General features: G+C 48.7%; 1 protein-coding gene across 1 annotated transcript; it reads right to left on the reverse strand.

Annotated features, from left to right (window-relative positions):
• Positions 1 to 10,843: 10,843 nt before the first annotated feature.
• Dgat2 (diacylglycerol O-acyltransferase 2) lies at positions 10,844 to 41,362 on the reverse strand. Its single transcript, XM_032893008.1, has 8 exons — positions 41,035 to 41,362; positions 26,253 to 26,381; positions 21,770 to 21,877; positions 21,330 to 21,400; positions 15,791 to 15,995; positions 15,137 to 15,311; positions 13,903 to 14,105; positions 10,844 to 11,950 (listed from the first exon to the last, which is right to left on the reverse strand). The coding sequence occupies exons 1-8, from the start codon at positions 41,153 to 41,155 to the stop codon at positions 11,796 to 11,798; spliced, it is 1,167 nt and encodes a 388-aa protein (XP_032748899.1). The 5' UTR covers positions 41,156 to 41,362; the 3' UTR covers positions 10,844 to 11,795.
• Between the last annotated feature and the right edge of the window lie 30,337 nt (positions 41,363 to 71,699).

Genomic DNA, 71,699 nt, shown 5'->3' on the forward strand with positions numbered 1-71,699 from the left:
TGCCACCACACCAGTCTCCACATTGTCTTTTAATAGGCATTTAACACACACAGCAGCCACTTTGCCTCCCCAAATTCAAACACTCACACGTGAATTCCTCAAGCAAAGGACCTTGTCTGATTCATCTCCGGATCTCCGCTGCTAGCAGCGAATGGAGATATGAATATGAAGGTACAGCTCAAATGCTCTCCCTTCCCTGAAGACTTCTTTGACCATAATAGCAGCTTTAGCCATTGCTTCTATAAGTAGCACTGAGTCATTTTGCAGGATATTGATTCCCCTGTCCTCATAGAGTGTGAATTTCTCCACCACCTGGACTGTTATAGCTGAAAGAACACAGTGTTCAGAGAGGCAGACACAACAGGAAGCAGGCAGTTGGGGATTCTGACTGCTACCTTCTAGCTTGGTCGCTGAGCAGGTCAACTCCCCACTGTCTAGCCATGTGTTGAATAGTACTGGTGTCATTGTGGTGGATAGGTGGGCCAATATATGTGCCCATGAAGACCCCAGCATATAATAGATGGACTTAAAATCTTTTACTGAGTGGGAGAGCGTGTATATATAGCTCAATGACTGAATAGATGTCAAGTATTCACAAGAACTTGGGTTCAGTCCTGTTTAAAAAAAAATGATATGTAGCTGGGCATGGTGGAATCCCATCAATTGGAGGCAGAGGCAAGTGGATCTCTGTGTTCAATGCCAGCCTGGTCTACAGAGTGAATTCCAGGACAGCCAGGTCTACACAGAGAAACCCTCTCTCAACAAACAAAGAATGTGCACATGCTCGTGTGTGTGGACACATTTGTGTACACAGGTATGCATGCATATATGAGTGTGTGTGCAGAAGTCAGAAGTCAATCTTGAGTATTGTTCCTCAAGAGCCATCCACCTTGGCTTTTAAGATGAGGCTCCCTCACTAGCCTGGAATTTACCCGGGCTAGCCAGTGAGCCCTGTAGATCCCCCTGTCTCTGAGTTTAGAGGTAAGCACTGCTATGCCCAGCTTTTTTTTTTATCAGGATATTGGGGCTGGAACTCAGATCCTGGTGGTTGAACAGAAAGCACTTTACCCACTGAGCTATCTCCCTAGCCCTTCCCCCTTCATAAAATAAAAGGTAAGCATATTAAATGTCAGAGGAAAATGAGTTGCATCTGACCTTAGAAATTAATTGCTTTGACGTCACAGTCTCTCATTTTGAGCAGTTCCTCGTGGCTGGAGCCTCAGCGTGGGGTCAGGTGTCTGTCGAGAAGTGAGCACTTGGGAAATTCCAACTCATACCTAGTTCAAGCCACACAATGCCAAGATCCAGTGGAATTTCACAGAAAACATTTCTGTTTCTAAACTGTGCCTGCTTGCCAAGGCTGCCATATCAAATTACCACAGGCTTGGTCGCTGAGAACAACAGAAATGTGTTCTCCCACAGTTCTGGGTGTCGTCTCTCCTTGCTTTTCCAGCGTCTGGTGGCTCAGATCCTTGGCTGCATAATTGCAGTCTATGACTCCTCCTAACATTCTCCCTCTTCCTGTATCTTCCTTCTCCTCCAGGGGCATTTGACATTGGCTTTAGATGCCCTGCTTGTACTTCATCTGGGGATCCTTCATAAAGCCAGGCAGGGTAGCTTATGCCTGTGGTAGCAACACTCAGGCAGTTGCCATGAATGGAGTGGACTACACAAAGTTCCAGGCCAGCACGGGCTACAGTATAAGACCCTATCTCAAAAAGCACAAGAGAGAAGGAAAAGAAAGGAAGGGGAGAGGAGAAGAAAAAATTATGTAAATACCCCTTTTTTTCCAAATATGGTTATAATCACAGGTTCAAATTATTTGAATATCCAGGCCATCATTTTGGCCAACGACACAAGAAAAAGTGAAACTATGGGCCAGTGAAATGGCTCAGAGGATAAAGGTGCTTGCTGCCAAGGCTGAGGATCTGAGTTCTATCCCTGGAACCTACAAGGCAGAGGGAGAGAACTCACTCTCATAAGTGATCCCTTGACTTGCATGTACACACCTATAGCATGGAGGAGCTCACACACATACATATACATACATACATACATACATACATACATACATACATACTTACTTACTTACAGATATAAAAGAGAAAAATGGACCTAGAGAGAGAACACAGGATCTTTTCATCTTCCTTGGGTCGTCCCTTCCATCATCCAGCCTTATTACTTTATTCAGTCAACAAACGCCCAGAGAGCTCCTCTGCTAGGTGCCAGGGTGTCAGCCCCTTCCCTAGCCAAGTCCAAAATGAAGAGTTGCCAGCCTGATCCCTCAGTACTAGTGCCCAGGGAGACCCAAGGGCAGGCACCCATACAAACACAGACACAGTGGAGGGGACATTTAAACAAGGGTACTGAAGAACCAGTAGCCGAGGGAGAGTGTGTCAGCAGAAGCTGCTCTTCCCACGCGCTCTCACTGGGGCCGGGCTGCTCGCAGGCTGCCTGCTGGACACCAGAATGCATACAATACAGGAGCCATCTCAGATATTTCAGCCCACGCGACTCAAGCGCTAGGGGGAAACTGAGGTCGCTGCTTGCAAAGTATCCAAGGAAATGCAACTAGAACATGCTGGATGCTAGAAACAGCAAGTGTTCAAGAAACACACCCTGTATATGCTATCATATATATGTAAATGTATAGCCTATCATATATGATATGTTATTCTAATGCAGCAGACATTCTTTGGAAATTAGTTTGTAATGTGGCAGTTTCAACATACGAAAAGATACTTTAAATTGCTTAGAATTACCATATTTATGCAGCCCTGTGTGTATTTCCCAGAGAAATGTTTATCTAAGTCAGTGGCTCTCAACCTTCCTAATGCTTAGACCCTTAAATGCATTTCCCCGTACACCCAATACAGTGGTTGTGGTGACCCCACCACCACCACTCCAAATCATTTTCATTGCTACTTCATAACTGTAATTTTGCTTCTATTATGAATCATAATGTAAATATCTGATGTTCGGGATATCTGATCTATGACCTCTGTGAAAGGGTCATTCGTCCCCCCAAACAGGGGACACATCCCACAGGTTGAGAACCCCACTGATCTAAGTGTAGAGAGTATAAATGACAAAGTGGCCAAGTCCAGCACACATGCAATGGCTGGAAGGTTGAAGGTCAGGCAAAAACACATTCTCTCCCCCTGCCTGCCCCACAGTATGAGTGGCTCTTGAGAGGCTAGAGGACAGGTCAGAGCTGTCTTGAAAAGGTTTAAAGCATGATGTCCTGGTTGCTTTTCTATTGCTGTATAAAACACTATGAACATAGCAATGGATAAAAGAAAGCACGTAGCTGTGCTTATGGCTTCAGAGGGTTAGAGCCCATCATGGCAGAGCAGAGGTGCAGCTAAGCGCACACATCTGTGTTCACAACCTCAGGCAGAGAGAGAAACAGTGTGGATGCCATAAATCTGTTAAAACCTCCAAGCCTGCCCCTGTGACACACCAAGGCCACACTCCTATCCTTTCCCATTCTGCCCCACCTACTGGGGACCCGGTATTGAAATGTGTGAGCCTACAGAGGCCTCTGTCACTCAAACCAAACTTAGTTAAATTAAATGTATCCCTTCTCAGTGGAGCCTCTTCTATTTGTTGCCCTTGTTCAACCAGATGCCTATTAGACCTTGCCCAGCCTGAGACACCCACACTCAGGAAAGTGATGTCCAGAGCACCCTTGGCTGAGGACAGTTGCTCACTCAGTCAGTCCTCAGTGCTGACTGCTGAGAGGACGTGTAAAGTACACTGAGAGACCATGAAGGGACGTTCCAAACGACAGGGTGTTGGCCAGGAAGGAGAGATCAGACAGAGTGTCCTAGACAGACAGAGCACACCCCGGCATCAGCATGGTTTGACTGAAGCAAAGGCTACAAGGAGGGCATTGGCAAGGAGGCTGGAGGGGGAAGACAGGTCCAGTGAGAGAAACCTGACAAACTGGCTGAAGAACTTCTGTTTGTGGGTGACAGGAAGTCACTTAGGATAATGGCTAGATAGCCCTGGAGCAGCAGTGTGGAGGGGGCAGGGTGAGACAAGCCAGAGGTTTGCACAAGACCCAGTCAGAATTGTGAAACCAAAAGGCAGATTCCCAAGGAGCTTATGCACACCAAGCCTACCTGAAGGGTAGTTTTCCTCTTTTCCCTTCCAATCACATTCCTGAAAAGCCTTTCTGGATCTGAGTTAATGGTTACCTCCTCTGGGCTCCCCCATGGCTTCCTGCCATGTCTTCATCAGTATATCCATGTGTTGAGTTATACTGGGTAGGGTATATCAGTCACCTTTACTCTGTGTAAACCTCTCCTTTTGATCTCTCTCTCTCTCTCTCTCTCTCTCTCTCTCTCTCTCTCTCTCTCTCTCTCTCTCAATTCCCAGCACCCAGACACCAAGGGGCTTCACAAGCATTACTGAGTAGACAGCAGAATAAAGACACTGAGCAAATGGGTCACAAGGGCTCATCATTGTGTCCAAATACCTGAGGACAAGCAATTTAATAAAGAAAGGGGTTATTCTGCCCTGTGTTTCAGCCCTGTTGTTTGGGGCTGTGGCACCCACAGTGCATCATGACAGGTGTGTGTGTGGCAGAGGAACTCTTCTCTTCATGACCACCAAGACTCTAAGAAAGAGAAATGAGAAAGAACGCGGTTCCCAAATCTGTTTCAAGGGTCCATCCCCCAGTGGCCTAACTTCCCTCACTAGGCCGTACCTCCTAACCATCTCCCCAAAGTCGTAGGGAGCAGCCCTCAACACATGGGCCTGGGGGAGAGGGGCATCCAGGAGGTCCAAGCTATAACACCTCCACATCTCTCCAAATGGATCTCAGATCCACATAGAGAAAAGGAACCTGCCAAGGTCACACAGACAGTGTGGTCAGCTACAGAGGCAGAAGCTTGTGCTTGCTCCATCCCTATACTTTCATGGTCCTGATGTACGCACAGGAGCCTGGGACCATTTGGCAAGCCAGAGAAACAACAAATGCTACACTGTAAGGCGTGTAAAACCCCAGAGCAGATCTAGCAAGAGGTGTCCAGAGGAAACAGACCCTAGGAGTGGGTTTTCATGGTGAAGCCTGAAGGGCACAGAGGGGTCAGCTGTGCAAAGGCTGGTGTGAACAAGGGGAGGGGTCAGACCCAAAGGAACAGGAGCAGCAGCTTGAAGAAGTGGCATGAACCACAGAACTAAAGAGTCGGCCAGGTGCAGTGAGTGGGGAGCACTCGCGCTGAGGAGAAGTGAGAGAAAGAGGGTCAGTTTTTACAGAACAAACCCATGCCAAGACTCAGTGAAACTGGACTTTCAGTGCTTTAGTTCCTATTTGTGTTCAGTGCTCCTATGTGTCGTTTCAGGAGGCAGAGGCTGCCCCATCTTTCAGGCTTTAGCACCACAGACTCCACGACCAGGCCCCTCAACTGCAAGGGATGAAGCTCGAGGTCTGGCAGGAGCATTCCTCTAAGTGTTGCAGGCCGCCACACCATGGGTTGGCGTGTCTTTGAAGCGTACAACTGTTGAAGGGTTTAGACAAGGGAGTGGTGTGATCTGATTTATATCTTGGATGTGTTACTCTGGGCATCAGCGAGATGGCTCAGTGGTAAAGGTCACTGCCCTCAAGCCTGACCACCTGAGCTCCATCCCCAGAGCCTGCATGGTAGGAAAGAGCCTATTCCTGTTAGTTATCTCCTGATCCCCCAGGCATGAGTATGCACACACACACACACACACACACACACACACACACACACACACACACACACACCACGCACACATGCAAGATTGTATTTTGACATGCTGAAATAAGCATGGTGGTGCAGGCCTGTACCCCAGCTCTTGCAAGGTAGAGAGGTAAGTGGACTCAGTTCAAAACTAGACTGGATTATATGAGACTGTCTCAAAAGGGGTGGGGGGGGGAGAGGATAGAAGCACAGTGTGTGTGTAGCGGGGGAAACACTATCTTGGCAGTGGGAAAACCCTGGATATATAACATAGGGATTAGAAGACTAACCCAGAAGTCTAAAGTCCAAAATCAATCTAGACCTACATTTTTTAATTAATTAATTTAATATATATGAGTGTTTTCCTGCATGTATGTATATATGTATGCATGCATGCATGCATGTATACCATGTTCGTGCCTGCTACCTACAGAGGTCAGAAGAGGGCATCAGATCCCCTGGAACTTGAATTAAGATAGTTGTCCACTGCAAGAACAACCAGGACTATCAAGAATTTGAGGTCAGTTAGGGGTCCAGAGTGAGCATCATACCCGTATGAGCTGCAGAGTGAGACTTTGTCTTACAGATCAAAGCTCAGGATCTGGAGAGATGGGCTTACAATTAGGAGCACTGGCTGCCCTTCTGGGGGACCTGGGTTTGATTTGGAGCCACCACGTGGCAGTTTCCTACCATCCGTAATTCCAGTTCAAGAAGCTCTTGCAACCTCTTCTGACCTCCACAGGCACTGGCATGCACACAATACAGTACACCAATACCCAGAGAAATGAGGGAGACAGTGATGGAGACTGATCATACGGAGACGACGCAAAGGATCTCACTGCCCAAGTCTGGGCAGTCTGAGAATAAAAATGCTAGTGGGATGAGCGATAGCTTAGTTGGTAAAGTGTGGGCCACATAAGTGAGTTAGAACCCATGTTCTAAAAACACTGGGCCTGGTGTCGTGAGCTTGTATTGTAACACAGTACTGGGGAGGCAGAGACAGGTGAACCCCTTGCTCAATGGCCAGCCAACCTAACCTAGTTGGTGAACCCCACGTCCAAGTGCATGACCTTGTCTTCAAAAAAACAAGGTAGTGTTCTGAGGTATGACACCAAGGTTGGCTTCTAGCCTCCAAATGCTTGTGTACATGCCAGTGTATAGACACACACACACACACACACACACACACACACGCACACACACAGTGATAAGATGGCTTACTACCCACTAAGTTAAGAGATAGAAATGTTTCATAAGGTTGCAGTTTACATAGTCTCAAAATGTGAGGAAAAATAGAGGAGAAAGATGTGGCAGTTATTATACATATACACATACATATATACATACATATATACATACATTCATACATACGTACACCTCTGCACTCCAAATGCTGAGATTAAAGGTGTGTGCCACCACCATCTGGCTTTTTTTTTTTTTTTTTTTTTTGGCAGTAACCATATTAACAGTGAACTGAGCCATCCTGACTGTTATCCATCAGACAAAGTGATGAAAGAGGCCATTATCATGCTGAGACAGTCAGCCAGAGTCAGCCAGAGGAAACAAAACAGAACTGAAGAGTGCTCTAGAGACCCTGCCCTGTGTTCAATCTACGCTGTCCACAACCAGCAAGAAAAAAAAAAAAAAAAAAAAAAAAAAAAAGCAACTGTGTCAGGTAAAGGGAGAACTAACTACCTTGTTGCCTTGAACCTGATCCATTTGCTATAACAGACATTAAGGAAAAAGATGGTGTGCATCATTAATGCCAGACTCACGTGAGTTCAAGGCCAGATTTGTCTACATGGTGAGTTCCAGAACAGCCAGACCTAGTCTCAACACACAGAGAGGTGACATTTGAGTCAGGCCTGAGGACTGGGTGGGAGCGATGGTCATATGTGAATCTCCCATTCTCCCTGGCTTCATTGTGCCTACACTTTTCCATTTCTGCAGTGGGGGAGATGAGGCTAAAGCCAGGACGCTAGGCAGGAGAGGTGAGGGCTCAGCACGGAGTTCTGCCCCCAGCCCCTAGAAAGCATCCCGCTTAGGTTACTGGGCGGAGCGCCCGCACCCGCCTCACTTCTTTGCACTGTATCTGCAGCTCCCTCATGAGATCCCTTTTTAAACTTTTTTCTCTTGTTCATTTTATAACTTCCAAGAGCAAAATGAAAGCACACGTTACCCTTTTCACAATGTTTGGCTCAGTAAGATTTAAAACATTAAAACTTATTGATTTACTGACCTATTAACAAATAGTCACTGTATTCAAGGTTAGGTATGCCAAGGGAGTTTTGTAGCCTGGAGACGGATTTTTCTTTGTCAGCCTACTATGTTGTAGAGGATGACCTTGAACTCTTGATCCTTTTGTTTCCACCGCCCAGTGCTGGGATTACATGCATAGACTACCATGCCTAGCAAGACTTAGATTTTAAGACTATTAACTTATGTGCTATGTGGCAGGCATGGTGATAAGCAGTTTTGTGTGTCCTAGCAACAGCATGTGAGATCAGAAAGGTCAGGCTGCTGCACTAACTTCAGGGGTTTTAGTTTAGTTTGGTCTGATGTTTTGAGACAGGGTTTCTCTGTGTAGCCCTGGCCATTCTGGAACTTACTCTGTAGACTAGGCTGGCTCAGACTCAGAGATCTGAGTGCTTCTGCCTCCCAAGTGCTGGAATTAAAGGCGTGTGCTGCCGCCACCGCCTGGCTGTAAGCTCAACTTCTAAAGCAGTCTAACTGTTACAAATCATACATTCCATATTCTACTTAATATATTGGAGTTCTTTTCATTTTTTGGTACATTGGCTGCCTGTAGCTGTTTCTGTGCTTCAGTGACAAAATTAATTTAAATCACAGCTACCATTTTCTGGACAGGGCCTCTAGGCTAAGCCCTGGGGTGAACATTTTCAGTTCGTGTTGTTCAGGGGCAAAGATCCGTGCATTTTACAGGTGCAGAAGCTGAGGCACTTACAGGCTGGTACCGACTGCTGTCTGTCATGGAGACAGCAGTGGGTACACGGCATTCTCAGTAGTCTATGATTTAGGGATTAAAAAAGGAAATCATTCAGTTCTCAGAACTGTGGAGATATAGACAGGGATCTTTTAGAAATGAGTGTTTTGCCCATAACCTTAATGTTTCAAGCACCTAGGAAGCAAGAGCACTGAGTTCAAGCATTGAAAGCTGATGGGCTGTGTGGTAGAGGTGTGTCCCCTGGCCCTCTACATCAAGTTTTCCCAGGAATGTATTCTAGATGGTGGCTAAGTTTCCTCTGAGTCCATTAATCTGTGGCTTCTAGCTTAGGACAGAGCTAGGTACTTGTCAAAACATGAGGCATTTAGACAACCCTGTCACATTTGCCGTGGAACCATTCTCAGCACCCCCTTGTGGCTGTGTCTGGGATCCAGGGGAAGAACCCTGGAAATGACTCCGAATGCCAGGCTTGCAATCCCCATTCTCTGCTCAGCAGAGGATCTTCTGATAAGGTAGTTCCTTCTAGCACAGCAAACTTCCCAGCATGCAGCTGGGGTCCCCAAACTATAGTTGAAGATCAGAGCTGGCTTCAGCTCTGGACACACTGCTGCCTGGTGTAAGGGAACCCCCCCACTGGGACGCAGCATTGATTGTTATCAGCAGAGGTAGCTGAGCTTCCTAGTACACACTAGGCTAATAAGAAATGTAATCCTTAGGAATGCCCTTCCATCGAGGTGCAGACTGGGTTAGGGCCAGGCCTTAGCCTGGAGCCAGAGGCTTCTATATCTATAGTCCGGTTAGCTGCAGACTGGGGCGACTGGGACTAGGATTTTGGTGTGAACTAGTTCTCACCAGAAAATAGGCCTTGCCTCCATCTAAAGGAAACGGCTGTTTTCTGACCTGAGCTTTCATGCTCCTGAGCACTACCGAATGTAACAGAAGTCAGCAGAGCCCTCCTGTTCTCTAGCCTCTGTCACCTGGAATGTGGAACTCCCTGCCCTCAAAAGAACCAATCCTCACAGACCCAGCGTGCCCACTGCCTCTGGACATGGAACATCAGCAGTGCAGTGCACCAGCTACTTCCCCCGCCCCAAAGCCTCCACCCCTGCCCGAGGCCAGCCTAGTCCCTACATCTTCAGGGAAGCTGGGCTACAGTCTGTCATGGCCCTCAGTGTCCTCCCTATTCCCACGGTCTCTGCAGCCCACTCATGGCTCCAGGCAGAGGAGATGCCGTGAAGTGGAGGTGTGGCAAATAGGTCGTGGGACGGGCACGCTGGCAGTGAGGAGGTCGGAATGAGGTCTCTGGTCTAAGTGTAGTCACCAAACTGAATGAACAAGAACGGAGGGTAACACCTTCTGAGACCCGTAACCATACATCAGGTGACATCAGCCTGGTCCCCACCTTTTTAGTGTAGCTGGGACCAAGCAAAGGGGACTGTTTGAATAGTTCCAAGGACCGTCTGGCTCTACTGTTCTAGGACCTGCTCACACAAGCTGTGAGCTTACAATGAGGCTTCCCTCTCCGTATTGACCTCAAGTCTAAGGGAAGCAAGGCTGAGATACCAGTCCCAAGGTCAGTCACCCAGCAGCTTGTGCTCCTTGCTGTGTGCTTGCTCCTCTCAGCCTTGCAGTGAGCTGCCCTGTGGAAAGGTAATACAGGGCGAGGAGCTGCAGTGGCCTCTGCTAACAGTCAGTGAGGGAGGTGTCCTGCCGTCACCTGCATCAACAGTGGGACGCTTCCTTGCTCAGGCTTGGGAGCTTTTAGCACTGGCCAACACCAGCAAGCAGAGGGCCCTGAAACCACCTAGGTTAGGACAGTAGAGCAAACGCTTAAAGTCACTACTTTTTTCTTCTAAAACAAAAGCTTGTGTGTATGGGCATTTTGCATGCACATGTCTGTTGCACCACCTATGTGCCTTGTGCCCACAGAGGATATCAAATCTCCTAGAACTGGAACTACGGATAGTTGTAAGCTGCCATGAGGATATCAGAAATCAAACCAGGGTCCTAAACAGGACCCAGTGTTCTTAACCATTGAGCCATCTCTCCATCCCTGTAGCCACTAAATTTTGAAGCCAGTTGTTACCCAGCCAGAAAGAGCCCTCGCAGTGCGCCCTGTGCAGTGGGATAGACGTGTGAGTACAGCATTAAGCAACAACGCATAGGCTGTTCTTGTTTCCATTTATTAGTCTAGGAATATACAAAAGTGTGGCATGGCACAATCTCATGGAGAAAGCAGAATACACAGGAGGGGTGGCTTTCTCCTGACGCCTCATAAAGGCACACAGGTGAGGCTTGGTTGGGGGGTGGCCTCCTGTCCTGGACCCAGTGTGCTGCACAGGAAGCCAGGCACCTCTGTGAAGAACAGAGGCCTCTCCTCACACCAGACTTGGGGTGTGGCTCAGGAGAGCTCAGGTGGCTGGGAGAACATGCTCCAGAATGACGCTGAGCCGTGTTCACGATGCCAATCTCCAGAGTAAAACCAGCCAACAGCAGCGAGATAACCCAACACGGCACCTGTGGGACAGCCCTGTCCCTAGCACAGTGTACAGGAGGCCAGGGTAGGCTCAGATTGGAGAAGAGGAGTAGGTGGGGAGCAGAGGACACTAGAGCCGGGCATTCCAGAGTTATCTACCACTCTCCCCAAGTGGGACCAGCTATGCCCCCTCATCCTCCCCTAGGTAAGAAAAACCCGACCAGCAGTCACGTGTTGCGGGTGGGAATGGAGGTGTTTTTAAACATGGCCTCCGTCTCTTGAAAATCCCTGGAGCGAAGAAGATTAAATGGCCGAGTCACTAAGAGCTGCCCTTCCCCAGTTAACTAGGGCCAAGTGTCTGTTGTTTGGGGAACACTAGAAGGGGTGGACAGAAACCATCAAGGCCTATAAATGTCAGCCACCACCTTAGGCAGGGCACACTAGAAGTGAGCTTAAAATACTGACTCTTCCCTTCTTAAAAAAGATCTAACATTGCAATGGTTTAACAAATTATAATTTCTTTTAAATAACCCACAGACACCCATGACGCTTCCAAATTTACAGAACAAAATGCACTTGAGAACTTGGTAGAAAAGGATTTGCAGTCATTCCTTCCAGGAGCTGGCACCCATGGGCTGGGTCAGTTCACCTCCAGCACCTCAGTCTCTGGAAGGCCGAATTTGGTCTTGTGATTGTCAAAGAGCTTCACCAGGGCCTCCATGTACATGGTGTGGTACAGGTCGATGTCTTTCTGGGTCGGGTGCTCCAGCTTAGGGACGGTGATGGGCTCCCCCACTGCAGAAGAGGGACAGAGGTTCCGTCAGTCAATGTCACGGAGTAGCCCATTCTTGGGTGCCCAATGTGATGTGACCCCATGCTGTGTGCTGACCATCATGGCCTGTCCTTTTGCCCAGATGAGACTACGGCCTAGCAGTGTGGGAAAGACCCCACACAAGAGTGCGGTCTCTGAGTGCTGGTGAAGCCCTGCTCCACACTCTGCTGGGAGTTCCGGAGTAAGCTGTGGACCAAAAACTTTGCTTTTGCTTCACTCAGGACAAACCCCACTACTTTGGAGCCTCAGTTTACCCATCTGCCACCTGCCCACCCAGCATCTGTATCATAGAGCTTTCCTTCTAAGGCTTCTGGGAAGAACAGACCATGCTTGAGCAGCTGTGAGGGCCAGAGAGGAGGACGGTCCTCACACCATGCTTAATTTGTCTCATCCTGTTTCTTGTTCAAGCCCAGCAGCCCAGCCCAGCAGCACTGTTCTGAGACTTCTCCCAGATGCATACATACCCTCCCCGCCGCTACTCCTTCAGTGCAGGCTACTGAAAACCCTAGGCTGGCCGCCTGGCTTCTGCTTTTGGCCCATGCTAACCTTTGTTTTCCCCTCGACCTAACAGCTCCAGGGATCACTTAAAGTTGTAGATACGAATGGCTCTCACCTAGTCCTCAAAGTAGCTTCTCTTCACAGCAGACAGAGATGATTACAGAAAGCCACAACTGGTCAAAATATCATCCTGGGGTGCTCAGCCCTAACTGACAGGTCTACAATCCAACCCCACACCCAAAGCTGGGGAGCATCTCGGAGGAGGAGACAGAAAGATTGTGAGAACCAGGGGAACAGAAAGTCTGATGAGAGATTTGGTCTCCTAGAAATGACAGGGAAACTAGACCATATTTCAACAACATGGTACCTGAAACCAGGCTCGAACAATGGCCAGACGGAGAAACACTAGCACAAAGGGGAACTCTTGGGGGTGGTACTCCTAGACTAAGAACCACACACAACTAATGATGGCTGAGAGGAAGAATTAAGTCTTCTCCCAGGGATAAATCCCCTTTGGTAGTCCAACACCAGGAGCTTAGCCCTGAAATCCCGTGTACACAGGCAACACTAGAATAAATCAATTGTGCTTGAGCTCCTCCCAACTGCCCGCAACCTGCAGTTGAAGAGGCTGCACTGGCTCAAGCCCAGGTCCCTCAGCCACCCATGTGAGGAGTGCTGCCCTGCACCGAGGACAGACAAACGCTTACCCTCAACACGCAGGTACTGCCTGACCTTTGGACATTCCAGTCCACTCTTCAGGGCCCTATGTACCCATGAGATCTCAGGTCTGTGACCTTAAACACATGCCCACATGCACGCATACACACCCACAGCCCTGATCGTTGATCTTCTGAATGCTCTGACTTGTCCCAAAAGACAAACATACACTGCTGGTCTTCCCCTTAGGTCTATGTTCGCTTACTTTTCTTTCTGTTCCTCAAAGAATCAATACCTTGTTTTTAGAACTCTCGTTAGGCAGTTTTTATTTTATTTTGAGCCAGGGTTTCATTATGTAGCCCGAGCTAGCCTGGAACTTGCTATGTAGATCAGACTGGCCCCAAACTTGCAGCAATTCTGTTTCTGCCCTCCCTACTAGGATTCCAGGCTTATACAACTGTACCTGGCTCTTCCTCCCTCATTTCTGCTTTGAGTTCCCAGGCACCAGGGCAGGCTGTCTCCTGGGTGGGCACGCTATCGAGTAGAACAGCAGCATAACCCGACAGCCTCCTCCTTATAGCTGCATGGCCAGTGCTGGAATCAATACCCTTTCCTAACAGGTTGCAGCCCTGGCTCAACTCCCTCACCCCCAGGACCCAACTGCTCAGGCCCCTGTGACAAGGTTGTTATGTAAGCCAGGTGACTTGCCCAGGATCCTGCCATGCTCAGGATGGTCTTCAGCGTGCAGGTTAGGACTCACCAACGGTGGTGATGGGCTTGGAGTAGGGCACCAGCCCCCAGGTGTCAGAGGAGAAGAGACCTCGGCCATGGAAGATGCAGGGGGCGAAACCAATATACTTCTGGAACTTCTTCTGGACCCATCGGCCCCAGGAGCCCTCCTCAAAGATCACCTGCTTGTATACCTCATTCTCTCCAAAGGAATAGGTGGGAACCAGATCAGCTCTGTAAGAGGGAGGCCAGATTAGTCAGACTCCATCACTGGGGACCTAGAAGACCTCATCCAACAGGATGTCTGCTGTCCAGCCCAACTCAACTCCCTTACAGCCCCAGATTCACCTCATGTCATGGCCTCAGCACACTAGCTGTCCCTGTCGCTCCCTGCCATTAGTTTGGTCTAAAAGAGCACACCATCAAACAGCCTCTCCTAAAACCCAAGAGGAGCTCATTCTAAGATTCATGGGGCCTATTGGGTCAGTGCAGTGAACCCTCTCACCCTAGTCAAGGCTCCCACAGTTGGGATGTGAGCGGAAAGCAATGACAGAGTACAAGGGACCTGTCTCTAGACCTTCAGCTCTGACCCTCAAGTCATGGATCCTTAGTCTTCCCCAGTGGAAAATGTGTACTCAAGTCTCCTCACCCACCAAGAAGTCTAAGAGATCCTAGAAAGTGACTTTGCTTATCAGAGTACATCCCTGGTTTTCTAGAAAGATCAGCCTTCCAAGCTGCCAGCTCTTGTTTAAAGGTCACCCTTCCAACAGGCTCTCCCTTGTACTTCAAACAATGCTATCTCCTCCCTCATCTCTTAGAGAGACCGCATACCTGTGTGTTCTCACTCCGAGGATCAAACCCAGGGCTTTGCATAAACCAAGTATCAGTTCTACCCGAGTCTCACATCTCTGACCCCTCAAGTGGTAAGTAAGCCTCCTCACATGTCCTGCATATAAGACTGGCCTCTCTCTCTCTCTCTCTCTCTCTCTCTCTCTCTCACTCTCTCTCACACACACACACACACACACACACACATACACACCCCCATATATATACACACACACACACACATACACACATTTCACCCCCCCCACACACACACACACACACACACACACACACACACACACACACACACACACACACACACACTTTGCACAACACCTGGTCAAGCCATGCCTTCCTAGGGTCTGAGCGCCTCCTCCAGAAAGAGACCCATTGTCCTGGTTAGAAGAAATCCTGCCGCTGTGTGTGTAGGCACTTACCCATGGCGCAGGGCCAGCTTTACAAAGCCTTTGCGGTTCCGCAGGGTGACTGCGTTCTTGCCAGGCATGGAGCTCAGGGATTCAGCTGCACCTCCCACCACGATGACAATGGCATTACCACTCCCATTCTTGGAAAGCAAGTAGTCTATGGTGTCTCTGTTGACAGGGCAGATGCCTGGGGCGAGGGGACACACAATCAGGATTGCTCATGGATGCATGCCCTGTCCTAATATACAATCAGGGATGAAATAAAAATCTCTATAGCTAGGTCCCGGACCTGTTTCCCTCTCAGAAGATTATGGTCCTTCCTTCCTGCCTAAGCAACTCACTTTTTCTGATTCTCAGTTTACTGATCTGTAAAATGGGGGAGGGAGATACAGAGTAGTTTTGAGAAAACAATTAAGCAAGATCTAAGAAGCCCTAGCTCTGAAGTCCACCGGTGGGGACCATGGCAGGGGCACAGATGAGGCAGCACAACGGCTGGTCCATCTAGGAAGTGGGTGAGAGGATGTCACCCATGATGCGCCTAGAGTATCTATCTGCTGCAGGCTGTCTTCCTGCATGGGCCCAGGGAACAGAACTTCCTGCAGATCAACAGGGAGGCTCAAGCTTTGACAGTGGAGCCAAGGAGGAGTAGCTGAAATGGATCCTTACCTCCAGACATCAGGTACTCCCGAAGCACAGGCATCCGGAAGTTGCCAGCCAATGTGGCCAAATAAGGCCTTATGCCAGGGAACTTCTTGCTAACTTCTGTGGCCTCCGTGCTGAAGTTACAGAAGGCACCCAGGCCCATGATGCCATGGGGATGGTATCCAAAGATATAGTTCCTGGTGGTCAGCAGGTTGTGTGTCTTCACCAGCTAAAAGGACAGCCTGTGTTAGGCCCGTCTGGGCGAGGAGTACAGGGCAGACCCAGAAAGGGGAAGGGACCTACGTCTCGTGCCTTGTCACTAGGCAAGTAGGACAGCAGAGACTTTCCAAACCTGTCCTCAGTTCTTCTTTTTGGACGTCCAGTGCCAGTGGTTGGCAGCTACTGGGCTCAGAGTCCCCGGTGGCTGCTTTTCCCTTCCTTCTCCCTATAGCCCAGCCAACCACAGCCCAAAGCCACTAATTCCACCAGCCTCCTGCCTTCCTGCTTCTGGGCTCCTCAGCACAATGACTTCCCCAAACTCATAACCAAGCCGGGACACTCAGACCTCACCAGAGCATCCAGCCTTCACTGGGTACAGTCTAGATCCAAAGTTTGGCAAGTAGAACCACGGCTTCAGGTCTTCCACTAAGTATTCCTCAGAGCAGGGTCTGCCTGGTCCCTGCACACTGCAGGATCTTTAACAGATCAAAGGACAAAGCATGCAGCCCTCCACCCACCTCTTCATACTCCAGTGTGACAAAAGGACGGCACTGTCTGCTAGAGCAAAGCTTTTGCCGAACAGCCAGGCTCAACTTAGGTTCTGAGGCAGGATAGGACAGGACAACATCGCCCTCGTGCCAGGCAGCCCTATCTGTGGGAGGCGGGAGAGGTGGCTGGCTGTGTGGCTGTGGCAGCTAATGGTCTGAACTCCTGTTCTATCAATAAGTTGTCCTGAGATGTTCTGAGGGATAACTGGCTTCCTAAGGAGCCTGAGGTTGAGTCCCTGGGAAACCCCAAGCCACAGGGGGCCCCAAGCCTGAGACTGAGACAGCTCACTAGGGTAAAGTGGGTATGGAGCTGCTGAGGGGAGGAGGAGGAAAGGCTTTCTGTTCCTAAAACATCACTCTCTTAGATTAGAAAATAGACCCCCCTCCCCCAAGACCGGTTTCTTTGTGTTACAGAGCCCTGGCTATCCTGGGCTCACTTTGTAGACCTATGTAAGTTTGTAGGCTTGCCTCAAACTGCACTCCCATTACACCCCCATTACAGTCCAATATTCAGAATTTTTTATAGGAAAGTAAGAAGAAAATGAACATCTGCACTATTACTTCCATTGAAATAAACCACTTGATCCTTTTCCTACTTAAATAGGCACAAAAACCGCAAAATTCCAGCCTTGTCTACATAGTAAGTGCCAGGCAAGCCAGGGCTACACAGTGAGAGACTAGCACTGATGACGGTGGTGGTGGTGATGGTGGTGGTGGTGGTGATACCATTCCCCCCATCCCACACACCACACAGCCGCAGCACCAGTACTGTCTTCTAGGAAACATATCCTCTCTGAGGAGCTTATCAAAGTCCCCTCAGTATTGGTGTCCTCCAAGGGGCACTTCCCTGCCTCACAGCCATGTTGTATACGACAGTACTCAAATCCTGACTGGTAGATATTTAAAATGTATCCAAACTTCCCCTCCTAGAATAATGCTTTGATAAATAGCCCCTTTTTATCCATATTTCCAGATCCAGATAAACTTCCAGAAGTACAATTCCTGATCTGGAGAGGCTGCCCTGCCCCCGGGAGGGGCACTCACACCATCCCCATCCAAGTGCCTGACAGCATCCCTTCCCGCACTGGCTAGCAGAGTCCCTGGCAGTGGACGGATGTTCAAACACCCAACTTTCCTCTACTTCAGTCCCAGGACCCTCCTAGCCCTCTGCTCAGCTGGGGAGGTGGGGACTGAGCAGGGTCAGCTGCTGCTCTCAGCTCTGGGGTGGAAGCATGTGGTGTGAGCAGGCCTCCCTCCATGTCATCCCTATGGTGACTCTCATTTCCCTTTGGCAAGCAGGTTAATACTGTCCAGCAAACGACTCTCAGCTGGCCACCAAATAACCAGGGAATGGGAGTGGGCGCCGCCAGGGATGGGGTGGACAGTGAGGGAATCCCCACGGAGCTGGGCACATTCACTGTTTGTACAGGCTGCTGCTCTGTGCTCTGCTCGTGACAGCAGGCAGGTCCGCTCCCCAGCCAGCTCTTACTGAAGCACTGTGGCCAGTGTCTACTGCAAGGGAGGCACTGAGGGGGGAGCTGGTACTGTCTCTGGAGCCAGTGGCTAGACTGTGAGACAAAGCACAGACAGGGTTACAGTACCCTGATGATCTAGGCTGTTTCTTGATGACAAGCTAAACAAGTCTAGAGAAAGGAGTCACTACCTCCCCTAGAGAAGTTACAATGAAACACACACACACACACACACACACACACACACACACACACACACAGGACCCTGTGGTAGTGATGTGCTACTCTCAGGAACCAAGCTGGCCCTTTAAATAATCCCGTCCTTCCCCAAGGCTCTTATCTGATAGGACACAAGGCTCTTAACATCTTTGGGTCACTGTACTGGCTAATGGCCCCCATGTAGTACCAAAAAGAATAGAGACATTGGATATAGTCCTGATCTGATTCCTGTCACACTATCCTTCCCAAGACTGGACAGAATGTAGGGAGGGCGAAGGTCACTGCTGCTGACTGCTGTTGACATGCCTACTGGGTAGCAAAGTCCCAGCCCAGTGGTGCTCACGACAGGCCAGGTGGTGAGTAGACGCCTGGGCACATTCCTGGCAGATCACTCCCCACACCCTGCTCCCAGGACAGGCTTATACCCTAGCCCCATTCAGAGAAAGGCTCTCAGTCCCAGAGAACAGCAGCAGCTTGCCCAGGCTTACAGCAGGGCACGTCAGCAGCGTCTTGTGACACAGTCTCTCCTCTCTGAACCTTGGTCTGCAATCTATGAAATCAGGCAATTAGAGAGCTGATCTGAAGCCTAGAGAGCCTTTCCTAGTTTCCAAAGGGAGCAGAACTGGACATGGGACACTTCTGTTACAGGTGGTTATGGTCCCGGTGGCTGCAGAAAGAGCCAACCCTCCCACTGCCAGGAGAGATGCCCCCTGCGCCAGCTCGGTGACTTTGGAGGGGAGCTCAGTAAGAGGAATGGAGCAAGTGACATGGGTCTAGCTGGAGATCTCTTACATAACTCATGGCAGGAGCTCAGGAAAAAGAGGCAGAACAGGCAAGTCACACACAGCTCTAGGGCGCAGAGCCTCAGACCTGACGTAAAGCAGCAAAGGACAAAGGGTAGAGCCCGTCACGCTCCGGGTGAGGCCCAGATACCCTCACAGGGCAGCTCAACAGATGCCGCATGAGCTCAGTGGGACACAAATAGTGGAAATGTTGGCTCGCTGGCTCTCTTTAAGATTTATTCATTTATTTATTTGAGACAAGAGGGTCTCACTCCATAGCCTTGGCTAGCCTAGAACTTTTCTATGTAGACCAGGTTGAAAATCCAGCTGCCTCTGCCTAAGGCATGTGCCACCATGCCCCACTAGATTTATTTTTACTCACGTGTCTGGTGGTTTTATTTGCATGTATATCTATGTACTATGTACATGCAGGGCTCTCAAAGGCCAGAAGAAGGTACTAGATCCTCTGGAACTGGAGTCATGGACAGCTATGAGCTGCCATGTAGGTGCTGGGATTCGAACCCAGGTTATCTGGAAGAGCAGCCAGCCCTGTTAACTACTGAGCCATCTCTCCAGCCTGTCATTTGGGTCTTTTGAGGTGGTAGAGGATCCATTGGAGTAGAACAACTGAATGCTCGGGTCACTTGCTGCAGGAAGGGGACTACCAGCCTGGCTGGGAAGACGGCAGAGCAGACCTCGTAGCGTCTCCCTAGCGTTAACTCACTTTCCTTCACTTAACAGCTCCAACTTGCAGTTGAGACAAATGGCATTTGGGAAGGCTGAGAAAGCTAACACTGAGTAAAACCATGATAGGATTCACTAGACCGCAAGCCCAGGGCTGACTCTCTCTCCTCCATCACCATGGCCAAGAGCAGCACCTGACAGCCCCAACACCGGCAGGTCGGTGAATGGATGGCAGAGCAAGAACTTAAATCCTGGGGGTTGGGGATTTAGCTCAGTGGTAGAGCTAAGGCCCTGGGTTCAGTCCCCAGCTCCGGAAAAAAAAAAAAAAAGAACTTAAACCCTGGTTCCAGTCAAGATTTGGGAAGAGGAAATCTTCCAAGTTGTGGAGATGGCTGGGGTCAAGTCCCAAGAGCAGTGCAGGGGAGGAATGCAGGGCCACCTCTACCTCCTGGGGCAGCTCATCTGGACATCTCAATGCCTGACTCACAACAACAAAGGCACACCACCCCCGGTCAGGCACAGAACACTTTCACACTCACTCACTGCCTCTGTTTTCAGTTCTCTGCCTTCTGCTGGGTGGCCTTAGCAGCAAGGGTGTGTCAAGGCTGGGTGCTCGGAGTGCTGGCCAGACAGGTTCCCACTGTGGGGAAACCTACACCACTCACAATCCTCTGTAAGCCTGCATACAAGGCAGGGCCAGTTGGAGCCAACAAGACAACCAACATTGTTCCTGGTGGGGTGGGGGACACAAATGCCCCCCCCAAGCAAAGAGCCCTCAAATAGCCAAAGGCACACTAGGAGGAAACCCACAGGGGACATGGCAGGAGGCTGTGTCCTGGAAGACAGAGTCCCACCCTGGATGATACTGGCCTCCATCTCCCAGCGTGAGCACCTGGACTCCACTGGACTCTGCTCTGAGTAGAGAGGCACTGCGCCACAGTGGGAGGAACCCGGGCGCTGAGGCAGGGCAGCAACAGGAAACCATTCAGCTGTCCACTGGCTTCACCAAACTGCTCTTCTCTAACCTCCAGGTTCCTCTTTGGTCCAAAGGGTAGTGGAGGGAGCAGTGTGGAGAGGGACAGAGGCTCCCTTTCTCCTCACACCTCACACAGCTGTTTCTCACACTCAGGCTTAAGCTCTCTCCCTGCCCTCTCAGTGCCACACCGCCTTAACAGTCTAGCCCCACCCTCTAAGTGCTTCACCTCTTGGGTCACCTCATTTTAAGTTATAACCTCAATCTTAAGTAGGAGAAGCAAGGCCACAAAGCACAGCGATGCCTGCCTGCCTGCCTGCCCCTTACATCGTACAGACCCTCAGTGCAGAATTATCTTTTAGAACCAAATAAGACTTGCTTTCCCCAAAGAATCAAACGAGAAGCCAGTGAATACCATGCTTCTTTCTCCCATCGCCTTGGCTGCCTAGTCCAACTGCGGCAACTCTGCCTCTTTATGGCCGAAAATAGTAGTGCTCTGTCTCAAAGGCCTTGATTTCACTTTACCCAATACACAGATCCAACAAACTTTCCTCTGTCTGGCATGGAGTCAGTAGAGTCTGGACCAACGCTCATGGTGGGAGACCCCAAACAGTTCAACCCAGCACACCATCTACATCCTCCCAACACAGCACACCACGTCTTTACCTGGATGGGAAAGTAGTCTCGAAAATAGCGCCACACGGCCCAGTTTCGCACCCACTGTGATCTCCTGCCACCTTCCAGGAAACAAAGCACAGTGTTGGGAAGGAGTGGGCGCAAGGGGCATTTGAGCAATGCAGGCGAGGCGAGACAGAGACAGTAAGAACCCTGAGGGATGTATGTGTCTACCAGCCCACATAGGATCTCTGTACCCGCCCAGTGGGCCCCTTCCCACATACGTTCCCTCCCGCCATCCCTTAAGAAAGGTGAGCTCTGTGAACACACCAAAGGAGCTTTGAATCACCCACCCCAAGCCATACACAGCCAGGTCCTTCACAAAGTAGGCATTCCTTAAAAAGACGCAGCAGCCAGGAGGCAGGGCGGCAGCTGCGCAGAAAGCTTGCTAGGGCGCGGGGTGAACACAGGTGGGAGACGCAGATGCTCACCTTTCTTGGGCGTGTTCCAGTCAAATGCCAGCCAGGTGAAGTAGAGAGCAGCTATCAGCCAGCAGTCAGTGCAGAAGGTGTACATGAGGATGACACTGCAGGCCACTCCTGAGGGGCAGAGGACAACAGGTCAGGTTCCCGGGCCTCCTGGCTGGGCCAAGGCTTCCCCCTTGGAAGGGATGAAGTTTCCCATGGTGCTAATCTAGGCAGAGGGCCCGGATGCCTAGGCACTGGGAATGGTGGGTGGGTGGCTGGCTCAGTGCAGAGCCAGCATAGGCCTCACTTCTTAAGATTCTGGTGAGTCCTAGTGCCAGGGGCACCTGGCTTGAGCAGGACGGGCAGTACAGGGAAACCTCAGTTTCTCGTGAAGCAATCCTTCATGTCTGCTCCTTGAACGGCCCCTTTGCCAGCAAAGACACTGGACACAGGAAAGGAATATCAAGTATCTCCCTTTCCTTTTGGAGATGGGCTAAGCCACTGAGTCACTAAAGCTGGGTGACTTTTATTTTGTTTTAGAGGAGAACTTGGCAAGAGTGACTTGCCCATGCTTACCCAGAGGAGAGCCAGGGTTTAAACTCAGACTTTGAAGTTCATGGTCCATACTCGGCCTTAGAAGTTCACCAAAGATGACAAATCTCAAGATTGTGATGGGGGTGGGTGGTGAGGGGTAGAGTCAGGGGTGAAGAGGACTGTTGTTACAGGAAAGCTGTCCCCTTTAACATACAGGAGGCTAGGCAGCCCATCCAGGACAGAGCCAGAGCCCACCAGGCTCCCTGTCCCCAAACACTTAAGAGTCTCCTGGAACATCTATTTGTGGTCTCCCTACTTTGGACCTACTGGCAGGCCATGCAGCTGAATGGCCTGGCCCAGAGGAAGGAGAGCCAGTATCTCATGGCCACCCCTAGATCCCTTCACCATGGCTTCTTTTTACCCAGTCTTTAAGCCCCAGTCAGATCCTTGTTCCTGCAGAGTGCTCCTCCGTATCAAACTACCCCACCTACAATCTCTTGCCTCAAAAGGGGCACTGGATGGGGGCAGAACTCAGGTTTCACGGCCCTTTCCGTCTACACTGTTAAGCCTGAGTTGTTTCCATTGGAAAGAACAGATCTGAATGCAGATCTCTGTGACCCTCAGAACAGGGAAATTGTGGCTCTCACCCTCTCTCCTGAGCCCAGGAGAACTAAAACCAGACGACAGTTTCTGGAGAACAGGCATGTGGTTTCTTAGGACAGTTTAGCAGTGGCACGCACATAGGACGCTGAGTCATGGGAAGCGTCTGCAGCCCACACACCCTGTTGAGGATAATGTAGGTCCTAAGGCAGCTGAGAAGAATCCTGCTTATATTTAGGCTGCACATACGACACCGTTCCAACAATTTGCCTCGTGCCCCCTTCCTTGGTCCCAGAAAAAGGTTCCTCCGGCGCCAGCCTCTGCAGTGTCCAAAGCAAAGAGAGGAAGGCTCAGTTCAGTCCAAGGGGGCCAGGACTCACAGAGTTCAGAAAGGGTGTAGTGAAAACATCCTACAGCCCTTGCTGCTGGGAGGCTGGTTGCCATGGGGAGGAAGGTCATCACTTCATACCTGTCCTTTCTGCATGACTAAGTGAGAAAAGCCCAAGGTTGGTAATTCCAGTCCTGGCTCTACGCAGCTGCCCCCCGCCCCTCAAGATGTACATTTTCTCTCACCACCTGCCTGTCTAACAGAGCTAAGTCCATGAGGAACTCTGGAGCTGGAACAAGGTGAGGTTAATCTCTCCAGCCCAGCCACCAACACAGAAAGGGCTTTAAGTAAAAAGAATGAGCCACCCGCTGGGATGGTGGCTCAAAACTTTAGAGTCCCTGGTCTCTGGAGGCAGAGGAATGTGGAGACAGACAGACTGACAGACAGACACGCCAATTAGGGCTACACAATGAGACCCTGTATCAAAAACCTTACAGAGGAGGCTTGGGAAGACAACAGTGAACTAGCCCATAAAATGGTCTCCCTTTTGGAGAACCTACGACAGCTGCCTGTGCCATGTCCCCAGGCTGAGGCCCTCCAATGCCACTGGGCCCAGGACCTGTTAGCACAGTGACTGAAGCATCCTGCTGTTCCACACCGAGACCGCTCAGGACTACCTGCGAACATGCCTTCCTGTACACGGCAGACCCCCGCTGGTGTACAGGGCAGTGTGTGGGTGCCCTCTGGTAGGACACACAGCAACAGGGCTGTGGAGAGAGGAACTCTAGGACCAAGCATAGTCAGAGACTTGGCCACCCCCGGGCCTTTCCTTTCTTCTAGAGGGCTGGCAAGATGACATGACATGATGTTGGGATTTAACACACGGTCTGGAATACAGTAAGTGCTTATGGGCCTGTATGGGGGAGCAAAAATGACATCCAGATTTCCTTCTGGATTCACATGGAAATTCAGCATTTCCTTCATTAAGTCACAGAAGTATTAGCAAAGCCTGTTGACACGATACCTACAGATGACAAGGGTGAGTTCATACTGAATTATGGCAGCCTCAGCAATCTTGATACTCCATTTATTACTACTTAAGATTAGCAATTATTATAGCTGCTGCCACTTTCTCACTCGACACATAATAAAAGAGCACACATCACTGAATGTCCAGCTGGGTTTCAAATGTTTACATAGTTACATTCCGGCAATATTAGCTCCTTTAAAACCCAATGTACTTCATTTATACAATTAAAAGAACCAAGAAGGCCCACAGCTTTCACCAGAATTCTAGTGGACTAGATGGCACATTATAAAAGCAAAACCAAAGACTGTTTAAGAAAAACATGAAGGAGCTCCATTGCAGCCTCACAGTATAGCAAGCCTCTGCCGGCAGGTTTGGGACACACAGGGAGTGGCTGTGACTGCTCATGTAGTAATTAACAGCAGCTTAAGCAGGCCTGATCATCTTGCCCAGGTCTAGCTCTCACCTACACCAACCAGCATATTGGAAAGACACGCCAGGCCAGTTTCTGGGCTGTGGCTGGGCCTCACAGATCATTAACCTACAGCTCGGGGCCAGTCCCTAGTCCCTATCACATGCTCTCTGGGCTAGGATTGCACAATTTACTCAGTGCCCCACAGCCAAGTTCTGACCCACTAAGGCAAGTGGTGGCTTCTAGTGCAAACAGAGACATCGGGAGCTGGCAAAGCAGACTAGGAGAGGACCGAGAGGCTGGGGTCACTCAATTCTTGTCTTGGTTTCTTCCATTTTTTTTCTGTAGCTCTAGACAAGGCTCTGTCCCCACTAGGTCCTTCCTTCCTGTCTGAACAAAGATGAGATTGCATTATCTCCTCTACTCTGGTATTCTAACAAGAGGCCAAATGCAAACCACATTCAGGGGCTGGGACCTGTCCTCAAACCTCTGCTTCTTCACCTTTCTGGGACCATGTGACCCTGCAAGAATCTGAGGATAGCTCCAGCCTTCCTAGCAATAAAAGTGCATACATGGTCTTACACTTAATTTTAATCAAATGTAATCAATGAATCGCCACAGCCTCTCCATTAATTCTGAATGGAGTAGTAAGGGAATGCACTGGGCTTTGGCTCAAACTCCAACTCCCACCTGTGCAGTGGGAACTTGACAAAAGACATTCCAAGAACCTGGCACATGTGGAATTTGTTCCCTTTGGTCTACACCGAGGGCTGAGGCTCTATGCCTGCCTCAAGGACAGCTGTTCTCTATTGTCTGGATGTCTGCCAAGCTCCCATCATCCTGGGCAGTTTGAAGAGAGAGCCTGAAGGCCTGGCCACAAGAGCCAGACACGTGGTGCTCTGCAGCAGGTCTATCAGACGCTAGCCTGTGCTGAGGACATAAGGCCTGGGCATGAGAAGGTCCCGGGTGTTCCTAGCTGGCAAACATTGACGCACCTAGCCAGTCTGCACAGGCAGTGTCACAAAGCCACCACCCTAGGTGAGCTTACAGGCAGGGGAGTGGCTGGGGATAGACTCAGCAAAGGGGATTAGGCCTGGCATTGGAATCCTAGAACACTCTAACCACAGCATCCATGCAAGGGGACCACCAGCAGGCTCTGTGGGGCTTTCAACCCTCATCTTCAATCCCCGGGATGCCTACAAAAGGCATGTGAGGTGAGCAGCAGTGCCCTCAAATTCAAGAGGAGGGTGCTTGTTCTGAGAGCTCGAGAAGCCTTCGTAAAGTCAGAGCTTGTCTGGAGTGGGTCTCAAACTTGGCGATGCATGCTCTAAGGCAAAGCAAAGCAACACACCTGCTCTTTGCCAACAGACAAGGTGGGCACAAGCTTCAGGCATCCCATAGAACCAGAGTCCAGGAAGTTGGGCAAGTTAAGCTGCAAAATAAAGCCATACTATATCTATGGATTATGTTTTCCTGCATACCGAATGGTGGAGTGTTTGACCTCCAATGGTGGAGTAAGTGGCAAGAGGCTGGGGAAGAAGATAATCTCACTGAATGAAACCATGTCCGCCCTATCCCCACTCAGCACCACCCTAGGTGAGCTTACCTAGCACCAGGAAGGATAGGACCCATTGTAGTACTGAGATGACCTGTAGGTGTTTTTCCACCTTAGATCTGTTGAGCCAGGTGACAGAGAAGATGTCTTGGAGGGCCGAGAGGATGCTGGAGCCAGTGCCTGCAGGAGAAGATGTTCGTTTGTTATAAGCCCGCTCTCATCTATGTTAATGGAGAGTTTTGCTGGATATAATAGCCTGGGCTGGCATTCGTATTCTCTTAGGATCTGTATGACATCTATCCAGGCTTTCATAGTCTCAGGTGAGAAGTCTGGTGTAATTCTGATAGGTCTGCCTTTATATGTTACTTGACCTTTTTCCCTTATTGCTTTTAATATTCTTTCTTTGCTTTGTGTATTTGGTATTTTGACTATTATGTGATGGGAGGAATTTCTTTTCTGGTCCAATCTATTTGGAGTTCGGTAGGCTTCCTGTATCCCTTTCTTTAGGTTAAGGGGAGTTTTCTTCTATAATTTTATTGGAGATATTTACTGGCCCTTTAAGTTGGGAATCTTTGTTTTCTTCTATAACTATTATCCTTAGGTTTGGTCTTCTCATTCCTGGATGTTTTGGGTTAGGAGATTTTTGCGTTTTACATTTTCTTTAATGGTTGTGTTGATGTTTTCTATGATATCTTCTGCCCCTGAGATTCTCTCTTCTATCTCTTATATTAGCCCAAAAGCTTGGATTACCCAAGATACAATCCACAGGCCACATGAAGCTCAAGAAGAAGGACAACCAAAGTGCGGATGCTTCAATCCTTCTTAGAAATAAGAACAAAATATTCACAGGAGATATGGAGACAAAGTTTGGAGCAGAGACTGAAGGAATGGCAATTCAGAGCCTGCCCCACCTGGGAATCCAGCCCATATACATACAGCCACCAGATCCAGACAATATTGCTGATGCCAAGAAGTGCATGCTGACAGGAGCCTGATATAGCTGTCTCCTGAGAGGCTCTGCCAGAGCATGACAAATAAAGAGGTAGATGCTCGAAGCCAACCATTGAACTGAGAACGGGGTCCCCATTGGAGGAGTTAGAGAAAAGATTGAAGGAGCTGAAGGGGTTTGCAACCCCATAAGAACAATACCAACCAACCAGAGCTCACAGAGACTAAACCACCATCCAAAGAGTACACATGGACAGACCCATGGCTCCAGCAGCCTATGTAGCAGAGGATGGCCTTGTTGGACACCAAAGGGAGGAGAAACCCTTGATCCTGCCCAAGGCTGGACCTCGCAGTGTAGGGGAATGTCAGGGCAGGGAGGCGGGAAGGGATGGGTGGTTGGGTGAGGGAAAGGGGATAACATTTGAAATGTAAATAAAAAATATCCAATAAAAAAAAAAAGCCTGTTCTCCAGCCTCAGACACCTCAACATAACACACATCCCACAGATGCCTTGCTAGATAGGTGAATGTGGGCCACAGAATCAAAAATAACTGAACCCCACTCAACCACCAAATGTCTTCCTAATGGCTGCTTTACTGCCTTCCCTGAATCATAGTTTCTACATAGGAAACAAGGGGATATGGTACTGGGGAATCTAAGAGCTTGCCCTGGACTTGGGCCATATATATAGGAGGCCAGATCTCTTTTATCTCCTATGCCCCAAACACATATCTTCCTTTATCTGGGCCTAGTACAAATATTTAATCTTTGATATCTGTGGCTATGAGGTCAAGGACAGAAGTTCAACATCCAATTTGCAATATTTTGTTTTGATTTTTGTCCAAGTGTACTTTGAGCATCCCGGATCCCTGCCCCGCTCCCTTTATTCTGGGCACCCTTCTTTCCATTAAGTTGGCTCTCATCCCCATCCCAACAACCAATCCTATACCGCCAGCAACTCAAGAGGGATTTACATGCGTCTTCACTGTAGTCCCCAAAGCTTGGGGCTCAGGGAGGATCCAGGGGGTATCTCGCTTCCCCTGAAGTAGGCAGCTATGCTCCCCAACACTGCAGATAAAAAAACCCAAGCTGGTGTTTGGAGTGGTGTTTAATAAGCAAAGACACACAGGACATGGGGAAGCACCTGAGCTAGGGCTGTACCTATGTTTGCTTTTAAGCAAGTGCCAAGACTGGAAATCAGGACAAAATGTGCTCAATTCACTGGCTCTGTAGTTGGAGACCCAGGATGACCCCTGGGCTCCAGCAGCTGACAGGTAGTGTGCCCAGGAAGCCTGGTGCCTACAGAAGAGGTGGCACTAGAGAAGAGTATGGGTGAGGTCCCAAGACCACTCATTCCAGCCTTAGACTACAAAGAGGCCACTTCACACCCTAAATGTTGACCCCAGCTGTGTCCCTTTGTCAGCCTATTTTGAGTGCCTACTGTGTGCCACCCAAACACTCCTTTCCTACTGCCCACTGCCCAGGGCCCAGGACAGATGCCTGTCAGTCTTGACCTTGAATGTCTCCTGACCATCCGCCCTGGCCCACAAGCTGGAAACCAGGGAGGAAGGGATCGAAGGGTTCACATTTGAGTCTTTGCTCTCTGTCAAAATTGATAGCAGAAAGGTCACAGCCAAGTTCAGAAAGAAGTATAACTCCTCTCAGCTGAAAGCTCACAGTCTCTCTGACTTTCAGACGTAAGTAGGAAATGCCAGACATTCCAGTCCTTTCACCTCCTGATCTAATAAACCAGATGAAGAGGGCGTGGCACTGCAGAGGCAAACTCTCGGTCTCACTTTATATGTGACCCCAGGGGAGAGTATAGGATTCAATGCCAATGACCGTCACACACTGAGTACTTAATAATATACAACAGGAATGGTGGGGCAAAGGCACAAAAACAGAGTTGGATCCCACAGCCATTTCAGAGACTGGGTGCATTGCCCCTTCACCTCTTTTGTAAATCTTCTGTCGTAGGCCCTTCCCCACACCAGACTTGCTCTTTAGGTTTCATCCTGAGCCCTAAAGGGATCACACATTTTAGCATGAGCAGAGTTACCAGGCAGAACAACCCAGGATTCCTGCCTCTGTTGAGGGCACATTATTCTCTATACTCTATATTGGGTTCAATACAGCACCCAACGATGCAAAGGACTCTGACCATTGGACATATCAAGTTCAAGGGTGGACCAAACTCAGGGCCTGGTACATCTGCCCACCAGTTGAGCCTAGATAAATGACTTGGTCACAATTATATCTAAAGGTCTCATGACCTTCCCTGGACTGTAGGTGGGGACAAGTCTCACACATATGTATAAGAGGAATGAACCTCCAAGATACAGTCTAGACTCCTGATGTAAGGCTGGTTGGCTACATCACTGTCAGCAACAATGGAGGTGAGGGTTAAGCGTAGGTAACCACTGGCAGGCCAGGTACCCTACCGGCAGGAAGACAAAGGTTCTGTAGCAATGTCTTGTCCTAAGCATGGTCTAGGACACACCATGTCACCTGTGAGCAGGTTAGAAATGCCAGGGTCCCATGAGTCGATTCTGCAGTTGACAATACCCCCAGGTGCTAAATTTGAGGAACAACAACTAGAACTATTTAGTCTCCCATGGAGTAAGTGAGTGAACCAGGGTTCAGCCTTCTGCTTGTCAGGAAATGAATGCATGGCAAATGCCTTCTGTTATCAGCCCCACCACTACAGCAGGCAAAACCTCAGGCTAGAGTTTGGAGGAGTGTTTAAGGAAAGGCACACGGGGCGTAGGAAGACACCTTGAGCCTGCTGGAAAGTCAGGCCCAAGCCCAGGCCTGAAACCCTCACCCTAGGCCAGCAGGCCTTGCCTTTTAGTCAACACAGCCAACTGTAGCTGGTGCAGCACTCGGCTTGGGGGAGGCATGTAGAAACTCCTTACTGGTTATATGCCCCATCCAAAACTGAGTAAGCCTAAATAAGGAAAAAAGCAAAACAAAACAAAACAAAACAAAAAACACACACAACATCCCAAGTCCCTCCAATCTTTTGAAACTGCTTAAAATAGAGGAATTCTCCATTTTGTTAAGCTCTCATCCCATTATACAGACAAAACCAAGGGCCTGAGAGACTCTGCGCGGGCCATATCTATGCAGGCCAGAGCCCACCCTGTTCTCATCCTGCCTCACTGGACCAACCACCTACTGCCTGCCCTGCCAGCAAAACGGGAATGTAGTCCAGGGAGGACCTGCTGCATTTCTGGGAGAGGAAATGGCAGATGTCTGGAGAGGTTGGGGGTGGACTGCAACACTACATTCCTCAGATGCACTCCCACAATCCTCCCTGCCTGGCCTGCCTCAAGTCCAGGCTCCAGTGGAAGCCCTAAGGGACCTAGGAGACAGTGACTGCCCCTTAGAGGTGACACCCTGCTTGACACACTATGCTTTCCCGATGGAGAGGGCTGTATGTCCTCCAGGGAGGTACAATCTTTTCTTCCCTGGGAACCACCCAAGCCTGGAGCCTGACAGAGGCTTTCTAGCCACCCCGGGAGGTTGTCTGTCTGACAGTGAAGTGAGGAGAGAGCAGCAGGGGATGAGAAGGAAGTTCTCCCTCTCAGCTCCTGTACTCTCTTCCTTGTACAAAGGACATAGTTCAAGCTGATTGTCACGTGAGAGCAATGCTGCCCGAGGCCTGGTCAGTTCTGATCTACATCGGGGTTCCCAGTGCCCTGACAAGGTCTGGCTAATATAAGAGAAAGGCACTCAACTCTAGCCATTCAGGATCCTAGGGCTCCTTCCACACAGAACAGCAAGAATGGCACCTGAGGAGGAGCTCCTAAAGTTTGGAATCCTGGGAATCTACCATCATCACCCCAATGTGATGCTGATCATGCCACTGTCTCAGAGTACTCCTTAGGGGGCACAAGACAAGGAGGGAACCAGCATGAGTGTGGGACTCTATTCGAACCCAAATTCAGGCTTGCATTTGCCCCATTGCTGCTGGTCTCAAGTCCCTTCTGTCTTCTCCCCACAGGGAAGCTGGGGGATGCTGAGAAGGGATGGAAATTAACCTGAGGGTAAATTAGAACCGGTTTCATGTTCTTTTTGTTTGCATTTTGTGTTTCACTGACTAGCTTTGGTTTTGTTGAGTCTTGTATAGCTCAGGATGGCCTCAAACTTGCAATTCCGCTGCAGCTTCCTGAGTGCTGAATGCCCAGCATGCTACAGAAGGCTTCTTAAAGAGGAGCGAGGGGCAAAGGCCTTCAGGCTCTATCTGGTTCCAGCTGTGCCACCAATGCAAGCTGGTCAGGGGACTTTTCCTTTCTGGAGTGAGTTAGGTCAAGCTCATGATCCCTGGTGTCCACCTCCTGGTCTTAATTTGGGCCTTCAAGTTCACCAGCTTGCAGCAGCCCTGGGACAATCATCTGGGGAACCAGGAAGTGAGGGTTCCCTTGTACATGCCCAGGGCATAACCAGCCTTTGCCATCTGGTTGTTACACTTCCCCTACTCCAGCTTGGTTGGCAGAAGTCCAGCTGGTGAGGAAGCTACAATCAAATGCCACCACCTCCACGCCCTGCCTGCTTGACTCGGAGGTTGGGTGGTAAGAGAGTCTTAGCATCCAGCCAAATCCAACTTCCTCATCCCAAGCCTCCCTGGGCACACCCACTCTTCTGTGTTCTTACACAGCTCCAGTCTCACAGAATCCCTTGCTCACCCACCTCTCTCAGTGACTTGTGAGTGCCAAGACTGGACCTGACTCATCTGTGTGTATAGAACATCACACAGGGACATGGCGAGGGAGAGGGGCACAATATAAAGATTTGCTGTATGGTTGGACAAATCCAACATGGCTGGCTCCAGAGGAAGCTGGGTGCCCAATTTCACTGGGCTGCTTTCAAGAATCCAAACCCTGCTACGAAAATGCTGAGCCTCTCCTGCCATCTCTAAGCACGGGCTCCCTGACTTACGAAGGGAACCTCCCCGTGTAAACATTGAGAGTGTAAATAGACTAGTCCTGTGAAGCCAGGGCTCCCACAGGCCACTCAGGAGGCCGATCCCTGCACACAGCTCATGTGCTGCTCCATGTCTGGAGGACAGATGGAAGGGAATGCCAGATAGGCCCGGAGCAGATGTCTTACCACCCTACGCCATGCCACTGTCTCATAGTACTCCTTAGGAGGGCACAAGACAAGGAGGGAACCAGCATGATGACCTCACGGAGAAGGCACAGGATGCCAGCCAGACTCAGAGTAGGTATTTGGACGCCAATCCCTTCAATCACTTGAACAATGCCATGGTACAGAGGGCGGGTTCCCCTACTAAACATGGCAAGTCTACACCCAAACGCCGAGTTAACACCTGGATGAGAAGGGCCGCCCGCTCTGCCTACACTGTGCCTCACTGTCACGGGGACAGTTCTGTGCAGACTGGCTGTGCGAGAAGGGAGAACCCCACCCAGTGGTTCCCATAGCCAAGCTCCTGCTGAGGTCACCAGAGCTGCCTGATCTCGGGGCCCACGAATGGGAACGACGTGACCTGTGTTAGACCCTTCTTGTTCAATACCTAATATCGGTGAGCAAGGAGACCGCTCCCCGGGGCCTCTTGGCTCTCTCTCACCTTTGCCCAAGAGTGGCAGAGTGCACCTAAGACCCTACTGTGGGGAAGGGCAACCCTGTGGGGCTGTGGCATGAGACGAGTGAAGATAGCGCCCTGAGCATAACCCTTGAGAATAACCTCAAGGGCTTGTTGGGAAAGATTAAGTGAGAAAATACATGGCAACTGCTACCAGACCTGATGAGCGGAGTCCCAATCCCTGGACACACATGGTGGAGAGCGCCAGCTCCTTCAAGCTGTGCTCTGACTTCCGTACAGGGATTGTAGCTTGTGTGCATGCTTGTGTGTGTGTGTGCATGTGTGAGTGTGTGCGTGTGGCCAGTGAGGTGAGACAGTTGCTGCCTTCACCTCCCAGTGGGAAGGACATAAAGACTGGGCAGACGGCTTTTCACTCAGTGTGCTAATGGTGGGACAAGGCTGTGCATTAGGAGAAATGGTACAGAATGGGCTTTGGAGGAAGACGAGCAGAGACGGTTGCTGGTAGAACAGGCAAAACGAAGAGGGGGTGTTCCAATAAGGCAGGGTCAAGGTGCGTCATCAACAACCCAGAAAGGTGGGGGGTGGTAATCGGAATGTCCCAGAGAGAAGCTGGAAACAGAGGACTGTCTAGTCAAAGTGGTGTGACACATAGGACCCAAATTCATGAGCGGTTGGTTAAAAGGCGCTGCCAGGGGTGGGAGTGCTGGTGGGGGTGGGGATCAGCCCCACCTGTCTGGAAGCTCAAGAACTGATAAGGGAGAGAATGTGCTATCAGGTGGAGACGAGCTATAAAGGAAGAATTTGGAATAACGAGCCAGAGCCAGAGCCAGGCCTGAGAGTCCCTGGCCTGAGCAGGGGAGGTGGGAGCATAGGTGTAGAAGCATGTGCCACACACAGCAGCTGGGAGGCCATGTCCTAGGGCAGCCCCCATGGCTCCTCCGTCGCCTCCACAGAAGTATCTGTGGAGAAACTACACCCAGGAGAAGTCCACAGAACCCAAGTGAGGAAAACTGGCCTCTAACCTACAGGAAGTGTGGCTTGGATGAGTCACGTCTATACAAGCCTGGGTTTCCTCACCTGGACAGTGGGGCTAATACCTACCTCGGGAAGACTGCTGAGGGAATTAGGTGGGATCATGTTTAGGCAAGGATCTACATGAGCGGCAGCTAATTATCTGTGAGCATCAATAGCCTTTCGTTGCCTTACGGATGTAACAATGCCTGCCTCTCCTTAAAGCAACACAAACCCAGGATTTAACACTTTGCGAATTGCCACCCTCCTTGAGATCCAGTGTCCTTAGTTATGACCCAGGGTCCCTGTAAGGAACCCAAATAACTTGTGGTAAGACCCAATCAGAACCAGCCCAGCTATTAAGAGATGGAAAGACCTAGAAATCAGAGGCAGCAAGGGCCCTAGGCCCCCTGAGCAGAAAAGCACCCTGCCCACATTCTCAGGTCCGAAGGATGCCACATCTGCATCTTGGCCACCTGGACTGAAACTTTACCTTGGTTTGAGGAGGGGGGGAAACTACTTTTAAGTTGCTCCAAGGACTGTGCACAAGCCACATGGTTATGAGGGGCTGGGAAGTCAGGAGGCCCCATCAAGTGACAAACTGCTGCAACTTCTTTGAGGCCAGAGCTGAGCTGGCTGTCTTCTGGGTGACCTCAGGGAGGTACTCTCGGCCAAAGTCCACACATGTGATGGTGACAGGGCCATCATGGCGGAACTACCAGCTCTGGACGGTCAGGCCTGCTGCAGTCCTACTGTAGTGCCAGGCTCTGCCAATCCCTGTGCACAGAACTGTCCCCAACCACCGCCTCATAGGCTCTTAACCCAGCCTGCAGTGCCACCAGGCATCGTCCCCTTGCTTCTGAGTCTGGTCAGTTGCACATACTTTGGGGATCCCTATCAGACACTGGCTTTGCCAACTGGCCTTGTCACTCTCCCCTGGGAAGTCTTCCTGTACCCAATTGGGGTGGCCTGCCCATGCTGACAGGTTGCCTCTCAATCCTATACTCAAAGCCCCTTAGACTATGAGGTGTGTGTTCATTTGCAAGAACTACATCTCACTCTGTCTGGGTTCCTATGCCCAGAATGGAGACATACCAAGAGCAGGTCCCTGGCCGATGCCTGAATGCTTGAAGGGACCACAATCAATTAAAAAGGGCCTGGGTGGGGTTGGGGATTTGGCTCAGTGGTAGAGCGCTTGCCAGGAAGCGCAAGGTCCTGGGGTTAGATCCCCAGCCCAAAAAAAAAAAAAAAAAAAAAAGGGCCTGGGTGAGAAGTCAGTCGACCTGTGCCACACAGGAAAGGTTTTCTTCTACGTGGAAGGTTTTTCTTCTAGTGGGCTAAATCAGGGACAACAGCAAGGCTCCAGAGAGAAACTTCCTAAGGATCCTGAGCCAAGAGGAACCTTTCAGCCCTGACTCCCTTCTGCTTCCCAGGCACCTGCCAGAGGTGTTAGCTCTTGGACTACCCACCCTAGACACAGCTGAGGAGACAAGGGTATGAATTAGATAGAGGGCTTGAAAGGACCAGGCACAGAGGGATGTCTGTCACCAGACTATCCTGGGGAGGGTGTAACAGTTCAGCTGAGGTATCAGACTGATGTGAGGAAGTCATGGACCCTGCAACTGGCATCTACAAAGAGAGGACAAACCTGAGGACTTACGGATAAAAGTCTAGTCCAGAGACTGAATTGGAAGTGACAGAGGCAGGCAGGAAGGACTAGAAGGCCATGAAATGCTGACCTCTACCATGAACACCAGAAAAAGCCCATCCAGTTCCACTCCTTCCAACAACTTTGGACAGGGCACAAGCTAGCCATTTACCTGCTAACGCACTGGTGAGTTCTTCCCCACGGAGATAGGCCATCTCCTTTGAGAGCTATCATAGAAATGATAAGTCCTAAAATAGTGCCCATAGAGACATCTGGCCCTAAGGAAAGGCCAACTCAACACGGATCCATGCTGGACTTGGGTAGTACCTAGCCAGGCCATCAAGAGCCTGATACAGAGAACCCAGCATCCCAGTCTCCTTAGATTTTCTGGGACCCTCCTTCTCTCTAGGTTTCCCTCGAGCACTACATAATAAGAACAGAGCAGATGAGGCCTGAGGTCTTGCCAACTTGGACCTTTTGTACTCTGCTTGAATTCCTAATGGATTTTTAATCTACAAACGATCTTTCTAATAGGAACACTAGCTCCCACGAGGGCTACCCCAGAGGGTCAGGGCCAAACACATTTAGTTTTCATTAAGTAAGGTGAGAGGTAGGATGCCAGGTTCTCATCAGCTAACCAGGACCACCATGAGTGACATGAGACCCTAGCAGCCTGTTTTCTCAGCCCCCACTCCCTGACCCAGCACATTCAATCCTGGAGTAGGAGGGGCTGCTATGGCAACACCACCAGCTTGCATGTGCGTCACCAAGGAGTCCCCAGAATAGGTCCTTATGACAACCCACGGGGAGGTACTTTCTCTAGGGCACTTACCAGGGCCCTAAGGAGGATGCAAGCCCCATTTTCTGGGAGGACACGAATGAGGAAGAGCAGGGGGCCAGGTCTGGCAACACACTCTTCCTGCTGATCCGGAAGGAACCACAGGGGCTCTCTGACCGCACCGAGGAGCTGGCTCCGTGTGGAAAGCAGAAGCAGAGCGAGGTCCCTGTCCTGGCACAGAATTACCAGTTGCTCTGAGAGCAGACCCTCAGGCTTCTGCTCCTGTGGCTTGGCACAAGGGTCTCACAGGCTCAGCACCAGAACAGTGGAAACACTTTGACCACACCCTTGTCCGTCTCCCATTGGAAGGGACTGACAATCAGCAAGAGACCGTGGCTTGCTGAGGCAAAGTCAGGCAGGCTGGCTGACACACAAGTGTTCAGCCACCAGACTGCAAGCTCATACCCAGGAGAGTCTGCTCCAGGAACTAGAGTCTTCACATACTCCATTTTTACAAAGTAAGGTAGTCGTCTTTGATGATGCGGCCAAGGGAGTATGCCACTTAGGATACCAGGTTCCCAACACCCTGGCTGTCTTGGAACTCGGAGATCCACCAGCCTCTGCCTGAGTGCTGGGATTTAGGTGTGCACCACCACACCCAGCTTGGAATCTATTTCAAAATAGGAAAATGAAATCTTCAGAGACAGCAAACCCATCGTGCCCCAGAGGGGGCAGGAATAAAGGTGGGATAGGAATCCTGGCTTTGGCCTTGTACAGTATGGAACTCTGTGTGGATCACAGTACACCTGGCTCTACCCACTTGGCACTCAACCCACCCCCCCAAGACAAGCTCTTAACCAGACTGAGTATCTCAAGGACACTCAGCACACACAAGCAAAGAGCTCTGGGGACAGCTGAGGAATTACACTGAAGCTAAAAGCAGGGCTTTCTGCCTAGAGGACCTGGAAGTCCCACTAATGATTCACTCACTCAATAAATACCTCTAGGGCTCCTACCACCTGCCTGCACAGGGTCAGACACTAGAGACATGGCACCGAGGAAGACCAATGAGCTCCCTGTCCCCAAGGGCTGACAATTACCCAAACAATACCCACATGTCATAACTAGGTAATGATAAGGACTACCAAAGCACAAGCTTTGGGAGCTGGAGGATGCTCTGACCATCTGGGCAGGCACGCCAAGATCTGAGAAGGGTAACCAAGGGCAGAGACCCTGAGAGAGAGCTACTACAGACAATGATGGAGGGTCAGAAAGACCACCAGCACATGGCATGTAGTGTCCTCACCACAGGACATCATGAGATGGTGGGAAGTGTTTGGGCAACCCCACAGGAGCTGAGGTCTGAAGTATTGGGGAGAGGGGAACAATTTATCAAGCCAGACAAAAGTTGTGGGCTGTTGGTATCTCCCTAGCCACCAAGCCTGGGGGAGTTTCCTCAGAAAGCATGCAGTTTGGATCAGCATTCATTTGGCAGCTGCATGGTACCTATGTGTTCCTGTCCCCATTCATCTCGGGTTTAAGGAAGTTGATAGGCACAGACAGAGATGGGTTGGGGGTCTAGTTTGTCTTTTCTACTCCTGGACCAGTCCTTCTTGGGGAAATCAAGATTTTAGTCTGTGCTCTGAAGGTTGGGCCAGACCCAGCACCATGGTAGCTGTAGTTCGATAATTCAGGTACTTGCTGCTGGATTCAGGAGCAGGAGGGTAGAGGTGGAGCAGGATTTCCACATTTGCAACTGAGTCACTTCCCTGCTAAGAAAGCACTGTACTGGGCCCTCCTTTTCTGGCGGAGGTGAGCCTTTGGCAGCAGATATACCTCAACCGAGAGAAAAGCTACACGAAACCGCGGAGTAGGGACAACCGGGGTTTTCTTTCCTTGATCACAGGACTACAGGACTGTGTCAGATGCCTGCCAACTCTCAGTTCCAGAATTATCCCCCAACAATCTGGCCACTTAGTTTTACCCTCCACCTAGCATATACCCAGGGGAAGGGAATCTCCATCTCCACCATCCAAGCTATGCAGTCATCAACAAACAGCTGCTGGGATTCTTCTATTAAAATCCCAACTATGACTCCACCCCTGTCCTAGGCTTTGGAAGCCACACAATGTCCCAGCTCAGAACTGTACTGCCCCTACCTCATACTGGGTCCTGGACTAAACTAAGAATAGCCACAAGCATCCAAGGGCTCTACCATGAGAAGTTCCCTATCCAGGAGCAAAGGCAGGGATGTACCTGCTGCCTCCTACCCGCCTCTAAGCCACAGTCTAAGCCAGTCTTTCAGAGATCAGAAAATACCAAGGCAAGCCAGGACGGGCGGCACATGTCTTTAATCGCGGCACTCAGGAGGCAGGCAGGTGGTTCTCTAAGGCCAACCTGGTCTAAAGAGGGAGTTACAGGACAGCCAGCAAGAAAAAACAAACAAGACAAAACAAAACAAAAACACCTGTCTTGAAAAACCACCCCCACACACACATAAATAAAAAAAATTAAAAAAAGACTCCTCTCTTCCAACAAACTTTGCATACCATCCAAACTTCAACAAAAAACCAAGTTACCAAGCTGTCAGTGCAATCTCTCACCCATTACAGAGCTTCCCTTCAGAGAATCCATGATCTTCCTTCCTTACTTGAACACTGCCACTAAGCAGGGTGGTTAGTGGGAACTGATTTGCGGAGGCAAACTAGGCCACGAGGGAGTGTCTACACGGACCAAGGAGGTAGAAGGCAGCCTCCTGGAGATGTCAAGATAACATAAAATTTGCTTGAGCACCCTGCCCTCTCCACCTAGTCCTTCACCTAAGCAGATCCCAGAGAGCTAAACTGACTAGTTTGCTTCTCATATTAGTCCCTAGTCTATGAGGTAACCACACCCACTTTCTTCCACTGTATTTTCTACACTGAACAACAACATGGAGAAATCCCCTTGCTACGAAGAACTGCTCAAGAGCTGAGGGAGGACAAATTCTCCTGAGCTAAAAAAACAAAACACAAAACCCTGTCAAAAAAATGAATTTAACAGGTGCCCTGCTCTTGGAAGACAGAGGGGAGCCCAGGAAGAACAAGTAACCTCCAGGAGGAGCCACAGCAGACAGCAGACCCATCCCATTACCCAGTGACTGAGTACTTAAAAGCATCAACACACTAGCAAGTCACATCCTTCCCTGTTAGGGCATCAAAAGGCACAGTGAAGAGAGAAGCACTGGGAAAAGAGGCCATCAGAAGCTGTAGGCTGTGTGCAGGGCAGCTCCAAAGGCTTGCCCCCTAGGATGGAAACGCTTGAGGACCTCTCCAGGGGCAGATAACCACAGCAGCAGTCAGCCAGGACTAGTGCCAATCAGGACTAGCACCAATGCCAAGTGGGAAAGCCGGGATGGAGCTCCAGCATAGGAGAATGGCAGATGTACGAATGGCGAGAAATACTCGCTGTACCATTAAGAGAAGACTGAATTTAGAAATTGATTGAGATTGATATATATATATATATATATATATATATATATATATCATGTTCTTGACTTTATATAACATGTACTAGTGGATGTAACCACTAGAGAGTTGATGTGCCAGCAATCTTCCTTCCTTCCTGATTGCCTATACTTTCTTTTTTTTTTTTTTTTTTTTTTTTTTTGGAGCTGGGGACCGAACCAGGGCCTTGCCCCTAGCTAGGCAAGCGCTTTTACCACTGAGCTAAATCCCCAACCTATACTTTCAAGATTACCATAATTAGCATGTCCTGGAACTCCTTCTGTAGACCAGGCTAGACTCAGACTCAAGAGATCCACCTGCCTCTGCCTCCCAAGCACTGGGATTGAAGGTATGCACCGCCGTTGCCCTTCTAAGGAAAACTTGAGTAGCATGTTCTTCCTCACCCAGTTTCTGCAACTTCAGCTAATCAATGTGGGGTGCTTTGCCTTGTATGGGAAAAGCTGTGGTGTAATTTAAATTATATGTCCCCCTCCTCCATTCCCTGAAGGCCTCAGTTCTACCTTAAAGGCAGACCCTTCCAGGAGGAAAATCAACTTAGGTGGATTTCTGTGAGTTCAAGGCCAGCCTGGTCTATAGAGTACCAGGACAAACCGAGTTGTTACACAGAGACCAACTAAACAAACGAAAAAAAAAACCCAAGGGTCTCCCACTCCACTTCTAAGTATGTCAGACTCAGGGTTGTGCCTAGGGGTTTCACAGTCTGGGTTGGCACACAAAAGCTGGGGAAGAGGACAGTTGGGGCACACCTGTTCCAGGCAGGCATGTTCTCCATCCAGTGGCTGTTTCAGGGGATTGCAAAACCCTACTTACCACCCCATCCAGTTCCTCCCAGCCAAATCCTGCTCCACCTTGTGAGGTAGAACAGTACTGGGGGCTGGAGAGTGAAATATCACTAATAACTGAGCTGAGTGGGTGGTGTCGCCCTCATCAGCTGGGGGATGGGAAGTGATGTAACACATGTTGCAACATTGGTGAGTACCAGGATGGAGAATGAATCCAGGCTAGACTAGGATACCAGGTTGGCAGACTCAAACTGGGTAACCAAACTAGGTAAGCGTGAATCTTGCCTCATCCTTGACCAAAATGACAGGATGCAGAAGTCAGGTTCCCCTAAGAGAAGCCAGTTGTGTTGGCACACCTGCAATCCCGGCACCTGGGATGCCGAGACAGGGGGTGAGAGTTGGAAGCCAGCCTAGGCTACAAGGTGAGACCTTTTAAAAACTGGAAGTAATTGTCTGGGACGCCAACCTGAACTAGCTAGCCGTCCGTCCAGCACAGAGCAGCACGCCTTGGCCATAGTCCCTTCCTGAAAGTCGTCTTGCTGTGGGTCCTTGTCCCTCAGGATGAAAGCCCTAGGGATGACTGGCACTCACCCCATCGCCCAGACCCCTCGCGTGACAGGGCAGATCCTTTATTCTTGTTCTCGCTGCGGGCAGCTTCGGCCCGACGCTCACCCCGCAGGACCCCGGAGTAGGCAGCGATGAGGGTCTTCATGCTGAATCCGGTGCACGTCACGGCCGTGCAGAAAGCCGCCTCACGCAGCGCCCCTGATCCATGCCCCTGCCGCCGGGGCCAGGGCTTCGCGCTGAGCTCCGGGAGCCGAGGGACAGCGCTCAGGCCGTGGTGGCAGCAGGTCGAGATCCGAGGTAGGTAGCCGCTGCCACCCTAGGCAATCAGAAAGCTAGCGAAGCGCGGCCACGGCGCCTAGCGCCGCCGCGCGCGCGCTTTATAACCTCACAACGGGGCGGGTCATGACGCTATAGGGCGGGGCAAAAGGGTCCGCCCCGGACTGTACCATGTTCTTGTGGGGGGTGAGGCTCCCGGGGATAAAATATGCACAGAGCCCAGGAGGGCAACATGTCCTGAACTGTACGGGACAGAGTTTATAGAGTACGGAAAAGGGAGCTGGAGTCTCGGTGTATGAAAGCACGGCTGGTTGTCCCAACGGTTGCCATGTCCTTCTCACAAGCCTCTCTCGCAGACATTAGTACGGTCCAGCAGCTGGAACGTGGGCAGGGAATTTGAGCACGTGCGGGACGATCAGGACCCTGCGGGTTCCCGTGTTCTTATTTGGCTGCGCTTTCCTCAGGCTGCAGATGGGGGTCTGGCCTGGAGTCAAAAGTGTTGGGATTAGTTAGGTTACCGCTGGACTTAACTTACCCAAGTGCCGCAGCCTTTCCTCTTCTCAGGAAGAACATAAGAGTGATGGAGTCTATCAAGAAGAACCTAGAGCGATGGAGTCTACTACCTGTAATCCTAGCTCTCCCCTCCCCTCCCGCCTCACTCTGTGTCCGTGTGTGTGTGTGTGTGTGTGTGTGTGTGTGTGTGTGTGTGTGTGTGTGTGTGTGTGTGTGTGTGTGTGTGTGTGTGTGTGTGTATGTATGTGTGTGTGCGTGTACATGAGAGCGCTGAGGCAGGAAGGCAAGAGTTTGAAGCCAGGCCTGGCTATATAGTAACCCTGTCTCCAAACACCCGGGACAGAAACAATAAGGCAAACATAGTGAGTGATGCACTTACTTCAAGTCCGGTTCAAGACCTCTCTTCCTCTCTTTTGCTCAACTTCAAGGTGGTTTTTGTTTGTTTGGCTTGGTTTGGGGGTGGGGGTGGTTTTTGTTTTGTTTTTTTCTTTCTTTCTTTTTTTTTTTTTTTTAGAGATGGGGTTTCTCCTTGTAGCCCTGGCTGTCCTGGCACTCACTGTGTAGACCAGGCTGGCCTTGAACTCACAGAGATGTACCTGTGTCTGACTTTAGTGCTGGGTTAAAGGCATGTGCCACTATGAGCAGTTTGCAGCTTCAGTTTTCTTTCACATCGGTGAAAATGGGAACACGCGTGACTGTTTTGTGAGAGGCTTTGAGAACTAAGGAGCTGAGGTATGGAAGGCACTTCACTCACTACAGGCACTTAAGATTAGGAATCATTTCCGTTGCCCACAGAGGAGCAGGAGTTTCGCAGAACGGGAAAGGGAGCACAAGCCAAAGGCCAGCACCAAGTCTGAACAGTCAGCATGTCTGGAGTTGAGCCAAGACCATAGAGACTGTGATCTAGGCAACGGTAGATGGAGGCTGTGTGACACGGGCTAGAGCATGGTCTTAGAAGATTCTCCAGTGTCTCTCTTCAGACATTGGGGTGGGAATGGGTTCCAGGAGAACCTTAAAGGAAATGACAGAGGTAAGTTGAGTTCTAGGATCACTCTAGACAGAGTATGAGAAATAGACATGAGGGCAGGTTGCAGTGAGGAGCTGGGTGAGCAGAGGAGCCACAAGCAAAGGCAGTGGTTAAAGGTATGCCCTGCAGAAAAAAGCATAGAGCGCTGGGGTGTGGCTCACCCTTGGGTTGCATACAGTAAGGTCTGGGGCAATAGGACCTTGGGGGAGAGTGGAAAAGAAAGGGGGTGAGTTCTAATGAAAGAGGGAAGAAGGATATTCGCAGTCCCAGGGCACGTGACAAATGCCATTAGTGAAACCTAGAAATGTTTGCACGGTGGGTGGTGGGCACAAATCTCACTGAGAAAATGCTACCAAGCCCATTGAAAACTGAGCCAACCATAAATAGAAGGAAAAATATCCTAAGGTGAAGGGACCATTGTGATGATGCTCTGTGGTAGACCTGGGTCCTTCGGTGGAACTAAGGTAAGGCTAGTGGTATGCCATGCTCATGGGAGACTCCAGATGGATGTATGCTATGCAACAACGGTGGGGAGAGAGCAGGTATATATACAGGGTCAGAGTAGAGTTCAGCCATGTGGGTGCTATGGTGCCAGGGGATTATGGGAGGCAAGCCTCACTCCTGCTGGTTGTTTAGCATGAATAAGGAGACTCTTGGTTCAGAACTTAGCAAGACACACACACACACACACACACACACACACACACACACACACACACATACACAGTCTCGTGTTGGCATGGAAGACCCCAGGTCACTGTATGGCACATTCCTGATCTAGGAGCATCTTCCGTGGAGGAGGTCCTGTGATCCATGATCCATTCACTTACCTCTACTACTGTCAGATGGGCAGAGATTAATCTGTAAGGTTATAAGCCCAGGGTGCAGTCTCTCCTGTATCAGTGACTTGTCTAGTGTCCTTGGGTAAGTCGATAGTAGTTCATCACAAAGTGGAGATGAGAAGTCAGTCATACCTGTTATGACCTGAGCATGTGGTCGGTGAGGAGGATGTCTCCTACAGGAGTTCAAGGTCATTTTTGACTATGTAATGAGTTGGAAGGTAGCCTTAGTTAGATGAAATCCTGTCTCAAAAAAAAAAACAGGAGGAGGGAGGGAAGAAGGAAAAGAGGGAGACAGAAAGAAAGAGGTGACAGTTCCTATCTTGACTACTTATGGGTCAGCTAAAATAATATGGAAAGGGTGTTACCATTATATAACGAGAGTAAGATACCATTATCTGAATGATAAATGGCAAGGCTTAGGGTAAACAAGGCCCATTGGAAACATTGAGATCCCAAGTTCATGGACTTCAGCATTTTCCTGTGCACCTTCTCTGGGCCAGGTACTGATTGGGACACACAGAACCAGAAGTAGTCCCTGCCTTTGTGGAGACTCAACCAAGAGATGAGACCAGTGGTCAAAGGATGGCCAGGCAGGGAAACATAAGGTCAGGTCAAGGCCAGCCCTCCTCTCCTGACTGCCATTGCTTGCCTCTGCTGAGCTTGGAATTTACTCAAACCCTGGAGCCCTTGGTCCGTACCCATTGTGGGTCTAACTCAGCCAAGAGGCTCAGTGGACAGTAGATTGGCCAATAGACGCGTCATTTGTCAGGGAACGATAAATAAGAAAGTCAAGATGAGGCAATATTGCTGCTGGATATGAGATGAATCGGGTCCTGTGGATCAGAGGGGAAGGGCATATATTCAGAGGTTCCAGCATGGGAGTGGAACCCCGCTATGGCTGGAAAGGGGATGTAGATGGTAAGTTAAGGGGAAGGGAGGAGGTGGAGTTGAAAAGTTGACAACAGGATCCAAATCTGGGGAACCTCCTGGTTCAGCACAGTGGAAGGTTGGGAAATGGGGCCATAAAACCTAGTCCCTAATGCCAGGCATGATGGTACAAACTTTTAATTCCAGCATTCAGGAGGTAGAGGCAGGTGGATCTCTGAGTTTGAAGCTAGGCTGGTCTACAGAGAGTTACAGGACAGCCAGAGCTACACAAAGAAACCCTGTCTTGAAAAAAAAAAAATCTAGTCCCTAGTTTAGACCCTTCAGTGTGGGAACCAAGGGCTTCAGAGGGAGTTCAAGAGCTCTCTTATCATCTGGCTTCTAGCTATGACCACAGCTTATGTCCTTTGGTTCAGATTGTATCTAGATGGAAAACCAGACGCACAGTTAGAACTTTAAGAAAAGTTGCGAGGCTGGAGAGATAACTCAGCGGTTAAGAGTATTAGGTGACCTTTTAAAGGACCTGAGTTAAATTCCCACCATCTACATGACGGCTCACAACTGATCAGAACTCCTGTCCCCGGGGATCAGATCCACTCTTCTGGCTTCATTCCCAGTATGTACATGGTGTGCAGACATACATTCAGGCAAAACATCCACACACATAAAAATAAAATAAGAGAGAATGCTGACTTGGGACTTCTCCCCTGGAGGATGGTGGGTGTTGGGGCTCCTAATGGGTATTAACTTCTGGTTTTCTCTCCACATATCTAAGCACCCTTAGAATGCTATGATAGCCTGTCTGCTCTTTACAAGGACAAACCGGCCAGCTATAAGATGTGTACTAAGCCTGTGTCACCTCTCCTTCATTGCTGCACATCCCGGCTCATGAACACTTTGAACAACTGGATACCGTTCAAGACACACATCCAAGAAGGGCTTGACCAGGCTAAGCGTTACTAAGTGTGCAGCCCTAATATTCCATACAGTCACCAGTGCCAGGCTGCTATTAGGTTTTTGTTTTTGTTTTCCAAGACAGGATTTCTCTGTGTAACTGCCCTGGTTGTCCCACTTGCTATGTAGACCAGGCTGGTCTCAAACTCCTAAAGATCCAACTGCCTCTGCCTCCCGAGTGCTGGGATTAAATGCCTGGCAGGTTGCTCTTAGAAACCGTGTGCATAGCCTTGTGTTTCTATGGATGTGTGTACAGACTGCATGGGCCTCCATCACATAGACTGGGGAATAAATGGGGGTTCACGGGCATAGAGGATGTCTGCCCTAGAGGCACAGGAAGAAAAAAAACGTACGCCAGGTCCCTATCCAACCTCAAAGCCACCACAAGAGTGACTGTCACGCCAATCTACAACTGAGGTGCAGAGAGCTGAAGGGGAACATCCAGGGTCACACAGTAAATGTACACAGGCAGAACCTCTCTAATGAGAAATCTGAAGTGCTTCTGGTTTTGCTTCTGATTCCGAGTATTTTAGCTGATGGGTGCTCAGCCTGTAGGAAAGCTGACTTTACATCCCAACCTCTCTAGGCTGCAACCCACAGGCTTTCCCACCTCTCCCATCCCAACCGACTGCAAGAGCCTGGAACACAGCACTCTTGGGTGACAGGGGATTCTTCCATCATCCCCCCCCCCTTAGGCACCTCCCACTGCCCTGTGAGGATGCTCCTGTCTTGTCATGGATAAGACTAAGTAAATCTCAGGGAGCTGACGGGTATCGGGGATTTAAACCAGTTATGCTTATGGCTAGGGCCTTTGAGGTTCAACTGAGGGCAGGCTCACCTCACTTGCAGAGAGAAGGAGGGCAGAGGTTTGAGCAAGGGAAAGGCAGTCTGGCCTGGCTCACTGGCTTGGAACTCATCATCTTCTTCCCTTGGCAGGAATTTGCCAGCTGGAGCTGCTATGTGGCAGGCAAGGCTGCACCCTCTCAGGCTTCCTCCCATTTCTAAGCCCTTCACTGTCCTTTTAGACATCCCTACATGCCACTTGGTCATTGGGGGCCAGAGAGGGTGCAGTGTTAATTCCCAGCCTATGGAAGGTGGACTTTGTCCCCAGAGCACTGGGGAACCTGGGAGGATTTTAGCGAGGGGAGGCGTGCTCATTCTGTGTTCTGAAGGATCACAAACAAGAGCACCTTCACCCACCACCTTCATGGCCCTGTTCCTGATCACCTCGGCCTTAAATTAGATTCCCTACAGGGAACGGCCCTCGCAAATTGGGTAATTTGAGGAAAGTTTAATACAAAGACCGTTTTCAAAGCTGTGGGCATGAATATGGGAGACTTTCTCCAAAACTATTGACATTTAAGGTCCATGGACAGAAGAGGCAAAGGGAGAAGGCTCTACAGAGAAGGAGTGAGGGGAAACAGCTGCCCAATAGGAGCTGTGAGCAAAGACAACCCATGGTAACCTGGCAGGGTTACTCTCTGCCCTTCCCTCCTTCCCCCAGGCTAATGGCAGGACTTCTGGCCATCCAGGCGGTGATGCAAGCCCCTTGGTGTGGGCTATGCTGGACACCCAAGAGTGCAGAATAGTTAAAGGTGGAGACTCGGGCTGAGAGTGAAGGGAGTTATGCAGCACATGGCCCTAGGAAGACCCTATCCCCTCCCTGTGCCCAATCAGATCCCTAGCTTCTGTCCTTCATGGGCCTGTAACAGCCAGTGCCGACATACTTGTCTTCCCCCTTGGAGAGTCTGCTGTGAGTCAGAAGGAGGGTCACAGACCTCTCCGGGTCCAGTGTCTAACTCTGGGACTGGTCTGTGCACACAAGGGACTTGGGTGATGAGTGGAAGGAATGGAGGGACAGAGGAGTGAATGATGGTGACACAGTGAGAACAAAATGAAGGAGATGCAGGGCCAAGACTGGAATTTTGAGAGATCCCAAGGCTTGGGATCATTAAGACTCAATGACACGGATAGAGGGCAGAGGAAGGGAAAAGACTGAGAGACGGAGACTCTGACCTTCAACCCAGAGCCAAGAGCACACCTGCAGTGAGGCCATCCCTTCGGGGGCTCAGAAGTGGCCTGTCATCCTCTCGTTGAGCAGGTTTGATGAACAACAGAGCTAATCCCCTTGGGAACTGGCTATCAGAGTAGCCCCAGGCCCCTTTTAGAATGTTCTGTTGCAATATGTACAGAGAGCCCCCTTGCATCATCCTGTCTGCAACATTCTTACTCAACTCACCCAAGGCCTTTTCCCCACAGGGATGGGGGTAGAAGGCTTACACGTATTGCTGAGAATTCACAACACATCCAGGTTTCATGTGCCCTTCTAGCTGGCTCACCGTCTCTGAGACCCCCTAGTCACGTGCTCTTCCAGAGCATAGATCCTAGAGATGCTTGCTTCTGCTGATTCCCAGCTCTTCTTTATTGTTGCATATCTGTACTCAGACTGCCCTTGACTCCCAGTAATCCTCCTGCCTCACTCTCCCATGTTCTGAGATCCCAGGCATCAGCCACTACATCAGACTTGGTGTCTTTGAGAAGGGTCTCACAAAGTAGCTCGGGCAGCTCTCTGATATTCCTGCTTCAGCCTCTCGAATGCTGGGATGCCCCTCTGTGCCTGGCTACCCCAGCACTTTACAACTGACACCCTGTATTCAAGTGCAGCTTTATTCAGAAGCCCAAGAGGTGACATGTGTGCCAGGGATGGTCTAGCTTAGCAAGGGTGACCCCAAGGTTCCGTTTGGTCATCCCCATACATGTTTAACCCTCTTGCCCGAGTCTTCAAGGGGTGTGGGAAGCACCATTTGAAAACTTCTATGGTGCAGACGTCAAATGCTGCACCAGGGACATGCTGAAGACATGGTGAGGCCTGTGGGTCACACAAGATAGAATACATTAGTTCTAATGCACTAGACTCCTCTTAGACCCAAAGTACCAAGTAGGTTCTCAGTACAGGGCCATCAGATTATTCTTTATGGTAGTTCTGAGTATTGCCTAATCAAAGCACTTCTAATGTACACACACACAGACCTTCACTGGGATCCCAAATGACAACAAAGGCCCTGACCTTGCCATTCGTTCATGTTGCCTTTCATGCCTCGGTTTTCCTAAGCTCCATTCACTGAAAGTACAGTGGACCCTGCTCTTTGAGCTGTAATAAGGAGTGAAGTTATAAACAGTGCCTAGCACAGGGCCTGGGGCACAGTTCTTCACTGCCATCCATAGAAGAACCATAGCTAAAGACTGAGTGAGCAGTACAGGGCTTCCTGCCTACAGATGCAGCAATGTGTTCAAAAGGGTTTTACTCAAACAACACAGGAGTAGAAATGGGGAAATGCCCAGAGAAGCCAGTATAACTGGAGGAGACCAGAAATGGCAGAAATGCTACCCTTAGCCCAGGAGAGGACCACTGCTCAGCAGGGGAGGACTGCAACTCAGTAGGAGGACCGTGACACAGTAGGAGAGGACGGCCACTCACAAAGAGCACTGTGAGGGGGATCTGGAGGGAGCAGATGCCACAACAGCAGCCTTCTCAGGAGGTTTGCAAAAGACTCAGACTTTTCCCCAAACAGAGCCTCCTCTAGTAAGTCCTGGGCCACCCAGTCAGACAGAGATGGGTAAGATTCACCCTGCTTGCAACTTAGGGAAGCACCTCCGAATGCAGATGACATAAACAGGTAGAGGAAGTTAGAAATGCCAGTAAAAGGTAGCGAGGGGGGGGGCATTGGGCAACTGATATTTCGTGGAGGAAAGGCGAATTGAGTCAATCTCTGTGTGCCCATAATTACTACTGCACTGCACTCTGAGTCCCAGCCTTTAGGGTACGTTACAAACACCCTTAAATTGGACTGGGGAGGTGCCTCTCAGCTGATAGAGTACTTGCCATGCTAGCATGAGGACCTGGCACCCACATAAAAAGCCAGGAATGGTGGTGCATGCTTGTAATCCTAGCACCGTGGAGGCAGAGGCAGGAGCTGCCTGGCCAGCTGGCTTAGTCAAATCAGTGAGCTCCAGGACATCTAACCACATGGCTGAGCTGTCAAGTAACAACAATAATAAAGGTGGAGAGCAGTCGAAGATGACAACTTCTAGCCTCTACCTACACCCACACACAATACACATTCACACACACACAACACACGCAGTACACACACACAATACACACATAATACACATGCACATAGCACACAATACACACACACGCACATGCACACGCACAATACACACACATGCACACGCACAATACACACACACATGCACACACAATACACACACAAACACATGCACACACATAATGCACACAATACACACACAATACATACATAATACACATGCACACAACACACAATACACACACACACATGCACACCCACATACACTCCACACACTCCATCAGATGCCAGGGTCCACTCCGAGAGTTTCTGATTATGCAGGTCTGGATTGAAAACCCATAATTTGTAGTTCTACCAAGTCCCCAGGAATTGCTGATGGTGGGTTGCAGTTTATCCTGTGAGAACAGCACCCTCCCACAACTGCGCTGGTGAGAGACCACAGTGGAGTGTGGGTTTGCTCTGTGTTACATTGCTCAAGCGGTCCTGGTTATAGACCTTGTGTTTAGCATGCCCTGAGATCCACCCCCAGCACTACAAAGTTCTACTGGTCTGCCATGAATCTTGCCTCCAGAACTCTGTGGTCTTGCAGGGGGCAGGGCCGGTATTCATCTGCAGAAGCACTGAGAGCCTGGAGGTGGTGACCCATCAGAGGAAGTATGACAGGTAAGATTCCTGGGCCCAACACAAGATCTGACAGAAGATGGACAGCACAGACACTTGTTGCGTTATCTAAGGATAAAGGATGAATCATATCTAATTGTCCCCTCCCACTTCAACAGCCATGTACACTCAGTGGACATGGACCACACAGTTTTAAATCTTAGAACAGCGGATGCTGTTCGTTCACCCACTGATGAGTCAATGATGGCTCGTTCTATCACTACCCTGTTCTTTGCCAAGTTCTGTGTGAACTGGGGAAGAAACAGACTTCATCTCTGCCCTCCTGGAGCTTCTACAGTTCAAGGTCAAATAGGTGTGTAGTCTGCACTGTCTGCACTGGAGTGTTTTGTGAAGAGTCCTTTGGGAGATGCTAACAAATGATAAAAACTTAGATCTAGCCTTGTGCTGAGCACTAATGTGCATCATGTTCTGTGACCAACGGGACAGCTTTGAACATGAGTTCATGACAACCTTAAAGCAGAGCTGAGACACTGAGACTCAGAAAGGAGGTGACAAGGTAGAGGAGGAGCCGGGTCTTAAACCCTGGTTAGCCCAAAGCTAAGGCAGTGCTTGGAACTACATGGGCAGAGGTGAAGAGACTAAAGAAAGGGGTGGAGGGAAGGATTTGGGGATTTTTACAACAGTTATTGGGCAATCCCCAGAATTAAGTCTGCCACTTCAGCTGTCATCTCTGTGTACCTGATATTGAAAAATCGATTCAGACCCAAGATAAACTCAGGGGAATTTGAACTCAGTTAGCTAGCCCAGTTTGTTCTCTGATAGGTTAACCTCACCCCACTTGGGACCAGAGGTTTCTTGTCCACAGTAGTTGACACACTGTAGCCCTCTCCTTTCCTCTTGCCTGGCCTCAAACTCACTATTATACAACGAGCAGTTGTGGAAGAAATGACCTGGCTACTTCCGAGGCCCTCCACTAAGACGTTTAGTCTTAAGTACCAAGTACACTGCCATGTGGCTGTTTTCCATAGCCACTTGCTTTTATTTTACTGTGTAGGGGCTGTGATGATTATTTTTCCTTCCTTCTTTTTCTTTTAAAAAGAGAAATGGTTTATTTTGGCGACCATTTCAGGTTACAGTTCATCATCGGCAAGAAGTCAAGGTGGGAACTCAAAGCAGCGAGTCGCATATGCATCGAGAGCAGAGATAAAAATGTAGACACCCTTGGCTCACTTTTAGCTCTTTAAAGTAGCCCAGGAAACCACTCTATGTTATTGCGCTGTCACTGTTGTACTTTCTGGAACTAGGCTAGAGGGAGTTTTGAGGAGGAATGCACGGTAAGTTTTATTACCCAGCCGTATGTATCTCAGAATGATGCATTTTTAAGCGAAGGTGTAGCAGAGAGAAAACATGAGTCTTCGTTTGAATATGGCTCTCAGCATAAGCAGATAAGTCCTTCACTGACAATTACATTAGTAGGTAACTTCCATGTCTAAACACCAGCATTAATTTCAGTTTGGAGTGTTAATACTGGAACAGAGACAGGAGCATGAGTACTGAGAAAACATCCATCACTGGAAGTAGAAAGATAAAACATATCTTCAATACTCTAGATCATATTTGCTTGTGCCATAAATTATTAGTTTCTCAGTATAACAAGTAACGAAAATGTCATTAGATACCAATGACTATACACCCTACATGACTACACAGTATTGCCTCAGGATGGCTTCTCTGTTAACGTAAGCTCAAATCTTAATGTGATTTCTGATTTAATTCTGTTAGAAAGCAATAACTCTTTTTCAGCCCTCACACTGATGGTCTGTGTGTCTTTACTCCTTGTTTTCCTTGACGAGTCCTATCTTCTCAACCTGTCTTCCATTTCAGTCAACCCTGCCTTTTATCTTAATGCCTTTCTTCTGCTTCGCTACAATTTGCTCTTTCCTCAACTTAATGATGCTAAACCTTTCTTGGTTTTGTTGTTATTGTTGTTGTTGTTGCTGCTGTTACTTTGTTTGTTTGTTGTGGTGATGGTGTGAGAGTGTGTGTGTGAGTGTGTGTGTGTGTGTGTGTGTGTGTGTGTGTGAGAGAGTGTGTGTGGTGTTGTTTTTGTTTTGTTTTTTGTTTTTGTTTTTGTTTTTTTGAGACACTATATAGCCCTGGCTGTCCTAGAATTTGCTCTGTAGACGAGGCTGACCTCAAACTGACAGAGATCCATCTGCCTCTGCCTTCTAAGTGCTGGGGTTAATGTAAGCATTTAATCCGCTCTAAAAACTGCTCTAGCTGCGCCCCATAAAGCTTGATAGGTTGTGTTTACACTTTCACTCAGCTAAAAGTATCTACCTTTTCCTGTGGAATTTCTCCCTCGAGTTTGTTTACTCGGAACTGTCTTGTTTCCAAGCATTTGGGGGAGGGAATTCAGCTTCACCTCTAGAAGCTTCATCCCGTTTTTGTTATGAGTCACAATTTGTATGGCTTCAATTTGATTGACTGATTGATTAATTGATTGATTGTTAAAAGAACTCCACCTGTCCAACTCCAGTTGCTGGCCTCACACGCAGCTTCTTATGCTCTTGTGTGATTTCCCTGTGTAAAGTTTAAGAACCTTTTATCCTCCTTCATGCCTTCTTTTGGATTACTTTAGTGTTGTGTTTACCTCTTTTAAACGTTTAAAGCTAGCCTGGTGCTACAGCTCCTCAGGAGGCTAAGTCTGAAATATCACAAGTTCAAAGCCTGTGTGGGTTACAGAGAGAGTTTAGGAACAGCTTGGGTAACTCAGTGTGATCCTGTCTCAAGAAAAAAAAAGAAAAAAGAAAAAAGAAAAGAAGAGAAAGAAAGAAAGAAAGAAAGAGAAAAAGAAAAAGAAAAAATAAAAGAGGAGTGGGAATATCACTCTGGGGAGAGCTTGCCTCATTTGCATAATGTTCAGGTTTAATTCCCAGCATTGACAATAGCGTTAGTAATCTGAGGTTTACACCACACACCTCAAGCTTATTAGTCTACCTTTGAGTAATATTGTAGGGAAATATTTCCCATTTCCTCCTTCCTCTCCTTTGTACTATGTTCTTACACGTATTCCTCTGCAGATATTAACATCACCACAGTATGTCATTTTTGCCTTTAGTAGTTGCCTCTTTTTTTAGCTAGGAATTGGACCCAATGCTTCACATATCCTTAGTAAGGACTGAACCACCGAGCTACATCCAGAGTCCCAGTTGTCTCGTAAGGTGATTTAAAATGAATTGAGTTCTTTACTTGTCTTTCTGCTGCTGCAGTAACAGAACATCTGGAACTGGATAATGTATTACAAAAAGAGGGTTGTTTGGGGGTAATGATTCTGGATTCTGAGAAGTCCAAGATTAAGTGTCCACAGTGAGTGAGGGCTACATGCTGTCTGAACTCATGTCATAAACCAGTAGTGTACGCAAAGTGTGTTCTAAAGACATAGTGAATCCCCCAGAACAAACATTCAATCCATGAGGGCTCCACCTCCATGACCCAGACCATCCCAATATTGAGAAATTGCAGTTCCAACTTGAATCTGGGTGGTGGAAGACACTTGAGCAATAACAATGGTCTTTTATGTTTACTTTTTGTTTTCTTTTGGAGTTGTGTAAGTCTAGATTTCCATTTGGGGATCAAGTATATTGTTGTCTTAAGACAGGACATCTATATAGCCCTGGCTGTCCTAGAACTCCATATGTAAACCAGACTGGTCTCAAACTTAAGGAGATTACCTCTCTGCCCCTCTGCCCCTCTGCCCCTCTGCCCCTCTGCCCCTCTGCCCCTCTGCCCCTCTGCCCCTCTGCCCCTCTGCCCCTCTGCCCCTCTGCCCCTCTGCCCCTCTGCCCCTCTGCCCCTCTGCCTCTCTGAGTGCTGGGGATTAAAGCTTGTGTCACCATGCCTGGCTCAAACCCTTCCTTAGCCATCCTTTTGCAATGATCTTTTCACCGGGGTGGAATTGTGGGATCTTCAGCATTCAGAGTCCCTCAGCTGTACTCTGACTTGCAAACATGTGGCAGGAGCCTGATGTCAATATTGTCTTTGTTCTTTTGTGTATAACTTTCCCCTGCAGTTACCTTTAACCTTTAGTTTTTGTTTTGTTTTTGTCTTTGGCAGTTTGACCATATATCTAGGCATGAGTGTGTTTTGTATTTATCCTTTGGGACTTTTTCCTAGAATTCTTGGGTCTGTGATTTGTTATCTTTCATTGAATTTGGAAAATTCTCAGCTATCATCTCTTTGAATGTGTTCTCTAGTCTCTTCTCTCCTGGCCCTTCCCCTGCGTGTGTATTTGCACTGTTTTCTGTTGTCCCACAGCTCTTAGTTGTGTCTTTTCTTTCCTCTTTTTCTCTTTGTCTTTGGATGTGACTATTCCTATAGTGAATGTTTACTTTCTTTCCTCAGCTGTTTTCAATTTACTGGCGAATGCTTTTTCTTTTTTGCTTTTTAACACTTATTTATTTACTTATATGTGCATGTATGGAAGCACCTATGTGGAGACCAGGGGAACGCCTGCAACAGTTGTCTCTGTCTCATCACCACATGGGACCCAGGAATTAATTTGATAGCAAGCTCCTTCCCCAACTAAGCCATCTGGTCAACCTACTACTTCTTCAGCATATTATTTAGTTCTTGTATTTAATGTCATTATTTTTATAAATAGATTACACATCTGTTAATTCCCCATCATCTCACACAGGACATCTATGGTTTCTAGTGGAACCATTCACTGTAACCAGAGTTAAGTCTCTGCTTTCAAGCTCTGACCCCTCCATTCCCACTCATGTGTGTGCTTTATTTTTTGACAGTGGAAGATTTTTTTCCTTCCTCTTCTTGACAGAATATCAAACATCACACACATGGAACAGGAGGCAAAACTGAGGTAAGTTGAATTTGTGACTGGAAATAGACAAGAACATCACTGCCTTTCTCTCAGGACATGGGCTGGAGCCACCACTCAGCTCTGGGCTAAGTAGGGGATTATTACTGCCTCGTTGCAACCTTTTCCAGTGGTTGGCAGCTGTCCCTTTGTGCTGAGGATGACCTCGGGGGATGCATCTTGATCTCTCTCCAACCCCATTTTGTCATGATGGCACTGAGCTATAACTCACACATTTAAAAATCACACAGCTCAATGGATGTTTGGCATGTCACAGAATCACACAATCATCACAGTCTATTTTTAGAACATTTCATCACAGGAAAGAAAATCCCAAACCCCACATTTGCCAGGAACCAAAGGGAAGGGAAAATCGCAGGAGAGTTTTTGTTTGGGGATTTTAACCTTCTGGCGATAGAGCCTCGTTGCTAGTGCAGTGGGTAAAGTGCCCTCACCACTCCAGATGCTTATGGTGGTAAAGGTGCACAGTTACATCCATTGAGCCAAGTGTGTGTGTGTGTGTGTGTGTGTGTGTGTGTGTGTGTGTGTGTGTGTGTGTGTGTGTGTGTGTGTGTGTGTGTGTGTGTGTGTGAGAGAGAGAGAGAGAGAGAGAGAGAGAGAGAGAGAGAACATATCAACTATTCTCTCTCCCCCATCCTGACCAGTTCTAAACCAGAAGTGCTATGCTTCCCACTCTGAGTATTTCTTTGGCAGTTGAATAGCATATTCTTTTGTGCCTCTTTCACACAGCAAGCTTCATGGTCCACCAATTTGAATCATGAATGGCACTGCACTCCTTTTCAAGATCATGTTATTTGGTCTTAGGTGTACTGTATCTGTTTAGCTGTCCATCAGCTGATGGGCATACAGTTTCTGTCTAACTCTAGGTAAGCTACAATGAAAAACATTACTATGAACACTTGTGCATACAATTTTAAGTGAACACAGGCTCAGTTTTCTTGGTGTATATGCACCTTGTAGTAACTTCCAGCTGAATCAGTCCAGCCTAGAGGGAGACTTCTTAAGACTCAGGAAGAAGGCAACTCACAAGTCTCAGGAAGGCCCTAAAACTTTCCAGATTCACAAGGTCACTTCACCCCTAAGTCTACATTAGTAAGAAACACTACTGGGGAAGAAGCTCACCAACCTGTCCAGATATCTGCACATTGCCCAGAGATCTAGGATTGAGCCTAGGGCTTCACACAGGTTAGGTAAGCACTCTGCCACTGAATTATATCCCAGCTAAAGCTAAAAGCTCTTTAGTTTTAAATTTTAAAACAGGCTCTCGCCATGTTGGCCAACCTGCCCTTGAGTTCTCAGTCCTCCTGCTTCAACCTCCTGAGTAACTTGGATGGCAGGCCTGTGTCCCTAGACTGGCTGAGAGTTGCAGTGTTTTCATGTCTTGTTTTTAACATAAAGATGGATCGATTTTTAATTTGTGTATATGAGTGTTTCCCTTGCATGTATACACTATATGCATGCCTGGAGCCCACAGAGACCAGAAGAAAGTGCCAGATCCCTTGGAATTGGAATTACAAATGGCTGCGAACCATCAGTTAAGTTCTGGTCCTCTAGAAGAGCCCCCAGTATTCTTAAGGACTGAGCCATCCCTACAAAGCCATGTTTTCACACCCCTGACAATACTTACCATCTGGCTTTCTCACTGGATACATGCATTTGGTAAGAATGCTATCTAATCGCAGTTTTGACTTGTATTTCCCTTGTGTATCACAGTGTTTTGTCCTGATTTTGTATGTGACTATTGGTCATTTGTTCATCTTCTTTGGAAAAAAATTCTTTCCAAAGTCTTTGTTGGTTGGTTTTTTGTTTGTCATTGTTTGTTTGAGTCAGGACCTCACTATGTAATTCTGGCTGGCCTGAGACTCACTGTGTAGACCAGGCTAGGGTGAGGCTCTCACTATGTAGACGAGGCTGGCCTCATCCTCACAGAGATTTGCTTGCCTCCTAGTTCTGGTATTGCACCACATCCCACCTAGACCATTTTTAATTAACTAATTTATTTCATTGAATATCCTTTAATTATTGGATTGTAAGAGCTCTTCATAATTTAATAACAGCTCTTTAGTACACGAGAGATCTATTTAAGGGAAGAATGGTTCATTTTCATCTCAGCCCACAATAAGCTTCCTCCACTGCTGCAGGTTTGATGTGAGGTAGACCATCAAGGTGGAAAGAGCATGCTCTATAGGAACTTGCTTTGTTCTTGGTGGCTAGGGAGCAATGAACACATCAAGAAAGGGCCAGGACCAAGACGAACCTTCCAAAAGCAGGCCTTCCTCAAACCAGGCCCTCCCCTCCACTCTTCTACTTATTAACAGCCCATTCAAGATTCACAGGGACTGCAGAGGTAGCTCCGTTGGTAGAGTGTTTGTCTAGCATGCACAGGGCCCTAGATTTGATCCCCAGCACCACAAAGTCTGGGCGTACTGGCATGTACCTAGAATCACCACACTCAAAGGAGGCTACATGAAACTCTGACTCAAAAGAAAAAAAAAAAACAAACAAGTAAACAAGCCAATCAGTGAATTAAATCATTGTGTCAAAGGTTCCATGTCAGTTGTTTTCTGGAATCGCCCTCTCAGAACCACTCACAGTTCTGCTTGGCCAGTTTCCTAAGCACCTCAACCCCATGAAGTTGTCAGTCAAATTAAACCATTGTTAGCTCCCACTGAATGGCCCAGCAATGACTTTCAAGTAAAAGAGCTAATAGTTTTGATGCAGTCTTGCTCAGGGTTCACCCCGTTGGAAGGTTTCCATAAATACATTGTTGTGGGCAGCATCCCCCACAGTTCTGCCCTATTCAGTGTAAACTGCTGTAGGCTTGCTGATAGTCACCAAACACACAGTGGGAACTCTATTAAGTGGGTCAAGCTTGGGCAGGCCCAGCTTCATCTACTCGGTCTTGAAAGTGGGTCTTTCTTAAAGACTTTAGATGAAATTTAAGTCTATTTGAGCATTAAGACTCACCAATTGGACGGTGCTCACAACTGGAAGAGGCCCAGAAAGTCCAGTGGGACAGCTCAACAGCAAGCTTTTATAGGCTGAACAAAAAAAGAAATAAAATTACCCAAAAATAAGATCAGCTACAGAAGGGCATTTGCCCTTTGGGAAGGAGGCGGGGCCACACAAAGTCCCCAGGTAGATGTTACTTGGCAGCTTCTGTTGCTTACATCAACTGGATTTTGTTGTTTTCATTACATGGGAACTCAGGACCTCAAAACCCTATCTGCCTACCCCCCGCCCAGTTAGTTATTTCACAAACTTTCTCTGTGTCCCTGGAACCTATCCATGGCAGCCACCTGCTGCCTTGGATCCACAGTTGGTCTTTGGTAGAAGAGAGTTCTCACTCCTCCACCGTGGTGGCCCCCCTGTGCTTGGGATCATCGAAGAAGAAGTTCGAGATCACAGGATGGACAATCTCCTGGCCCTCCCCAGGCAGACTTCCTATGTCTACCACTCCTACAAGGGTCTCTTAGGACCACCAAGGAATCGTGTTTTGGGAGCCGCTTGGGCTCTTCTCCAGAGGAAGCGTGCAGAAACAACCTTCTGTTGTCTTTCTAGGGGCTTCTAGCAGACTTTTTTTGCTTTGCAAGTGGTGGGCCAGAGAAAGGGGTAGACTTCCTGACTGCAAAACAGCATAAAGCCCCATGCATCCTTGTGCGTACTCTTGCAGTTAGAATTCCAGAGAGGAGTTTGTAAATCCAAACCCTTTCTTTCCCCCTCTGGACACCAGAACTTTATGAGTAAGTGAAGATGTTTTTAGATCACTTCTTAGGAGTTTGCACAGAGGCAGTCTCCTGTTGTATACCCACAAAGAAAGACTCCCATGAAGGACACTTGGTGACATGTGGGAAGCCCCAGAGGACTTGTCACGTGCACTCCAAGCACAAGTCCAAACTTTGCAGAGAGAGATTAGTGTCCCTTCAAATTCAAGGCTAGCCTGTACTCCAGAGTGAATTAGAGCCAGGCTGAACTTAGTGAGATCCTGTCTCTAAAAGGCAGAAGCCTGAGGCTGCAGCTTATCTAGCGTGCACTGAGTTCTAGTTTCCATCCGTAGTGCTGGCGTCAAAGAAAAGGAAAGGTGAACTGGGAGAGAAAAGAAAGAGGGGAGGAGAGAGAAGAAAAGGACTGTGTCCCTGTAGGACGGTCCCAACTACAGAACTGTGGGGGGGGGGGCCTGGGCCCAGGCACCCCATTGGCATGACCTCAGCCAACCCCCTCTCAATCTTCTGAGCTGTGGGGTGTAGCTCCACAGTGGAGCACAATTAGGCTGAGTGGTGCAAACCCAGCCTCACCATACCTTGTAGTGTGGTCCTAACCTGGGCAAGCAACCTCCCCTTTCTGTGTCTTGGTTATTTCTCCTTCCAGAGTGTTACCCAACTTCACAGAGATGGTGTGAGATTAAGCAGGACCATTTAATACTCAAAAACAAAGCCTCGGCAAGTAACCATTAACAGTCCCCGCTTCAGCAGTCTCAAGGATCAAGGTAGCAAAAGCAGCGCCCCTCCCCCACAACACACACACAGGTGGATGGCCTCAGGCACTAACTGCTGGAGAGACCCTGCAGGTTTTGTTTTATTTGTTTTGATGAGAGGATCTGGTAGGCTCAGGTAATGAAGTGACTCACTTAGGAAGAGGAAGATAGGTCTGTTTGCTTTGTGACCTCTGGCCCAGTCCCGGGCTGCTTCAGGACAATCCTGTCCGTCTCTATGGTGGAGGTGACAGCATTAGGTCTGGGGCTGTTTGAATCTGTGTCAAGGAGCAAGGGGGTGGGGAATAAAGGACAGCTTTGGAACAGTCACAGAGATGACTATTTAAAGGACAGCTCACATAAATTACCATCCACAGAATGTGGGCAAGCGGAGCCCCGGGGTTCCTGGAGCAAAGCTAGCCATTTGATCTGGTCAAGGATCAAGCTAGCTGGGACAAGGGTGTGTGAGGCACGTAGGGTGCTGTTAATTCGTTTTTGACAATAGAGGGAGGGGAAGGAATTAAAGAAAGGTCACAGAACTCTTGTAGAGCTGGACCTAGTAACTGAGCTCCCAAGGCACTGTTCTTCCCAGACATCCAGAGAATATGATACCTGTTCTGCAGATCTCCCTAGCAACTGTGCATCTCTCGGGTGGGAGCTAGCTCAGTGGAGAGGCACAGGGATGGGAGCTCCATCACTCTGACACCAGTCAGAAAAACTCCAGGAAGAGGAAGAAAGGGGATCTTATGTTGCTACTTCCTGGTTCCACAATCCTGATAGGAAAGCAGAGGAGGTTTGTTGAGTGACTAAATGACAAAATTTATCTTTTATATTTTTTTCAAGCTCATTGAATCTTAAATCTTTACAGCTTGTGATAACCTGTGAGTCTCCTCTGCATTCTAGGTTGGACGCCAGGCACATAGGAAATGATCAATAAATCTTTCTTTTTTTCCTTCTTTTTGTTTTTATTGTTGCTTATTTGTTTTTGTTTGTTTGAGACAAACTATGTAGCTCTGGCCGTCCTGGATGGAGCTCACTATGTAGATCAGGTTGGCCTTGAACTCAGAGACTTTTCGGTGGTGGCTCAGTGGTTAAGGGTACCCACTGCTCTTCCAGGGGACCTGAGTTTGAGTCCCACCACCCACACAGCAGCTAACAACTGTCTTTAGTTCCAGTTCCAGAGGATTCTACGCCTTCCCCTGACCTGCTTGGACACAAGGCAAGCTTGTGGCGCACATGTGTATACGCAAGCAGAACATTCAGACACATAAACTAAAATATTGAAGGGAAAGGGAGCAAAGGTGTTGGAGAGAATGGAAAGTTAGGGTCTAGGCTCTATGAGAAAGCAAAAGTCCTGGACGTAGCGTGATTGGTGTGCTTGAACAACAAGACTTAAGTTGCCTGTGTTGCCGTAATTAAAAGATTAAAAAGTGGGCTGGAAAGATGGCTCAGTGGATAGAGGAGCTTGCTGCTGAGCCCAACCCTGAAAATACATGGTGGAAAGAGAACTGAGGTGTTCTGATCTCTAAATGCAAACCTTGGTGTGCAGTATCCCCCTCCCTCAGCACTGCATGTTATAAATAACATATAAATTGGAAAAGGGGACTCTTACCAAGATAAATGCATTTCTAACTTGAAGAAACAAGATGGTGTCAGGATGAGGGCTGTCAGGGAAGTAGGGCAAAGGTGAAGCCTGCATGACGCTTGTTCACCTCAGGGAATAGAAGGAAACAGGGTTGGGCTATGACAATCAGTAGGACCTGCTGATACTGAGACATGCCCACCCCAACCCAGGTGAGCTCACCTGCCCTGTGCATCCAACTGGGTGCCCAGAACTGTGCCTGAAGCCCCTAGGAAAGGCATGAGAGGTGGCGCAGCTGGGCCAGGGAGGTAAAACCCTTTAAAACCTTTCCCACCAGCATGTCCTTTATGTGGTGTCCTTTGACTGTCACAAAGCCTGGGAGCTGCGTTAAGTCTTCGAGCCACAGGACAGATTCAGTTATACAACCTTGGTACATAACAAGAATAAAAATAGCCACCAGATCTCAGAGCTCTCGGTGTGCCAGGGGCCTGCCAAGTGCTCTCTGTGTGCTGTCTCCCACCTTAGACCTCACCAGGACCTGTGAGGTCACTCCCATGACGGTCTTCATTGACAGGGGTGGGAACCTAAGTCCCGAGCTGGGTAAGTAACCGGTTCAACTATTGTAAGATGTGGAGCTGAGGCTTGACTCTGTTGTTTTGAGACAGGATCACCTGTAGTCCAGGATGACCTTGATCTTCTGATCCTCCGGCTTCTGTCTCTCAAGCCCTGGGAGAAAAATGCATGAACCGCCATGCTAGGTGGTGGGTGTTGGAGATCCAACCTAAGGCTCCAGGCATGGCAGCCAAGTACTCTACCACACCCATAGCCTGAGGCTTGAATCTCTGCGCTCTGAAAGCTCTGAATGCTGGCCCTCGACCTGTTTCCCTCCTGGCATTCTGTGCACAAGAGGTTGGCATGTCCCAGAGAATCGGTTGACCCCCTTAAAGCCACTCAGCCAGGTGCCAAGAGAGTGGAAGCTGGAATCCAAGTCTCTGGCTTCTGAAGTAGGGAGGGGCCTTCCATCATGCAAGGCCCACCTGACAGGTCCCAGCTTTCACCACCCAGAACCCATCTGTTGGTTGGCTTTGTTTTGCTTTGTCTCAAGAGTGTTGGGATTTAAAGGCATGTGCACCTGACTTGGGTTTCTGAGACAGAGTTTCTCTGTGTAAACCTGAGTGTCCTGGAACTTGTTTGGTAAACTAGGACAGCCTCGAAATCAGAGAGCCACCTGCTTCTGTCTCCCAATTTACCAGGATAAAAGGCATAAGCCACCGTGCCTAGTTAAGGGGACCACCCCAGGACCTGGGAGACCCCAGCTGGATCAGAACCTTTCCAAACCTAGAGTGTTTTTGAGATCATGGCCAAGATGGCTTCAGCCCTGCAAGGGAGTTGAAGTGAACACATATCGCCTCAGCTGGCCAAGGAGGGTCTCTAAATCCCCACGCCGTGTTTGCACCTCAGTGCCCTCTTTGTACAGAAGGTTGTGGGAGCCTGGGTAATAGTTCCAGGCCCATCCTTCCTGGCTTGTCCAGAAGCAGACCCCTAAGGTGAGGAGACCCCATGAGACTGGCTAATGAATGAAATGCCCTGGCAATTGGAAGGCTGAGGCAGGAGGATCAGCAATTTCAGCCAATCCGGCTACATAGCAAGACCCTGTGACAAGCAAGACAAACCAACAGTAATAAAAGAGAAATCTCAGAATGGAACTGGAAAAGCAAGGAAAGGCAGAAAACAAGCTGAGCAAACCACCCAGCTAGGCCCAGGGCTCAGTCCAACCCCGAAGGGGGCCCTGGAATGTGACTTGTGTCCTAGAGTTTGTTCCAACTTACATGAGACAGCGGCATTTTCCCTCTTGGCTAAAGGTCACCAGGCCTTTGCCATGGTCTGTAAATGGGAAGTGTTTTTGGGGGTCCCGGCAAACCAAAGAGATGAGCAGAGTTAGAAGCCCAGAACTGGAGCTTTGGTGATGATAAAAGAGTCTGAAGGTTGGCGATGCAAATCCCAATGCAAATCCAGTGGTGGAATTTGCATAGCATATTTAGAGCTTAGTCTCCTGTACCACGAATTTCTAAGAGGGGTCTCATGAGTCTGTTGGAGCAGAGAGCTCACCCTTCTCTCCTCAGAGTTCTGGTCTCTACTAACAGTACTGGGTTGATACAGAAATGGGTCAGAATCCCTAGAAACTGGGATCCCCAAGCATTGTGTTAAGTAAGAAGACTGGGGAGTGGCACAGGGCCATTGGAGCTCCCAAGAACCAGTTATAATGGTTGGGAGAAACTAAAGGGACCGCACTGTCACACAGGCATAGCCATTCACACTCTCTCCTAGGATACAGGAATATACTCTCAGGTGTGCACACTAGTAGTGTACAGTCACACACACACACACACACACACACACACACACACACAGAGACGCACACGCACATGCACACAGATGCCTCATCCTGCACATGCTTTCACACAGCCCATGCACACACGGCTACTCTTACAGAAACATCCACAGATCTGAGCACATGTTTGCAGCCCCCATGTACTCTACTGTTAGGCTCACATCAGAAGCCTGGCCATCCAAGGTCCTTTACATTTCTGACTCTTGAATCAGAGAAAGGGGCAGGAGGTAGGCAGGCAGCGTCCAAAGTAGGGTCAGTTGCAGATGGCCACAGAGGACTGACCTTTGTCTTTGATAACCTAGATCACGCCAGATCCAGGGACCAGGCTCGTGTTTGTCCAGGGGTTACCTGTGAGGACTGACCAAGTTTTCTTAGAGCGCAGCTGCTGACACTACTCCCACACAACATTCCACTCCCACCATTGACCCAGGCTTTCGAGCCAGCAAGGGACACTACTGTACAGATGAGAAACTGCAACCCTGAGAAGGAAATGGGGTGGGCCTCATGATACCTAGTCCCAGCCCTTGCCTGCCCCTTAGTCAGGTAGCAAGAGTGGGCAGGAACCTTGTCATCAGTGAGCATGGCCATCAGTGCGGAATGGATCAACTCTGGCACTGAGGGACTCCAGTCTAGCAGAGGCCACAGGCATCTAAAGAGTGTGGTCAACAGAAATGGCGGGAAACAGGCTGTGGGAGGTCAGTAGAGACGTCTAACAAGAGGAGTGGAGCCAAGGAAGCCAAGGAGGCAAGTTATGCCTTCAATGATGAGAAAGACCAAGACTTGGGTAGACAATGTGTCTTAGGCAGAGGGGGCACCTTGTGAAAGGTGGGGAAGCAAGGTATCTCAAAGAAGATACCCATCCCGGCTGCAGGGGAGAGAGTGACTGGCAGAGGAGGTAAGCAGTGAGGAGTGTGGACAACCAAGGCCCCAGGGATCCAGAAGGCAAGTGCAGGAGTCAGGGAAGATTACTACAGAGATAGAAGAGGCCAGATGTCGCCGGCAAGCTGCTTCTGGCCGTGTCATGGAAGGAGGATCTGGGATGGCGTAGGACACGTTGCTTAAATGGAAAGATAGGGGCTTTTGGACAAACGGACTACCACAGAGGCAACTGGAGGGTTTTCAGGACAAAAGGAGACTGTGGGGTGCCAATCAAGTAGAACAGAGGAATGCATGCCCACCAAAAATGTGACTGATGTAATTAAGTAACTGAGTATAATTTTCTGTGTTAGAGCTCTACAAATAAGAAATGGAATTCTCAAGTTGGGTCGTTATGTGAGAGAGAGAGAGAGAGAGAGAGAGAGAGAGAGAGAGAGAGAGAGAGAGTGTATACTCAGGCATGTGGTGGATATCAAAGAACATCTTTCAGTAGTTTGTTCTCTTTTTACTGTGGGTTTGGGGGGATCAAACCCAGGTCATCAGGCTTTTACTGCAAGCTCTTTGACTTGCTGAGCCATCTCGTCAGCCCTGGAGTTCTCTGTTAAAGAATGACACTTTAGTTAACTTGGGCTCAAAGGTCCTATTTCCTGTCATCAGCCTGACCACAGGCATACAAGAACTGATCAATAACCATCCCCTCTTCAGCTCACAGTCATTCCAGAGCAGCTTGCCGTTCACTAGCCGTGGTCTAGACCTGTGGGAGCTTGGGGACATGAGTGTGAAGGAAGAAGGCTCTCCTTCCACGTCAACAGTCTCAAAGCCACCGTGCATGCGCCAGCATTTCTGTTACTAAGCATTACTCAGTTCCTGGATGGCACTGAGAGCCGATAGTGAGACACTGAGCATATGAACATCCTGTAATTGTGACCTCTCGGGGCAAGATTAATGTCCCTTTGCTCCTCGAATTGCTTCAAATCATGTGGACAATGATTCCTTGAGACACAATGAAAGCTGTGAACAGAGCCAAAATTGGAAGTCAGGACTCAGAACCCCAGTCCCAGTTTGTTTGACTCGCTATGGTGTCCTACCACAGAACTCACTTTTGTGTAGGGATGGAGGATGCTGAGGCAGTGCCAGCCTTATATGGTCAAGACGATGTGTTCTCAGACCCTGTCTTTGACTTTAACCAGCCCAATGGCTGAGCAATTTGTCTAATCTAATTTCCTGATAAGGTGTCCAAGGCTCATGCAAAATGATAACTTGCTCTTAGTCAGAGGAAAAATCACACCCCAAAATGTCTGTCCTAAGTCCTGGAATTTGGGAATGCTCACTGTATGTGACAAGGAAGGAAAGTTTGCCGAGATGATTCTATTAAGGATTTGGAGGGAGATTACACTCAATTATCTGGACAGGCTCCCAGTGCTATCACTTGTGCCTTTACAGACGAGAATTTTCTAGGTGGGTGGCAGTGGCACACACCTTTGATCCCGGCACTCCCGAGGCAGAAGCAGACAAATCTCTGAGTTCAAGATCAGCCTGGTCTACAGAGTGAGTTTCAGGGCAACCAGAGAAACCCTGTTTCAAAAACCACAGAAACAAAATAGGAATGGAAGGTGGCATGCTGACAGGGTCAGAGGGAGTTGAAGACCTCACTGCTTCAGAAATGGAGAAAGGTCATAAGTCAAGGAATATAGTTTAGAAGATGACAGAGGAAAAACAGTCCATCCCCTAAGGCCTCTTAGAGAAGGTGACCCTGCTGACTCCTTGTACAAATGACACTGCTGCCCCCAACTTCAGACTCCAGCCCACTGACTTGTTTTATTTTGCCATGCTATGGTGCTGGGAACCCAGACCCTTGCAAATGCTAGGCAAGTGTTCTACCAGAGAACTACCGTGTGGCTAATAGATGGTGGGGTTTGGGTTACATTCAACTTGTTTATGTGTGTGTGAGGACATGCACATGCCTTGGCACACCTGTACAGCTCAGAGGACAACTCTCTCCACTCCATCACACAGGTCCTGCAAATCAAACTCAGGTCATCAAACTCGCAGGTAAGCGCCTCTACCCACTGAGCCATCTCACTAGTCCTAGCGTCTGGTATTTTAAGAGTCCAGAAAACATTGCATCCCATAGCAACTTTTTAGACTGTAAGTGAACCAATGGTTTTAGAATAATTTTATGTTTACAGATAAGTAGCAAACACTGAACAGAGTGTCATACATACATACATACATACATACATACATACATACATACATACATACGGTGTTCACCATATGGAACATTTTACATCATTGAATTTTAGTCATTTCTACAGACCCAAGACTGGTCATTGCTAGTCTTATTAACTAAATTTCATATGTTAGAGACTGAGACCTCATGCAGGGTGTCCCATCCTTCTTAGACACCATTCCTGTGTGACAACATTCAGACTCTCACACTTTCTGAGAACCTTTAGCTTTGAAAAGTACAAGTAAAATATTTAGCAAGAATATTCCTGAACTTGCATTGTCTATATTTTTCCCCAGGATTACTTACACAGGTTATGAGATTTATGATATGAGAAATATCAGAGACGGAAAGGGCCACTGTCATCCCTCCATATCAAAGGGACATAGTATTGATGTGGCTTATCACTGGTCACATGAGCTTTGGTCACCTGCTCAAGCTAATGCTTGCCAAAGGTTTTCCCCATGATGTCACTTCCTTCTCTGCACCCAACTCTTTCTACACCTTTGGAAATAGGTTGTTACACACACTCCCCTGGGAGAGTTAAGTTCCTCTCTCTTAAGGGAAGGGCAGTCCCAGTATCTTTCAGAGAAGTAGACTTACCTCGTCTCCCTTGGTAACATTGTTTACTATCGGCATGTGCTTAAGGCTGTCTGGGCCATACTTTAGTTTGGCATCCCAATGCTATGATATTATTTTTTCTTTAAATTGTTCCTGACATGGTCACTACATCTTTCTATTGTAAGAACGTAAGATGACTATCTCTGTGTGTGTGTGTGTGTGTGTGTGTGTGTGTGTGTGTGTGTGTGTGTGTGTGTGTGTGTACTGTCATTGATGTTTGTTTGTTTGTGTGTTTGAGCTTGTCTTGACTTCCTGGCACCCCAAGATGCCTCATACTTTTATATATTTCCCCTGCTCATCCCTAGACTCTGGCATTTCTTCAAGTATCTTAAGACTCTCCTTTTCAATTGTTTATTCATTTATTGATGTGTGTGTGTGTGTGTGTGTGTGTGTGTGAGAGAGAGAGAGAGAGAGAGAGAGAACCTTTATACCACATACACACATGAAGGGTAGAGGGAAACTCACGGGAGTGGGTTTTCTACTTCCACCAATAGAAGGCAAACTAGAACAACTAAATTCAGGTCTTCAGGCTTGACTGTAAGCGCCTTTATCTACTGTGCTATTATCCTGTCCCTAGGAAAGTCATTCTTTAGAGAAGTATTAGGAACTATGATCTGGGTTCAGAGAGTGCTGGCTGCTAGTGGATGCTGTTGCTTCTAGGCTCTCTCAGAAGCCAGAGCTAGGCAGCCCACGTGTGTGCACTGGCCTGTGTTATACACCAGGATTTTATTATGGTTTCTGTATCTGTGAGAAGGTACCATGAGTTCATGCTAATTTGTCCCTTATTACATGGCTCATTCTGGTCTTCCTTCTCCAGCATTGAGAGAAAACTGGCTCCCAGTGAGAACTTAGATATTTGCTCTCAGCTAGAAGCCCGGCCATTTCAGATATGGGAACTTGCACATCTGGAAGAACTCAGCATCCCCGGACACAGTGGATGATTGTGTCCATTCCATTCTGACACTAGTTCTGCAGCTTCTCCTCCATTCCCTAAGGTTCTAGAACTACTTAAGTTTGTCCCTTAGCTTCCTACTCCATTTGATGACATTTTAAAGTGCTTTTCTAAAACAACACCATTATCACCATCTACATTCCTTCTTGGGAGTCCCAAATATAAAGTATATTTTTTTGTTTGCTTGCTTTTAAAACTGTGCTTGTCACAGGCTGGCCTTGAACTCACTATAGAATTTCTGATCCCTCTGCCTCTACTTTCCAACTGCTGGGATCGTAGACATGAGCCACCAACCTGGATTTAGTTGTTCTAGTTTGCCTTCTATTGCTGTGATAAACACTGTGGCCAAAGCAACTTGGGGAGGAAAGGCTCACACATCCCAGTCACCCCACGGAAATCAGGGTAGGAACTCAAGCAGGAGCAGAATCATGAACCATGAGGAATACCACTTACTTTCCATAATACCACTTACTTTCCATGGCTTCCGCACTCTGATTTCCTTTACAATTCAGGACCTCTTGCTCAGGGATGGCACTGCCCATAGTGGGCTAGTCCCTCCCGCACATCAATCATTAATTGAAAAGATGTCCTGCGGACTTGCTCACAGGACCACACGGCAGAGGCAGTTCTTGAGTTGAGATTCCCTTCTCCTAGCTGACAAGAAGTAGCACACTCATTTACATTTTTATTTGTTTGTTTTGTGTGTGTATGTGTACATGTATTCATGTGTGTACAGGTGTTTGCATGTGCCCCACATGCAGAGATCGTAGGTTGGTGTCAGGTGTCTTCCTCCATCGAGCTCCACCTTAGTTAGCTTTAGAGACGGGGCAACTCACTGAACCTGGAGGTTAACCTGACTGACCAGCGAGCCCTAAGGCTTTGCTTGTCTCTACCTGCCACCTCCTCACGCTGGGGTTCCAGGCGGCTATTACCCAAGCTTTCTTCAGGGTGTTAGGCATCCAAACTCTAGTCCTCCTGTTTTCCTGACTGATCCAGATCCTATTCCTTTTTACAATTTAAAAATTTACATCAGTGGTGCACACCTTAATCCCAGCACTTGGAGGATCCTTCTGTGTTCAAGGCCAGCCTGCTTCCCAATGACTGCCTAAATCCCTGGCCATTGCTAGTCTGCTTTTTGTCTTTGTATTTTCTCCTTTTCTGGAATTCAAAGTCAATTGGAATCATAGAGTGTGTAGCCTCTGTGGTCTGGCTTCCTTCACTCAGCAAAGTGCACTTGAGTTACTATGCTGCTGTGAGTCAGGAGCTTGTTCTTCAAGACTGTATAGTATTCCACGGTGTGAGTGCATATTAGACCTTGTTCAACAGTCACCCATTCCCAGTCCACTGATAACAAATAGCTACAGATATCCACAGCAGGTTTACGTGGGGACTTGTTTCCTGATCGGCTGAGTGAGTGACATATGGTCAGCTGGTGATTAGCTTTATGAGAAACTGCCATGCTGGCTCCCAAAGTGGCTGTGCCATTTTCTCTTACACCACACTTCAACCTCTCTGATCTTTGTTTTCTAAACTGGAAGTCATTGATATCACACCTCACAAGGCAAAGAGCATAGGCCCTGCCCCATATATGTTGAAATATTGTATAAAAGTACTTGTGACGCCTAGTTTTATGTCAACTTAACACAACCTACAATCACTGGAGAGGAGGGAACCTCTATTGAGAAAAATTCCTCTGTAAGATTGGGCTACAGAGGGGAACACCCATATAGAGGGGTTAGGGGGATGTTGGCCTGGAAACGGGGAAGGGGAAATAACAATCGAAATGTAAATAAGAAATACTCAAGTTAATAAAGATAAAAAAAATTTAAAAAAAAAAAAAGATTGGGCTACAGGCAAGTGAGTCGAGCATTTTCCTAATTAGTGATTGATGGGGAGGGCCCAGCCTTGTGGATGGTGCCATCCCTGGGCTGGTGGTCAAACAGCAGGTTGAGCAAACCATGAGAAGCAAACCAGTAAGCAGCACCACTCCCTGGCCTCTGAGTTAGCTCCTGCCTCCAGGTTCTTGCCCTGACTGAGTTCCTGTCCTGACATCCTTCAGTGATGGGCTGTGATGAAGAAGCCCTTTCCCCTCCATTATGGTTTTAGTCATCATGTTTCATCACAGCATTGCTAACCCTAACTAGGACAGTCCCAATGTGTCTCCGTAGTCATTTTCTAGTGATTTATATTATACGTTACAGGTAGGATGGGCCTGCAAAGGGTTAGACAGAAAGAGCAAGACTCCAGGCCTTTATTTATTACAGACACTTTGAGGAAGAAGCATTGTCCAGCCCAATTCTCTCCAATTAGACAGGGGCCTCTTCTGGTCCTTAATAGCTGACATTTTATTAATAGGGCTGGGGATTTATTGCTGGGTTGGTTTTTTTTGTTTTTTTGTTTTTTTTTTTTTTTTTTTTTTTTTGGTTCTTTTTTTTTCCGGAGCTGGGGACCGAACCCAGGGCCTTGCGCTTCCTAGGCAAGTGCTCTACCACTGAGCTAAATCCCCAACCCCGCCCTGCTGGGTTGGTTTTTGTTTTGTTTTGTTTGTACTTTAAAAGTTTCAATAACCATACTACAAATCCACAGACCCAGAGAGGCTAAATAACAATGAGAGCTTAAAGAAGGGATACAGGATCTTCCTGGGAGAGGAAATAGAGTAGATTTCGTGGGTGGATTGGGAGTGAGGGGGATGGGAAAAGGAGGGATCAGGTGTGGGGAAGGAGGGAGATGACTGGGAATGGGGGGGTATTTCAGAGGGGAGAAGCCTAGTGCAATGGAAACTGCATGGATTTTATGAGGGTGACACTAACAATGACCCCTAGTAATAGGGACATGGGATCTGGCACGGCCATCCTCTGTAACCAGGCAATACTTCAAAGGGAGGAATCGGGACCCCAAACCAGCCATGAAACCTCCCACTGACAATTTGTCCTGCCTGCAGTATGTGCTGGGACTAGAGCCTAGAAACCATAGAGACTTTATCCAGCATCTGATGGGAGCAGATGCAGTGTTCCACAGCGAGAACAGGCAGAGCTTGGAGAGTCCCGTGGAGGAGGAAGAGGAAGAAGAGGATGAGGAAGAGGAAGAAGAGAAGGAGGAGGAAGAAAGGAGGAGAAGGAGGAGGAGGAGAAAGAGGAAGAGGAGGAGGAAGAAGAAGAGGAGGAGGAGGAGGAAGGGCTGGGGAACCAGAGAGATCAAAGATACAGTAAGAACATGGCCCACAGAACTGACCCCAGAACTCAAGTGGGTTCACAGAGATCAGGGAGCTTGTACAGGCCTGACCTAGGTCCTTTGCATGTAAGTTATGATTGTGTAGCTTGATATTCTTGTACGACTCCTAACAGAGGGATCAGATGCGGGGAAGGAGGGAGATGGCTGGAATTGGGGGAGCACTGCATGCCTTTGGGACCCTTTTCCACCTCCTGGGTTGCCTCA

The sequence above is a fragment of the Rattus rattus genome, chromosome 2 (assembly GCF_011064425.1).
Source record: "Rattus rattus isolate New Zealand chromosome 2, Rrattus_CSIRO_v1, whole genome shotgun sequence".
Classification (NCBI taxonomy): Eukaryota; Metazoa; Chordata; class Mammalia; order Rodentia; family Muridae; genus Rattus; species Rattus rattus.

What these genes read in the sequence shown, in the direction of transcription:
- Dgat2 (XM_032893008.1), bottom strand. Translation starts at nt 41,155, where the DNA reads ATGAAGACCCTCATCGCTGCCTACTCCGGGGTCCTGCGGGGTGAGCGT. An exon ending in CGAGGGGTCTGGGCGATGGG is followed by an intron (nt 26,382 to 41,034) that starts GTGAGTGCCAGT and finishes CTTCTCCTGCAG; the next exon opens with GCACTGGCTCCAGCATCCTC. An exon ending in CTGGAACACGCCCAAGAAAG is followed by an intron (nt 21,401 to 21,769) that starts GTGAGCATCTGC and finishes GTTTCCTGGAAG; the next exon opens with GTGGCAGGAGATCACAGTGG.